The sequence below is a fragment of the Dioscorea cayenensis genome, chromosome 4 (assembly GCF_009730915.1).
Source record: "Dioscorea cayenensis subsp. rotundata cultivar TDr96_F1 chromosome 4, TDr96_F1_v2_PseudoChromosome.rev07_lg8_w22 25.fasta, whole genome shotgun sequence".
NCBI lineage: Eukaryota > Viridiplantae > Streptophyta > Magnoliopsida > Dioscoreales > Dioscoreaceae > Dioscorea > Dioscorea cayenensis.
This window is the reverse complement of record NC_052474.1, coordinates 6,884,737-6,955,277: the sequence shown is the minus strand read 5'-3', so window position 1 is coordinate 6,955,277 and position 70,541 is coordinate 6,884,737. Positions and strand designations below refer to the sequence as shown.

The 70,541-nt window shown below is 35.7% G+C and overlaps 7 protein-coding genes across 8 annotated transcripts; 4 read left to right on the top strand and 3 right to left on the bottom strand.

Annotated features, from left to right (window-relative positions):
* Positions 1-9: 9 nt before the first annotated feature.
* LOC120258107 (pentatricopeptide repeat-containing protein At4g04370-like) lies at positions 10-2,494 on the top strand. Its single transcript, XM_039265452.1, is given in 2 exon segments — positions 10-337; positions 339-2,494. Coding segments are annotated over 2 exon segments (2,244 nt in total). The 5' UTR covers positions 10-55; the 3' UTR covers positions 2,301-2,494.
* A 667-nt stretch (positions 2,495-3,161) lies between these two features.
* LOC120259202 (denticleless protein homolog A) lies at positions 3,162-7,048 on the top strand. The gene is made up of 17 exons (XM_039266760.1): positions 3,162-3,284; positions 3,359-3,471; positions 3,568-3,676; positions 3,769-3,833; positions 4,154-4,192; positions 4,326-4,422; positions 4,515-4,608; positions 4,718-4,823; positions 4,906-4,982; positions 5,161-5,242; positions 5,327-5,406; positions 5,500-5,584; positions 5,668-5,736; positions 5,822-5,889; positions 5,982-6,030; positions 6,180-6,630; positions 6,713-7,048. The coding sequence occupies exons 1-16, from the start codon at positions 3,212-3,214 to the stop codon at positions 6,552-6,554; spliced, it is 1,581 nt and encodes a 526-aa protein (XP_039122694.1). The 5' UTR covers positions 3,162-3,211; the 3' UTR covers positions 6,555-6,630; positions 6,713-7,048.
* A 321-nt stretch (positions 7,049-7,369) lies between these two features.
* On the bottom strand, positions 7,370-12,435 carry LOC120258167 (histone deacetylase 6-like). Of its 2 annotated transcripts, none has more exons than XM_039265520.1 (6): positions 11,872-12,435; positions 10,467-10,907; positions 10,217-10,359; positions 8,839-8,929; positions 8,644-8,754; positions 7,370-7,823 (listed from the first exon to the last, which is right to left on the bottom strand). In XM_039265520.1, the coding sequence occupies exons 1-5, from the start codon at positions 12,412-12,414 to the stop codon at positions 8,671-8,673; spliced, it is 1,302 nt and encodes a 433-aa protein (XP_039121454.1). In that variant the 5' UTR covers positions 12,415-12,435; the 3' UTR covers positions 7,370-7,823; positions 8,644-8,670. The 2 variants fall into 2 exon arrangements, with proteins under 2 accessions (XP_039121454.1, XP_039121453.1); XM_039265519.1 differs by having other exon boundaries at positions 8,648-8,754.
* An 8,160-nt stretch (positions 12,436-20,595) lies between these two features.
* On the bottom strand, positions 20,596-24,623 carry LOC120258489 (mitogen-activated protein kinase 4). The gene is made up of 3 exons (XM_039265913.1): positions 24,263-24,623; positions 23,470-23,908; positions 20,596-21,658 (listed from the first exon to the last, which is right to left on the bottom strand). The coding sequence occupies exons 2-3, from the start codon at positions 23,890-23,892 to the stop codon at positions 20,966-20,968; spliced, it is 1,116 nt and encodes a 371-aa protein (XP_039121847.1). The 5' UTR covers positions 23,893-23,908; positions 24,263-24,623; the 3' UTR covers positions 20,596-20,965.
* Positions 24,624-27,008: 2,385 nt separating this feature from the next.
* On the bottom strand, positions 27,009-31,266 carry LOC120257884 (thylakoid membrane protein slr0575). The gene is made up of 9 exons (XM_039265174.1): positions 30,927-31,266; positions 29,829-29,875; positions 29,663-29,765; positions 29,218-29,304; positions 28,737-28,820; positions 28,156-28,209; positions 27,621-27,701; positions 27,368-27,413; positions 27,009-27,241 (listed from the first exon to the last, which is right to left on the bottom strand). The coding sequence occupies exons 1-9, from the start codon at positions 31,212-31,214 to the stop codon at positions 27,189-27,191; spliced, it is 843 nt and encodes a 280-aa protein (XP_039121108.1). The 5' UTR covers positions 31,215-31,266; the 3' UTR covers positions 27,009-27,188.
* A 506-nt stretch (positions 31,267-31,772) lies between these two features.
* Positions 31,773-50,333, top strand: LOC120258861 (symplekin). Its single transcript, XM_039266313.1, has 27 exons — positions 31,773-31,955; positions 32,796-32,955; positions 33,957-34,049; positions 35,086-35,188; positions 35,327-35,489; positions 36,162-36,333; positions 37,127-37,252; positions 37,347-37,994; positions 38,078-38,695; positions 38,865-38,930; positions 39,419-39,535; positions 40,278-40,523; positions 41,253-41,300; positions 41,620-41,760; positions 44,644-44,805; positions 44,911-44,973; positions 45,049-45,159; positions 45,256-45,339; positions 45,474-45,521; positions 47,122-47,196; positions 47,331-47,426; positions 47,504-47,584; positions 47,664-47,735; positions 49,082-49,126; positions 49,398-49,481; positions 49,564-49,667; positions 50,034-50,333. The coding sequence occupies exons 1-27, from the start codon at positions 31,918-31,920 to the stop codon at positions 50,146-50,148; spliced, it is 3,879 nt and encodes a 1,292-aa protein (XP_039122247.1). The 5' UTR covers positions 31,773-31,917; the 3' UTR covers positions 50,149-50,333.
* Positions 50,334-55,239: 4,906 nt separating this feature from the next.
* On the top strand, positions 55,240-56,193 carry LOC120259475 (transcription factor bHLH168-like). Its single transcript, XM_039267087.1, has 3 exons — positions 55,240-55,327; positions 55,541-55,867; positions 55,974-56,193. Exons 1-3 carry the CDS (start codon positions 55,265-55,267, stop codon positions 56,061-56,063), a joined length of 480 nt encoding a protein of 159 aa, XP_039123021.1. The 5' UTR covers positions 55,240-55,264; the 3' UTR covers positions 56,064-56,193.
* The last annotated feature ends 14,348 nt before the right edge of the window (positions 56,194-70,541 follow it).

Sequence of the window (70,541 nt, the reverse complement as noted above, 5' to 3'; positions counted from 1 at the left end):
CAGAAAATGAGTCCGAATCCGAAATTTGAAGGCAAACCACGCTTCGGTTCATCCTATGAACGAAAGGAACCTCGTTTCCCCGATAAATCCCTCATCACTACCCTCTCTCCGGCCACCCAGCTTCGCCGACGCCGCCGCCACCTCCGGCCTTAGGTCATGCAACCAAATCCGCCTTCTTCTCTCCTACGCTTCCACGCTCCTCCGTTCCATTCCACCATGTCCTCAAGCTTTCCCTCCGTTGATCAAAGCCTGCGCCAATCTCGGCCTCCTCTCCGCCAGTGTCTTGCTCCACCAGAATGCCATCGTCCATGGGTACGCTTCGGACGCATACATCGCTTTCCTCACTTGTCCACATGTATGCCAAATATGGGGACGTTCTTAGTGCTCGTAAGGTGTTCGACGGAATGACTACAAGAGATGTCGTTCCTTGGTCCGCCATCGTTGGTTGTTATTCGTCCTCGGGCGATGCTGAGACAGCCTTCCATATGTTCAATCAAATGCGCCGCCTGGGGATAGAGCCCAATGCAGTCACTATACTTAGCTTGCTCTCCGGAATCTCACGATCAAACCACTTGCATTGCTTGCATGGATTCACAATACGATGTGGATTGGAGATGGATATCATCCTAGCCAATTCTTTGATGAATGTGTATGCGAAATTGGGAAGAGTAGAGCTTGCTCGCAAGTTGTTTGATTCAATGCCTCTGAAGGATATTGTGTCGTGGAACTCTTTGATTACTGGTTACTCACAGGGCTGCAGCAGTGGCTTTAGAGAATGCATGTTCTTGTTTGATAGAATGAGATTTGAGAAAATAGAACCGAATCATCAAACATATGTTTCCATGGTCTCCTCTGTCACAAACAGCGGAGATGCATTTGTCCAAGCGGGAGAGGTAGTTCACGCTCAGGTGATAGTCTCTGGCTTCCAAACCGATGTCTTTGTGGATACTGCTCTTGTAAGTATGTACTTGAAATTCAGGAGCTGGAAGGTTGCGTTTCTGCTGTTCGATCGAGTCTCTGACAGGGATGTTGTTGCATGGACCGCCATGATATCAGGTTTAACTCAAAATGATGGGGCAGACAAAGCACTGGTTGTTTTCCATGAGATGGTAAAGTCCAGTGTGATGCCAGCAACGACAACCATTGCTTGTGTCTTGGCAGCTTGCTCACAGCTTGGTTTGCTCAATGTAGGCTCATCTGTACATGGTTTCATAATAAGGCACTATTTGACATTGGATGTACATGCATGGAACGCCCTAATTACAATGTACGCTAAATGTGGTGGTCATCTAAGTACAGTGCAGTATGTATTTGAGATGATGCCTTACCGAGATTTGGTGTCATGGAATGCAATAATCTCAGGCTGTGCACAGAACAGGCACTTGGCTATGGTATTCTCTCTTTTCAAGAGACTGAGATTGTCTGCCGAGAGGCCTGATTCAATCACTATGGTTTCACTTCTTCATGTTTGCGCCTCTTGGGGGGCTTTGCACCTCGGTATGTCAGTCCACTGTTCAACGATTAAACATGGACTGGACCAATTTATCTCAATCAGTACATCTTTGATAGACATGTATTCCAAAGGCGGTGATTTGCAGTCAGCAAACAAATGCTTCTCTTTGATGCATTACAAAGATTTGGTTGCATGGTGTGCAATCATCGAGGGATACGGAAATCATGGAATGGGAGAGGCTGCTATTAGTCTGTATTCTGATTTTCTCCAAACAGGGATTATGCCAAACCATGTTATATTCCTATCCGTGCTTTCAGCTTGCAATCATGCAGGACTTATTTCTGAGGGATTGCAAATATTCAGATCAATGCAAGATGATTTCAGCATAGACCCGAGGCTTGAGCACTGGGCCTGCATTATTGATTTGCTCTGCAAGGCTGGACGAGTAGAAGCCGCAGCAAGTTTCACTAGAACAATGTTGCCGCAAGCCAATGCTGATGTTCTCGGTATAGTTCTTGATGCTTGTAGGCAGCATGGACATGCAAGACTTGCAGAAGAGATTGCGCAGGAAATCATCGATTTGAAGCCTCAGACAGCAGGGAGCTATGTGCAATTAGCTCACAGTTACGCAGCAATGAACCGATGGGATGGTGTGGGAGATACATTGGCACAGATGAAGACTTTAGGATTGAAGAAGGCCCCTGGTTGGAGTTTTGTAGAGATAAATGGGACTATCACCATGTTCTTTGCTGATCAAAGTTCTCATGATCAGTATGAGGAGGTGATACTTTTGCTGAAACTTTTGGAGAGTGATACGATGATCAACAAAGCAATGCTCCATTCTTAGGCCATGGTTATATTTATATCTTTGTTGAAAAAAAGATATTAGTGATTTAATAACCAATTTTTCAAGAAAAGAAAAGCAAAGGCCATTGTGGTGTTTGCATATGTACGCCTACAAAATCATAAATTAATTCATTATATTAGTTTTGTGTGAATCCATGCTTCTATGATCTGAACTCATTTAAACTTTTGTCTCAATAAAACAGTTAAAGCAAGGGTTGTGTTGATAATTGTTACTCCTTTTGTTCTTTTTTATGTGTCGTGAATAACCGAATCTCACATATCAATAAATTTAGTTATTTCATAAATTTTTATAAAAAAATAGTTCTCTTTCCAAAATTATCCCTAATTTATATCTTACAATTCTCTCTCATATTTAATTCAAAAAAAAATTGAATAAAATGCTAAGGTAATTTTAGAAAAAAAATAAATAAATTTCTTGATATTAGAAAACGACAGATAAAAAGGAACAAGGATTTACGATAGATAAAAAGGAACGGAGAGAATATTTTACATAGTTAAAAAAAATTATATAAGCAAATATTGATACAAATATTTAAAATGCCTTATTCTTTGACCTATACTGATAAAAAAACAAATTGAAAATTTTGAGAGGTTATATAAACAAATATGAGTTTTAATCCAATTACCTTATTCAGCGGTACAAAAGCAATTTTCCAAAAAAATAATAATAATAAAATAAATTAAAATGCAGATCCCGATGAAAACAATTGATCATCAAGCAATCAGAGCCGTCGAATAAATTTCAAGGGCTTTCCCGCTCCAACAAATGAAACAAACCTCTTTCCCGCCATCCTGCATTCCAGCTCAAAACCATCGCCCGCGAAACCCTGAAGAACTCCAAGCCCTCAATCCTCTTCTCTCCTCCTCCTCCGCTTTGATCCATCCACAGAGATGCAGAGATCGATTCTCAATTCCTCCACTTTCTTCGGAGACGTCGTCAGGAGAGAGATCGATGGCTTCCGAGGTACTAGGGTTTATGATTTTTTTGCTGTGTTTTCTAGCTTGGTGTTCCCTGATTGATCTCTTTCCCTTGTACAGTGAATCGGAGGCCTTATTTAGGTTTCCTCTCATCTGAGCCTGGTGCTGGTGGTGCGGTGGCAATCGAGCATCAAGGCCTTATGTCTATCCCCCTCGTCGTCTCCTTCTGCAAGGTCTTGTATGGATTTAGTTGATTCTAGGGTTTTTTTATCTTTGAATAGTTGATTTCCATTTCGTGTATTTATCTTCTTTGTGTTTTTTATGTGCAGATGAGTGGAAATTCTCATTTTCTTGCAGTTGGTGATGAGGATGGGTTTGTTAGCTTGTATGACACACGCCAATGTCTCCCTTCGGTCGCATCTTGCATGGAGAAATCAGGTGTCTGTTGGGTGGACTACTTGCTTCTTTGTGTTTCTGTAAATGTTGAGTTTTTCTTCTTATTTTTTTCTTTTTAATCATGTTTGTAACAGGACAAGCTAGGGTTTTTGATTGGATTGCGCACACTAATGCTATTTTTGATGTATGCTGGATAAAGGTAACTTCTACTACAAGCTCCTCTTACTGAGGTTTCACTTTTTTTTGTGCATGTACCTTAATTTGTGTTCCTTCCCCTCCCTTCCCGAGTATTTTATTGTTCTTGCCAGTAAAGAAGATAGCAAATTTCATGTATATGCATCCTGCACTATTGCTGGATCATTACAATAGAATTTGATAAACATGGGAGTGATTTGTAGTATGATATCCCTGTAAAATTTCTGTAGCAGTAGGTGGTACTCCTTTTCACCTACACACACACATGCATAGATATATAACCAAGGAGTTACTTATGTGCAATGTTGTCTCTTTTTTCCGCAGGATGACAGCCATATTGTGACCGCTTCTGGTGATCAATCTGTAAGTTTCAGACTGGGTTTGTAGTTGTGCGCACTAAGTAAAATGCCGACCTAATACTTCATGCGTGCTGTGCTTTCTCCAGCTATACTTTGATTTCTATGTTTTAAGAGCTCACCATGGAAAATTTTGCCAGATAAAACTATGGAATGCTGAGAACAGGAAATGCATGGGAATCTTGGGAGGACACACTGGCAGTGTAAAATCCATCTCACCTCATGCATCTAATCCTGGTGTGGTGCTGCATGTACTTTTATAATTTATGTTCTGTTAGAAAAAGTTGAAATTATTTGGCAATTGAATTCTTTCTTGCTGCTTGAAACAGACATCATTGTTTCTGGCTCTAGAGATGGATCTTTTGCCCTATGGGATCTCAGATGTAACCCAACATCCACAAGAAATGGGGAAACACGCTTATTGTATAACCTCTGAACCAGTTGATGTCTAAAATTTATTCGCTTCCATAATGTTTCCAGGCTAGTTTAATTCTGTGGTTGAAGCTGAGGCTGAAAACATCTATTCTCTCAGGCCTGTTGATGTTGTCTCAGGAGCTCATGGTTTTAACAAAGAAGTGTCTACTGTTCCAATAAAGTCCCGTACTTGTAATTCCTTTAGAAGAAAAAGGGCTCCTCGAGTAAGGCTTCACAGTCATCTTCCTTTTGATTTGTTGTTTTAATTACCCAGGCTTATTGTCTACTATGGCTTCTCTTTTCTAGGCGTCTCCAATGAGCATTACTTCAGTGCTCTGTCTTAAGGATTCTCTTTCAATTGCCACTGGCGGGGCACTGAACAGGTAAGAGCTATCTGCTATTCATTCTTCCTTCAATTTGTTTATGTGCTTTGGGGTATGCAGTATGCAATACTAATTTTTCAATTACCTGAATCTTTTACTTAGAAAATCTTAATGATATTAGGATTTCCATTAATGATTTACTCGCCCTTATTCTTACCATTGTCCTCCTGCATATCAGCATTGTGAAATTCTGGGATACTCGCAACTTAAGCTCTGCTGTGGCCCAAGCTTGCCCTCAAAATAAACCTTCTGCTGAAAAGGTAAGGCAAGGGAATCATATACTTGGCATTTAGAACTTCCAATTACTAAAGTTTTCTGCATCTTGGTTTTTTCTGTCTCTGAAGGATACACCATCCCATGGTATTTCGTCCTTATCGCAAGATTCACATGGGGCATTTATCACGGCTTCTTGCATGGACCATAGGTACTTCAGGATGTTACATATTCAAAGTTTTTCCTGATATCACTTCACTCTGCTTTATTATACTCATCTTTCTCAGTAACATTTTATTATTAGGATTTACTTGTATGAGGTCCTCCATCTCAACAAAGGAGCCACAAAAGTTTTTTCTGGTAGCAAAATTGACACATTTTATGTCAAGGTTGGTTGAGTTAATCTTTCCTTTGGTAGCTTGAGTTTCTGATGTTTAGTGTTGCTTGCTAAATGTTTCTGAAATGGTTGCAGTCTGCGCTCAGTCCTGATGGAGCTCATTTGCTTTCTGGCTCCAGTGATGGCAATGCATATATCTGGCGGGTACTTCACTTTTCCTGTTTGAGCAACAATCCTCATGCTTACTCTCATCAAACTATTTCAAATTTATAACTCCATCTAAAATCAGGTTAACAAGCCTGAAGGGATCCCAGTCAAATTGGAGGGTCATGAAGGGGAAGTTACTGCAGTAGATTGGTAATCATTCTGCTGCTAAAGAAGAGAGTCTCTTCCCTTTTTGGCTTCTTGATTCATCAAACATTAACTGATGATGCCTTGAAATCTTTCAGGTGTTCATCAGAGATCGGAAAACTAGTTACCTCTGCAGATGATTCCAAGGTTAGTTTGCTCTCTGTTCTGAACCCAATTGTTGGTTTATTGTATGTGCTGAAACTGGTCCTCATGACTCAACCTGATGACTGTATCATCCTTGCATAAGGGAACACTGTTCTTCGATTTGATCTAATTAATTCACTTCAATCATGCAGGTTCGAGTCTGGAATATGAAGAGGGGGGGTTGTATAAGCTCAAAGTCTCCAACTTCTCTTCGGAAGAGAGTTGTAGCTAATGCCCCAAGGATAAAGAGGTGCAGAAGATTGGTCATGAATGATCCAGCAACAGTCTTGAAGGAAGTAACTGATAACACCTGCTCCATGGAGCAAACAACAGAACCATCCTCCCCAATTCAATTGAAGGAACTTCAGTTCTCTACTCCAGAATCTGGAAAGAAAAGGAATCAAATGGAGGAAAATGAAGCACTAATGACACAAAAAGCAGCATTGAGTAGCCCATCTTCAGTTTTGAATCCTCCTCCATCTTTGAAAAGGAAAACCATTCTTGACTACTTCCATGCAGCTTCATAACAGGTGAACTCACAATGCAGGATCGTCGTTACTTTTCTGATGATGCAAGTGAAACTACCAAGTAATTATTTCCATGGTAAGAATGGTGGCTATTTATCTTTTCATTATTTCGTTATGTATTTGGCTCTTATTAAATTTCTTTACACTCTTTTGTGCAGATTTTTTCTATTGATCTGCACATGCTGCAGTGATAAAAAATTGAATACATGCTCCGCAACTGTTCTCTATTCTGGTTACTGGGGACCTGAGTCTCAAGTTTTTGGATGGCAATAGAATGCTGGGCTCCAATATTCTTTTCCTTGTCTTTTTACTTCTGAGCATCTGTCTGCTTGATTAATACTTCACCAAGATATCTATAGATGTCTTCGTGTTAATCTTTGTAACCATTCATGATAATGTATCAAGTAAAATTTTGGTTTTTATTTTTTCTGATCAGAAGAATACTCTTTTGATGCTTTGAGATGCTGGTCTGTGACATCAACAAACCTTTATGGTCCCAGAACTAATCCAGATTACATTGCAATTTCTGCTGAGGATTATAATTTAAAGATGAATTATTCAGTTTGGGTTTGGTTGACATTTTTTACAAATAGATATGTATAATGTAATTAAATGCATTACATAACTTGGCATGTTATAAGAAATGTTATTCAGCTGATAAATAATTTCTTAAATTAATTGGAATCATCATCACAATGCACATTGCGCAGGCACTCCACCCATTTGCTGCTATCCACACAATCCTTGATTGTTAACACAATTAACACAATCACAAAGTTCAAACCAATTCTGAGTGAAATCAGTTACAAGGGAATCAGTGAGGTAGAATTCTGTCATCTTTTGGTTAGTCAAACAAAGCCCTTGCAAGAAGGGACACAGCCGCAAAAGTTGATCATATTCAGATATGACCACTAATTTCCTCATCTAATCAAAGATCATGCCTCTGATAATGTTCATCAAAGAAACCCTATCCATGCCTGTGATTGCAAAACCATTCTACATGTTTTCAACATGATAACATGTAAAAAACAACACAGAGCTGTCCTTTTCTTTTATGTTTGTTAAGGAAAATTGCAAATTTAGGGAGATAGGCTGTATCTCTTTTTTTGGTTGACTCAAACATATATGCAAGTTCATGTTTGCTCAAGAAAAAGAAAAATTCAAAATTGGACTAAACATGGACAAGCAGTTTGTCCAAGAAAGACAGCCTGACAGAAATGCCTGACAAGAGATTTTACTGTTCTGCAGCTTCCAGTTAGCACTCCAGTTCTGCATCAATTGTAAATGGAAAATTTATTAGTTTTGACATAATGAAACAAATATAGAGTTCAGATAAAATAATTTGTGGAATTTAAACAGTACATACTTATACTTCAAAAAAAAAAAAAAGGATTACAGGTCAGATGGATATTTAAGGTGCAAGCTCTATTGTCAGATTAAAACAGGGGTATGAGAAAGCATTGAGATAGTTAGATGTAAGAAAACAATCCAGATACTAACCGAAGATTGGATAAATTTGAAATTAATCAAAGGATTGAATGAAAGTAAGATCAATAAGAACACGGATATACTAAGATCTTCATAATTTTGAAGTATTCAATGAATCCAAAAAATGAGCCAGCTGAGGCTCAGGCCGAGCTCAGCCAATGCTACTGTCGGGAAAATGTAGGCCCCAGACAGGTTTTTAAGTCAGCCTTGTTCACTTATAGCCCTATCCAAAGATTATCTGTACAACAGTTTGCAACTAAAATTCAAGCTAACCAAGTAGTTACAGAGGCTTTTTTGTTTCTTGAACTGTTTCTTAGGCCGTGATAATCAGTATATAGTGGAAGATACTCCTGAACAAAAAAACTAAGGCAAGTTAGAAGCAAGAGTCTCCAAACTAATGCCATCTCCTCGTTCCTCTTGGCCACCATTCTGCTACTGTATACAACAGAAATGAACTATACAAATGATTTGAGAATGGCAAAAGGCCACATAAAAGAATGACAAAGAATAGGTTTTCATTCATAAGAATTGAATCTGGCATGGTAATTTTTTCAAAAATAAAATAAAATAAAATTAAATAATTGAAGTGTTAAGTAGTAACCTGCCTGTCAGAATCAGCATGAATTGATCAACCTTGTTCAGGTTCAGAATCATAAGGATCACCATTCCATAATGGACCAATATTATTTCTAGAATCCTCAGCCTCTTCTTCCTACATTTCATGATGAAAAATCAATATTATTCAAGTACAAGGAAAAAATGAGGTGGAATCAATTTACTTCAAACAAAGAACCACCTGAACAGGGGAATCTGTATCTGGGGGTCTTTCTTGAAATTGCACACTTGGGACATGTTGCTTTTTTGTAATACGCTCGAGTAGCGTGTTCCTAAAAATGTAAGCCGTCAAGTAAGCCACAAAATACATAAATGGCAACAAAAGAAGGTACAGTTATTATCCTTGACTATTTAACAAGAAGGATAAAGTCCCAAATATCAAGCATTACAATCAAACCAATCGAGGAACAAGGAACAATCAGGGAATTCAAGAGGAGATTACATGTGTATGCTTTCAAGGAAGAGAGAGCAAAATCTTATTGCATGATTGATGTCATATTTTGACACATTAAAAGGCAGTAAATGAAGCTGAAGATTGGATTTTTATTATTAATTAAACAAGAGAAGTTCCTTCCATGCATTATCAAGTGGAAGGTCTCACTTGTATCACCGAGGCACTTGATTAAATTGACCCATAACTCAGGGGCACCGTATCCCGTCAAACCATAATGGGGTGGCATGCTACCGTTACATGTTCCTCACATGATCCTACTTTGACATATCTCATAAAAATATCCGTATCCACATATAGAGATATGGCGGCAAGAAATCCATTCACAATTTAATGTTAGGTACACCATATCCACAAACTCATAGATATGTGACACGTCGAACATACGTCAAGACTACATGTCCCAATAACAACCTACCACAATACATATGGTTAAAAATAATTTATGCCTTATCATGAATCAGGCGCAACGTACATTGAGTAACACATGGGAGGCATGCAAGGCTACGTTTCCCCATGATATATATGGTAAAAGAATTTTTATTTTCTTAATACCACATCTCCTGATCTCCGCTATTCTTTTTGCGGAACTTTTCTTCATTTTTCATTGTTTCCCTCTTACAATTTCATTGTTTTTTAATATATCTTATCTTTTATGTATGTTTTTAAAAGCTTCATATGTTATGTTTATTTTATTTTCTTCCTATCTTTTTAAATTTTCACACGTCTTTCTTATCTTTACCTTATCTTCCTAAATATTTTGAATCCTTAAATTTTAATTTTTATGATTTTAAATATATATATGTATATATATATATATTAACTAAGCTATAATATCTATAATACACACTCAATACTCTCATGAGTTAGATATATGAGATAGATATATATTTTGATATCAACACCCACCTATAAGGTCCTAGACATGAGTAAGATTCAAATATCCCTATCGAAAGTGCAAGCGTTTTATAAACTAGGAAGTTCTACGATAACATTACTTAATTGGAGCATAGAAAGGAAAAATACAGACGAGGAATATGGATAAAACTCAAATCTGTATAACTAAAATTTACCTCTAAAGTAAAAACATTTAAATAATTGTACTTACTTAAGTGCCTCCAGATACCGAGCAGAGTTCTTATTCACTGTTTTCTTTGGTTCAATATGAAGGGTATAGTCAGGGCCAAAGTATTCATAATATTCATTGTAAGGCAACTTATTCTCAGGCTCTACTCCAACTGCAACTGCTGTCTGTTCCAAGGTAACATTCAGTATTAATTGCGAAGCAAACTCATGCAACATCAATAAGTGTATTTGAATAAATATGCATATAAAGCGGCAAGAAAAATACAACAGACCTCATAGCACCAGCAACGGGCAACATTCCGCATTGTATAACCTCCACCTCCCAAGACCATCAGAGGCACATTGAAAGATCTAAGAAATTGTAGACAATCTGCATGCCCCTTCAATGTCAAGTTGAAACAACCAATTCTATCTCCAGCTAATGAATCTGCACCACATTGAAGAACAACTGCCCCAGGCTGGTAAACCTCCATAACTTTCTGAATGATAGGCCTGAATAATCCCCTGAAGCTATCATCATTCATTCCCTCACTTAGCGGGACATTCATCGCATAGTATTTTCCTTCATCACACCCAATACTTCTGATGTCACCACTACCTGGGAAGAAGTTCCCATATTTATGGAAAGAAACAGTCATGACACGGTCAGTTGTATAGAAAGCCTCTTCAACTCCGTCTCCATGATGGATATCAATATCAACATACAACACGCGCTGCCCAATAAACCAGATAAAGTGAGAAAATCATTAGTAACAAAAATGTAAACACATGAATTAAAAATAGATACTAATTATGAAATTTAGACAATAAAGATAACCGTTAGAGATGAAGAGCTCACTTACAGATAGAGCTAATGATAAAGAAAGACCTCTAAGCTCCCTAAAACCCATAAACTAGAGCCACCTAAAAATTAAACTAATTAAAGAGCTTGCATTTTCAACTGGTAGTTTCATGTGAAAAAAATAGATGAAATTTTTTATTTTCTTAATCATCCAAAGGGTAGTGAATATTAATTACCATCCCTAAATTTTTGTACAAAATTAAAAATTGTGTCAAGAACTGATTGTCTGTGATCAATCACCTTAATTTTCCTCATCAACTAAAGCTTCTATCAATCACCTCAATGTGCATAATTGTCACCAATTGAACCAAAAAGCCATATATAATTCTATGTTAGTTTAGGATAGTCAGATCAGGTAAAAAAAAAAACTAAGATATTATCTTTATTCTAACAATAAACTATCTCAAGTCCCATAAGCCATATATATGTGTGTGCAGTGTACCTCAATCAATAACATTACACATTCCTATTCCTTTACCTCATGCTAATCGCATCCCAACACTCCAAGACAGTTCATAGTTAGAACATGTTGTTAGAACATTCTCATATCTGCAACTACTGGCCCAGACCATCACCCTCCATTAATTGCCTACTACCACTGTTAGAAACCCAAAAAAAAACCACAACTTGCAATGGCATTTCAATCATTAGACTAATTTCTTTCACTTTATAGTGATTCCTAGCGTGTATGCATAACAAGCCGATTCCTATTAGTAAACACGGAATGTCTAGAAACCCTAAAATCAATAAACTAGCTAGGGCGGCGATAATTTCAGAGAAAGAAACCCAAGTAAAGCAGCGGCATGAATCAGAGGTATAGAATCCCAAGGTTTTACCGCATGATGCTTGAGAAGCTCGAGGATTCCGAGCACAATATCATTGACATAGCAAAATCCAGAAGCCTCGCTCTTCTTGGCGTGATGGAGGCCGCCAGCCCAGTTAATGGCGATGTCAGCGTCACCGCGGTTGAGCTTAACAGCGGCGCCGAGGGATCCTCCGGCCGAGGCCTGGCAGAACTGGAAGAGGCCATCGAAAGCCGGGCAATCCGAATTGTCGAGCTTGAAAGTGTCCGCATTTTCTGAAGACAAGGAGGCGAGCATCTCGGGGGTGACGGAAGAGAGGAAGTCGACGTAGTCCTCGGAGTGAAAACGGCACATATCGGCGGTGGAGGCCGGGAATGGTTGGCAGATCTCCAAGAGGCGGTGGAGGCGGTAGTGGACGATGAGGTTATGGGCCATTCGGATTCGATGGGGCTTCATGGGGTGGCCCTGCTTGTAGTAGTAGTCGCCGATGGTCGGCTCGTAGAAGTAGCTCACCCGCCGCTTCGTTCCGTCCGACGACGATGGCAACGACGCTCCCGCCTCGCCGACGGTGCCCATCTCTCTCTCTCTCTCTCTCGCTCCCGGTGCCCGCGTAGAGGTTCTGGAAGCTCTCACACTTTGTATTTATAGTGACGACGAAAATAAGGCTTGTCATTTGGTTTTTTTTTTTTTGCAATTATATCCCTGGAGTTTCATGGAATATCTTGTCTCTCAAGTGTCAAGTCAGAATGCTTTATAATTTTGAGAAAATTATGAATTGGGGATATTTTTTTCTTTCTAAATTTTAAAGGGTTTACCACTTTTGTTAGGGGGAAATGGGTCATTTTGTGGTGAAATTAACTCATGTTTGCAAGGGTGGTTGTCTGAGGGTGAAATCATTGAAGTGGATTGACTTCTTCGCACTTTAAATGTTCATTTGTGAATTAGAGAAGTGTCATTTTAATATTTTTAATATTTTTTTGAAAGTGGGGAGGTAAAATTTAATATAAACTATATTTTCTCAAAACTTTTAAATTTTTTTTGACTACATGTAAAATGAATATTAAAACTATTAAAAGTGATATTAAATTTCAACCATTTCAGAGAAGTATCATTTCATCTTATAAAAGGTATAATATTCTAATTGGTTCATCTACCTTTTTTCTCTTTTTTTTGGTCTCTCTACTCAAAAATACTCCAAACTAGTTCCTCTACTCTTGAAAATAGTTCTATTTAGTGCCTTTTACTCTAAAATGGGCCAATTAGTGACTGTATTTTCAAGAGTAGAGGGACTAGATGGGAAGAGATTAAGGGTAGAGAGACTAAGTTGAGTCATTTTCAAGAGTAGAGGGACTAGTGGGGAGCATTTATGAGTAGAGGGACCAAAAGGGAAGAGAGAGAAAAGTAGAGGGACCAACTAGGGTATTATACCTTATTTAAATAGAAGTGATTTCAAATAAAGAAATGGTTTGATCCCTCTACTTTTCTCTCTCTTCCCTTTTGGTCCCTCTACTCAGAAATGCTCCCGACTAGTCCCTCTACTTTTGAAAATGTGCATATTTAGTTAAAAATGCTCCCAACTAGTCCCTCTACTTTTAGAAATGTGCCCACTTAGTCCCTCTAAGTGGGCACATTTTTAAAAGTAGAGGGACTGGTTGGGAGCTTTTTCTAAGTGGGCACATTTTCAAAAGTAGAGGGACTAGTCGGGAGCATTTCTAAATAGAGGGACCAAAAGGGAAGAGAAAGAAAAGTACATGGACTATTTTGGTGATTATACCATTTAAATAAACACCTCAAATTAGACATGGCAGTTTAAATAGGTTTTAAAAAAATATTTATTTTTTTGTCTAAAAACTAGCATCATTTTTGTTTCTTCGTACATATGTAATAACTCCATCCCTTTGATCAAGCGCAACCTCTCTTTTGCAGGGTCTCTGCTCGCTAGCCCAAGTGCCCTTACCACCTCTGGGAGCAGCAACGAGGATACTCAAATTTAGCAACATGCGCCCCTAACTGCTACTTCCACCCTCCACCTCCTGTTGGGGGTTTACCCCAAGGTTTCAATGCTTGTTGCTATTTTTTTCTAGTTTAGAGTCCTCATGTTCCTTTTATGTTATGGGAGTTCTCTGTTTATATTGTTTGGATCCATATTTTATTTCTTGATTTTTATAATTAAAAAAATTAGTTTTTCATTTCTCTTTCAAGTCCAAAAGGTTCAAATCTCTTCCGATTTAACAGCGGCAGGTTTGCAGTTATTCATATTTATATTAAAAGTAAATTTTATAATAGCTCAAATGCACACAATCATCCAAACTAAGTGATCCCAATCACGTTTAAAATTCCAAAGCGTGCAACATGTCAGAAGGCTTTCCAATAAATGACTTGTAATAGTTCGATTGTGTAAACTAAATAGTCCAAAAAATACAAGCGACAAGTTGGATCATTGACACGCTACATAAGTTCCAAAGTACTTCCGTTTCACATGTTAAGAAAGTGCATAAGAAGTTGAGAGCAAACCCCATGAAATACAAGTATACAACAAACGATCAAGTGATATATTGATAACGGAGTCCCCATTAAAACTTTTTACAACTAGTGTTGTGAGCAGAAGCACCCTTCTTCTCCTTTGCACCTCTTCGGCAATCTTTGTCTTTCTTCTAGCGTTTGCTCAGCCTGACCCTGCTTGCCATGGCAAGTGGGGTTAAACTCAAGCCCTCTCATCTTCCTGGTGGACCTTCGGCTCCACCGTCTAGCTTCTTTCTAAGATGATCTTGGGCTGACGTTGCAGGTAATAAAAACGTTCGTGCAGAAGGCTCTCCGGTGGTTCAAGGAGCTGCGTTGGAGAAATTAGAAACTTTGGTTACATACTTCTTTAAGATCAACAATGAAGCAAGGCTCCGTGCAGAGGAATAATTTCTAATGCTTTGTATGGGAAATTCCTTTGTAGACCTCCAACTCTGGACGCTGTCAGATCTATTCTATTGAATAGATGGAAGGAATGGGTGAGGTCTCTATTGTTGACTTACCCAATGGTTGACCTCACTCAACCCCTTAGGAGAGGCTTTGGATTAGTAATGATGATCGGTGTGTCTTTATCGTTGTTCAGTATGAACGCCTTCCAACCTTTTGTTACCAGTGTAGAATTATTGGCCACGGGGAATCCTCTTGCCCAATTCGACATTCTTCAATCTTGAACCAAACTGTTAAAACTGCTTCAAGAACTAAGGCCGTCTCTCAACAACCGTAAGGTCACGAAGATCAAATGAAGGTTATGATGGAGGATCAGGGTCCTATCGGTTCTCTGATTCCTCTTGGTGGAGAATCTTTGGATGACCGGGAATTTGGCCTTTTGATGATGGTTTCCCGTCGCCGGTGAGGCAAGGGTAGTGGTGGTGCTTCGAATCATGGTTCTCGTGATTCGTATGTGCTGCTTGCCTCAACAGCCATGTAAGATCAGGCAACTATTAACTTACACATGGCCCAAGGTCATAATTCCTCCTTTTCCATGCATGCAACAGTCCCGTCCGTCATGTAGTGGGAGTAGCTTTAGGCAGCGTGGGGGTTCTCGAGGGGGTCATCCCTCCTTTTCACCTTGGGCATCTTAAAAAGCTGATGGGCATTCTGTTGACGGGTTTCTTGAAACTTGTGGCGACTTTTCTTCTCTGACAAGGGAGCCTTCAGAACCTTCCAATGGCCAGAAGGGTACCTTATCCATCATGTCAAGAGATGTTCTACTTAGGGAGATCCACATTGATCCTCATTTCCAACGGAACCCTTCTTCCTTAACGGCTAATCCAAGGGGAAGAAGGTTCTTTGCGATGAAACTGTCCCTCTAAGTCAAAATAAAGATCCTCTTCTTTTTCACAGAATCCCAACTTCATGAGTGGAGAGTTCGATGCCCTCCATGCTAGTATCGCTCACAAAGTCATGGATGCCCCACGGAAGTCCTCTATGGAGTTTGTCGATGAACAACAAAAGGAGGATGGGATGTCGAAAGCGAGATGGACACTAATAAAGAAGAAGGGGACACTGTGTTGGTAATCCAAGCCTAGGATGGCCCCTCGAAAGGAAGCTCTTGCCAGACAAAGTTCCAACTTGTCGAATAGTTCACATAAAAAGGGGAGGATAGACAATATTTCCTCTAGCTCCCAGTTACCCTCCTTGTCATCAAGATGATTTGTTTTTCATCATACTCTCTTTTGAGTTTATTTCGTTCTCTCTTGTTGATGGTTGTCATGATCAAGCTTAATATGATTTCTTGCAATTGCAGAGGGCCTCACCAACATCAACACTCTTAATAGAATTAGAGAGCTTGTTAAAGTTCATAATCTAAGCTTTGTTTGCTTAGTCGAAACTAGAGCTATCAAGCTATAAGCTTCGAAGTTTTGTTCTAAGTTCAAATGCTTGTGGGTGTGGACAACAATACCTTATGTTGGGTTCTCAGGTGGTATCATTGTCCTGTGGAAGCGCTCGGTAGGTTTAATCACTCTAATTGCCATTTCAAGGACGTCGCTTAATCTGGTATTCTATTCTCATCTCTTTGGTATCTAAATCCTGTCTGTTATCTACAACGGACAGTCAATTGGGATTCAGAGGAGACTGTGGAAAGAATTGTCTTGTATTTCTATTTTAAGCCTTCCTTGGTGCTTGGTGGGTAATTTTAATACTATTTGTTCTTAGTTCGAGCACAAAGGAGGTAGTTTTTTACTATGCTCGTAAATCATTTTTTTAAACGATTTTATTGCCAAAAACTCTCTTCTTGATGTGAATTTCACTAGTTCGGATTTTACTTGGTATAACAGTCGTTCTAGCTCTGCTCGATGGTGGGCCAAACTAGATTAGTGCCTTATTAACCTCAAGTAGTCTCATTTTTTCAGCTCTTACTCTATTTTGCATTTATCTAGAATTTGTTCTAACCACTCCCCTCTGCTTATCTAAGCTCAGACCCAGTCTCTTCCTAAGGTTAGGGTTTTCTGTTTTGAAAACTTTTGGTTAGAATACGTCAAATATCACAATATTGTTCGTTCTGCCTTAAACTTTAAACCCCATGCCTCTTATATGCATGCTTTTTACCCACCAGCTCAGCAGGGTTAGGTGTAGTCTCGTAGAGTGGAGATATAGTGGTATGAATTCCATTGGTTGAGTCCCTTATTACAGATCTTGATTCCCAAATTCAAAGCTCTCACTCTAGTGCAACTGTTGACCCTTGCTTGGAGTCCACCTGTCCTAGCCTTCATAATAGATTTAATGCTTTTCTTAGACAGAGTAACCTCCTTTGGACCCAGCATCCAAATTTATGTGGGATTTAAACAGTGATGTCAATTCTGATAGAGGGAATATTGAGCAGGTATTTCTTGATCATTATAGAACTTTGTGGTCTAATCCCAACAATTTATCATTTCCTGAAATCCTTAGGACCCTTCGCAATGACTTGCTCTACTGTCTCTCCTTAAGATGGTGAAATTTTGGTCATACTTGTCATCTTGGCAGAGGTTTTCAAAATGCTTATATCCCTTGCTCTTGTCAAGAGCCTGGGTCTAGACGGTTTTAACATGGATTTTTATAAGTTTTTTGGGAATGACGTTCATGAAGATCTTTACAATGCTATCAAGTACTTTTTTGTTCATGCGCATATGCCAAACTCTCGGGGCCACACTTTTATTGCTCTTATTCCAAAAGTTGATAATCCCAAGAGTGTTACTAGTTATCGGCCTATTTCTTTGTACAATGTCTATTATAAAATTATTGCAAAGATTTTGGCCAATTGCTTAAAAAACGTTATCCCTAATCTTGTCGGCAATGAACAATCTGGTTTTATTCATGGCAAATCCTCTGCTGATAACATTATCACCCTGCAGGAAGTAATGCACAACCTTGATAATGATTATAGCTTCCCCCCTAGGATGATAGTCAAGATTGATATTACAAAGGCCTATGATACTATCAGCTAGAAGGTTATTCTTGCTACATTAGCCAAAATGAAATTCCTAACTCGATGGATTACTTTGATTAAGTCTTGCATTTCTACTTCTACTTGTGCCTTTCTAATCAACGGTAACCTGAGTAGCTATATCAAGACTTCTAGGGGAGTTAGGTAGGGAGATCCTCTTTCATCTTATTTATTTATCTTAGTTTCTCAAAACTTAATTGCTATTCTTAAACGTGCTCTCGAGTTAGGGATGATTCCTGGTTTTGACTCGAGTTTATCCATGAATTTTAACCATTTGATGTATGCAGACGATTTGGGGCTTATCTCTAAAGCTTCTCAGCTAGTTGCCAGAAATTTTAATCTCTGCTTAACTATCTATTCTAGGTTAACTGGCCAGAATCCTAATCACAATAAATCGGCTATTTATTTTCCTAAGTGGTTGAATCCTAGGATTTCAAAGAGCATTTCTCAGATCCTTAGTTTTTCTATTGGCTCTTACCCATTTACCTACTTGGGTGTTTCTATTTCTCCGAATAGATTACCCATCTCTCATTTTACTCCATTGGTTTCTAGATTTTAGAATCTCAACTCTTTTTGGAAACAACTTCATATCTCTCAAGCTGGCAAAGTGATCCTGATTAATAGTGTTCTTATGACCATTCCTTCCTACACTTTAGCAGTCTACTCCCCGCCGGATTCCATCCTGGACAAGCTTTCTAAAATCGCTAGGAATTTTCTTTGGCATAATGATAGCAATGGAAGTGGCCTTCCTCTTGTTTCTTGGAACAAAGCTATACTTGATAAACCTGATAGGGGGTTAGCTATTAGGAGTCTAAGGCATTTGCGCACTGCTTACCTGGCTAAAAGCAGCTTTAAGCTTCTTAATAAAGATAAAGCTTATTAGGTGGAAATTTTAGAGCTCAAATATGGTTCTGTTAATCCCTGTCAGTTAAAAATTCCCCCTAAGTGCTCTTGGTTTTTTCAATCCTTATGTAAGAATTTGGGCACTATTAAATCTAATTTGAATATGATTGATATTAACCCAAATTCTACTTCAGTGCTTAGGGACCCTTGGCTCTTTGAAACACCTATCTGCCTCAAGGCAACTTTTGTAAACATGAGCCTTTTTGAGAAGAATATGCAAATTAATGATTTCCTTTGTGAGGGTAATTAGAGTTTGCCGAATCTTCAATAGCTTTTGGGCGTTTGTTTTTCTCCATATATTTTGGTGTCCAAAAGGATTGATCTTTCTTGCCATAACTCCTGGGTTTGGAGTTCCAGGAGCATCAGTAAACATATTGTTTATGAGGTTTACCATCATTTCAACTATCCCGGTTATGAATCTCCCTGGAAAGGTTGGAAGAACCTCTGGTCTTTGAATGCTTCCCCGAGAGCTAAGTTCTTCGCCTGGTTGTTCCTTCAGGGTAGAATCAAGACTAAGGTTTTTCTTAATTCCATCAATTTAGTTCATAGTACTTGTTGTGCTATTTGTGGTATGTGTAGGGAGACAATCTACCACTTTTTTAACTCTTGCTCCCAAGTCTTGCCAATATGGAGTAAAATTGAAAATTTGACAGGCATGAAGATTATTTCCAGTAACAATCAGATTCTTTATTGTTGACTTGACAATATAAACACCCTTAGAACAAAACATCAGGCTTCCTTAATTGTGACTACAATTTGGAATGTCCGGAAAGCCAGACGTAATCTTATTTTTGAAGGTCTTAACTGGGATCCTCTGTGGATTGCCTCTTCTTCAATTTCTCAAGTGAAAGGTCTCATCCTTAATGCTAATTTTCAAAGAGATATGTTCTTCTTCAACATTTTGATTAGTTTTCCAACTCATTATTGTGTATTCTCTGATGCTTCTTGGTTGCCTGATTGTCAAATAGGAGGTGGTGGATTAATTATTGTTAACTTTCATAAAAGTATTGAGATCACAGGATGCTTTAGAATTACTGTTGATAATTCTGTGGTTGCTGAGTTGGTTGCATCTAAAATGGCTCTCAAGATTGCTGCTGAATTACACTTCAATATTGCCATGTTGTTCACGGATTGCCCTAGAATCATTTAGATGAAGAACTATTCCGATTATGAATCGGCTTGAAGAAATCATCATGAGGATGGAAATATGAGAGATCCTTTTAATTTGCATGTGAATTGCTATTGAGCTTATTCGTAGAGAGTGGAATCTTGTTGGTGATAAACTGGTTGCTCGTGGCCAATCTTGCCATGACATCTCACTTTTTCAACGGGGTCGAGACCTTCCCAATTTGGCTAATGGAAGTTGTTAAGCATAGTGGTTTTTATTTTGTTTAATCCTAGTATTGGCTGTATTGCTAGTTTAGTTTTGTTTGTTCTTTTTGGTTCTTCTACTTTTGTCTGTTTAGGCACTTTTCCTTGCCTTTGTATCTTTGTTTGATTGCTTTTAGTTCAATAAACTCAACTACTAAAGTAGCTCATTTTTTTAAAAATAAAAAAAAAATAAAAAAAAACTTTTTACAAGTAGTAGTGAGTTTAAATCATGAATAAGAGTGCACTTTTTTGGAATACGAGTAATGATTATGTGCGGATTATCTCAGTGTCCATGTGTGTGCAGGTCTCAACCCCTACTTGTTTTGTCAAAGATTTATAAATTTATGCATGATCCTCTTTTTTCTTAGTAGCCTTATGGCTCATCTTGGTAATAAAAATAAAAATAAATAAATAAAAAACCACATGAAATACAATGTTATCTTGCAGCGGTAGATAAATTTAAATCTCTACATAGAGCACAACAGATTGAAAACAAAAGCAGAAGCTACACAACCAAACTGAATTGGCTCACAAACTCAAAGGAAAATAGCAAATGAGCTATTTAAAACTACTACTAGAGATTAATGAGTCATAGAGTACTAAAAAACCATAGGCGAAAAACTACACTCAAATGTCCATAACTCACCTGTAAGACATTGTTGTGATATCACCAGAATAATAGAGCTGGTAAATCACAGCATCTTACAATCCGTCATCAACCACCAAAAATTATACAAGGGTAGGTACCAAACACGTCGGTCTCATGAAACTTGAACATATTTACAACTATGAAAGTCTGGCAGCAAGCATAATCCTACAGGAATAACTGAAACTTTGGCGGCATGCTCTCTTGGTTCACAAGTGAGCTTCTAATTAGACACAGCTTGAGATGATGAGCAGATCATACTAGTTCACATCAGCAGTGGCAGCCGCAGACTCTGGATGGTAGTGCAACATCTCCTGCCACATCATCTCCCGGATCACATCTTCCCCGAGATCTTCATCAATGTCAAGATCAATCGGGACCTGAGCTGGGGGGTTGGAGTTTGGATCATAAAGGGGAGACATGTAAGGATGTTCCAGAGCCTCAGTAACACTAATTCTCTTAGATGGGTCGAAAACAAGCATTTTCTGCAGCAGATCAATAGCAAGCGGATTTGCACGGGGATATAGAGTGCTAAAAGGAGTGCCAGGTGTGTATGGTAAGGACTTTATATACTTCCGGGCCTTTGGATTATCAATGAAGCCAAGATCAGCATCAGTACGGGTTCCAAGCACGTTGATGATGAGTTTGAGCTGGTTGAGGCATTCTGTGCCAGGGAAGATAGGCTTCCGGCCTAGAAGTTCAGCAAAAATGCAGCCCACAGACCACACATCAATGGAGGTGTCATAGTTCTCACAGCAAAGGAGCAGTTCCGGCGCACGATACCAGCGGGTAACAACATACTCAGTCATGAACTGGCCTTTTGTACTGTTGGTACGAGCCAGACCAAAGTCGCATATCTTGAGGTCGCAGTTTGCATTGACGAGGAGGTTCCCTGGTTTCAAGTCCCTATGGAGTATGTTTGCTGAGTGGAGATACTTCAGTCCTCGAAGCAACTAAAATAATGAGACAATATTAGCAATGTCTTTATTTTTAGTTAAAAAATACTGACACCTACCAAAGAAAGAGAAACAAGTTCTGGACACATATTTGCCTAGGGGAGAGCCAGGATAAGAGAATTTATCCTGGGTTAATTTCCAACCAGCACATAATGAATTGGGTTAACTACATCAATTCTATTGCTGTAAACATGAATAAATTGCAGTTGAAAGCAAAACTTGTTTCAATAACATGATGGTAATGTGGCCGCTTAGCTTACTGTCAGAAACATGAATAAATTGCAGTAGAAAGCAAAACTTGTTTCAATAACATAATGGTAATGTGGCAGCTTAGCTTATTGTCAGAAGCATTAAATGCTACGGGTTGACCACATCATTTCACAACATCCGATCAGTGTAGGTACAGCATATGGCACTGCAAAGTCAAAACATTGGCAAAACAAATCCACAAATGCATAAAATCAACTTGATCCTACCGGTATAGACCACATCACTTGCTACATCCGATAAATGCATTGCACACAAGAAAAAAGTATGATAAAGACTAGACATAGTCACACAAACAAGAAGAAAAGCCTTGAACAAAATATCAATGAAGTGGTATCCTTTATTACCACAAAACTAGTTCATGGCATAAGCTTAGCAGAGAGTTTTATGTAGTCGAACAAATACAATGCAAACATCCAAGCAAGACAGAAGTAAGAATCAGGAGGGTGGGAATTAAACTTCTCACACGAAGTAAACTTGAACAAAGGAGGATGGAATGTAATCTATAAAAAGTAAAATAGACAGCATCTAGAACCTCAGCCCCACTCTTGGTTGAATCACTATGCAAAAAGTAGAAAAACGAGCTGTCTATAAAATATGTATGTTTACTCTTAAACCTCTCCAGCAATTCAAGAACTCTAATCTAAGAGAATTTAGGAATGATGGTATGTACAGGAATATAATCACAACAAATAAAAATATATAAATAAATAAAACAAGAAAAGAGAAAATAGAAAAAAATTGTGTCACAATTCTCCTGTTAGATGTGAACAAATGATTTTGGGATTATTATTGGAGAAACTGTGAAAGTGGTCATAAATATGTAAGGAATTAGATCAATGATATGTAGGTAGGTAAGCAGAAGAGCCAACCAAAAACAAAATGTATTCTTGTTTCCTCCTGATAAATTGGTAGGAAGCACCCCATACAATAAACTCAGTGGAAAAAAGGGCATGTCAGAGACACTGTCACTTACAAGGAAAAGAAAGACTGAGCAATTACCTAATTGACAACTACCACAAAATATAAAATCGAAGACATGTGAACAACACCACCAAGTCAAGGATATAGCTTGGTTTTAATATGCCATGAACATGGACACCCAAGTGCCATCCATTTGTCCATCCATGGCAGAGAACTATCAGTAAATAGTATCGTATGAAAGAAACAAATGAAATGGTACAATCAAGAACAAAATATATATATATATATATATGTCAACTTAAAAAGCATGAAAACAGATGGAACATAGAAATTCAAACATTGGGGCCCAAGAACCCTTTAATAGCAGGTCTAGAAAAGACAAAGTAAAAAAGAAGGTGCACTCAGAGATGAGTGAATCTTTAGTAGCCTTTTCCCTTTCTACAGCCCTAAATCCAAGAAAACTACACATTCAGACACCCAAACTTGACCTAGCAATATTATCAAATAAATTGAAAATAAAGTTGCATAAGAGCATCATTGAGCACAAGGGTAAAGCAAGGAATAACTTTACCATAACCAAGTAAAATGTTTATCTAACTAGATCCAGCATATCATACCTGGAAGAGAAAATATTGACAATGATCATTTGAAAGTGCTTGAGAGGATTTGATAATTTGATGTAAATCAGTATCCATGAGTTCATAGACCAGATAGACATCCCTGAAACTTCTCCTATGGACTGGCATCATGATGTCTTTCAGAGCAATAACATTATCATGGTGCAGATGTCTAAGGAGCTTCAATTCCCTCAAAGTTCTAAGTGCATCAACACGATTATCAAAGGCATTATTTATTTTCTTAATTGCAACTTTCTCGCTTGTTTCTCTGTTTACAGAAGAGCAAACTACTCCATAAGCTCCCCTGCCAATGGGTTTAATAGGAACATACTTGGTATCAATCTCAAATAAGGTTTGCCACATTGAGTAGTAATGCTTTCCTCTGTTTCCAATTCCATTAGGGGGGTCTACCATCATAGCCATTTTCCTCAAATCACCACTGAAAAACAGATAAACAAGTAAATGCGGAGTTAATTCTGCAGCAACAGAAACGCTAAAGGTTACTTTTTTTTTACTTGGGGGAACTGCAATTCTCTGATTATTTAAGATAACATTCAAAATATTAAAAAAAAAAAAACGTAAGAGTTTCTTAACAAAATAAGCATGAAAGATAACAGAAAAAGATTTTTTTAAAAAACTTAGTTTTTTGGTTCAAAACCCTCAGTTATTATTTTCTTTCTAAAAAACTAGAATCTTGTATCAAATACAACCAAATTTTGAGACAATGAGGAATAACACAAATCAAGAAGATCAACTTCACAGAAAAAAAGAAAAAGAGAAACACCAAACATACCAAAACTCAAGATCACGACGCTCCCAAACGATTGAACTAAATCCAACACTCACAACTCCAGATTCCAGTCTCCTCCTCCTCCTCCAGCGACCTCCACAGCTGCGCTATTACCAATCATTCATCCCACCATCAATTCACTCTCAGATCACCAAATCCCCATCAGAAAACCCTAGAAGAAGAAGAAGACCACAAGGTACGATCTTTTCACCACGATCCGAAAATTGGGAGCTGGAAATAAAACCCTCCTCCAAAGAGATCTCCACGGAGCTTGGAATCCGCCCCAATTATCCAAAAACCTAACCCTCCCCAAACCCCATTTCCATCGCCTACCCAAAGCGAACAAGACTTGCCTTCCAATGAGTGGCGCCAATTTACTTTACAACTGTTTTATAATACTGTTAGGGGCAATTGGATCACGGATTGAGGGCTTGGGAATGGAATCTCATTTTCAAGCTTTTGTTTGATAATCAGGAAAGACATGAATTGTTTCCATGCATGGGAAAAGGATTACTCCTAGGAGAGGTATCCTATTCCACCCAAAAATGGGGGGAGAATAGGGGGAGATCTCATTTGTCATTATTTTATATTATTATGTTTATTACTGTTATCTCCTTGCTACTCCGTAGTATTCATCTCTACGATGATCTCCTGTTTTTTCTTTTCTTTCTTTGTTATTTTATTTTATGTTTTTACTTTCTGTGTTTTATTTCCAATGATCCGAAATTTTTTTATTTTTAATTATTATTACATAATTTTTGTCTTTTTTGTTATCTATCTCTTGTTTATCTATTTCTTGTTTTTTACAATTTATTTGTGATTTATTTATATTTTTTTAAAAAATACAATAACACTGTATTATTATAATAATTATTAAAAAAATACATTTGTGATTTATTTTTTTAAAATACAATAACACTGTATTATTATAATTATTAGATTTAAATTTAACAGTTGAAAACTAGATCTCTGTGAAATTAAATTCTAAAAATATTTCATGTGTTAATTGAATGTATATAGAATTTAATTGTATGGATATTTACGTATGTATATAATCATGTGAAATATGAATGATACACTCTCCACCAAAGCTGTCAAGTTAGATAAAAAAAAATCTGGTTAAATCCATTCAAAATCATAAATTTCTCTAAAGTCTCTTTCTTCAATAGATTTTTTTTTTTTTCATACACCTCATTTATTTCAATAGAAAATATGTATCATATAGTATATGATTAAATGAAAATAAGTACATATTAGAATATTGTACTTTCGTGTTTTTATATAATTTTAATTTTTAAAAAAAATTGGCATATTACTCAGCGGTACTAACACATGAGTTGAATAATAATTTTTTATTTAAAAAAATTGATTTTTAGAATTTGTTTGAAAATTTTTTTTTAAATGAAAAATGTTTGTCGTTTCTCATTTGTCACTAGGGGAAGAGGGAGAGAGAGGGATCACACTTGGAATGGATAATAAAAGGTTGATGGTTGCCGGCCTAGTAATATCTAGGTCGGTGTTTGGAAAGCCTAAAATGTCTAACTTTTGGGTGTAGGCCACCAAACTTCACAGCAAGGAACTTAGTAATAAATGAATCATGATAAACTTTTTTAATAAAAAAAAATTAAATATATATAAAAAAAAAATCCACAACGTTATCATCTAATTAGATTCAAAGTCTAACTTATCATAGTCAGACTTGTCTTCCTTCATTAATGCAATATCTTACTTGAAAGCTGAGATTTTTAAGTAAAAAGCAAATATCTGAAGGCCTTGTGGCTGAGGTTTTAAGAGAAAGGAAAAAAATTTAAATATATGATTCAATAATATACATAAATTTGAACATAAATTAGATATATATTGAAAAAAAAATCAATACATATGAACACTCACAGAAGAGATTTAATATGAATTGAACAAGAAGTTACATGGTTAATATTTATTATAATTTAAATATTTATTTATTTTTTAATTAATTAAACAACCACTATAGAACAAGAACTTTCATATAACAATCTATTTTGTTGAATTCTATTAAAAAAATTGTTTTTGAAATTTTTATTAAATAATATCATTTTGTTGATAATCCTCGGTTTAAACGTGGTAAAAATAAAAATCATTTTTATTTACAATCCACATCTTAAACATGGTAAAGGCCTTTAACTTCATGTTTATAAGCGTTTTTAATATATGACTTCTCTATATTTAAAAAAAGAAAAATTCTCCTATTAGATCCATATAATTCTTTCAAATTAGATCCACACGAATGACCATATCATCTACTAAAAAAAAAATTTGATGATGGAAAACTAAACAGATGATTTACATTACTAAACGTTTAAAATTATAAAATTTAATTAGTAAAATAAAACCTCAAAGATAATTAGATAAGCTCCAAACAGAGGGCAAACTACAAGAAACAAGAAGCAATTTTCTCTGCCATAAATAATAATAATAATAAAAAAAAAAAAAGTCAGCTGGCCTCCAAACCCTGTCAAATACACTTTAATAATGAACTTTAAACCTAAACCAGGGCATGATTAGTCTCAACAGTGCTTTCAATAATTGAGCGCTCAGTTGGTCATATACATATCATTGGAGTTTGATATTTACAAAGATAAATCAAATTTAATAAACTTCAAAAAAAAAAAAAAAACCAAAAAACTGAACAGGGGCAGAGTGCACTTTTTACAAATGCTCTTTCAAAAGCTAGCATGAACAAGAAGAAGAAAGTTTTTACAATTAGGAATTGAAAAAGATGAAACATAGCCAATATTATAACCCAACACTACATGAATATATATATAAATGGGAAAACCAACTTTATAATATACAAGGTGGCAATTAAGGAAACAAATAGAAAAATAGCTGCACATTTGAAGTATTAAAATGTAAGAGAGGGCAAAAAGACAGTATCATCAGTCTTGATTTAAGTTGTTTCAGAAATTAGACGAACTTCATATAGATTATTCTCGCCTCCGCCTGCAACCAAATGCTCTCATCATTTTAAGTTTTAATTCATATTTTGAAGTGATTATTAGTAAGTTGTGCATGAAGTCCCAATAAACACCAATAAAAGAATGTATGTGACAGTCACAAGAAACTCACTGATATCTGTGGAGATTCCTGGTCCAAAAAATGATGTGAATTTTGCCTAATTTAGTATCAAAATGTATCACCCGTCAGTTCATGCATTATTTCATCAAGAGACATGTTGGATCTCAAAAAACAGAATGATAATAATTCAATCCTAGATATAATGGCTTTTGCAATTATTCAAACCGAGTGTGAAATATTTGGTCTAGCCCAAGCAATTTATCGTAGCCTAAATAATCAAGGAAAGCGTAACTTGGACGATCACCTTTCTTTGTTCAAAATCAGACAACTGCAAAGCTTTTGCTTCAAAAACGAGAACTAAGCAGTACTTCCCATTCGCAGTAACCTATGCAGCGAAAAAAAAAATGAAAGTTATACAGTCAAAAGGAATTGAAAGATAAATGCTATAATCAAATATTAGCTATAATATTAAAAAGCAATAATCAAGAGCAGATACAAATAGCACTAATATTAAAAATTGGCCAATGGCAAAAATCAAGATTGAATAAAAGTTTAATCTGCAACATGGTTAAAACTATGACATGCATATGGGATAAGTGAATTATATCTCCTAATCTGGGTTCTGTATATATCTGATACCCTAAAACATTCTGTGATGTGCTCAATCATCTTTCAGGACTAGTTTTTCATGAGTAATTATTAAAAAAACAAGATACATCGAAATTTAATGTCCAAGACTTTTCTTAAACAAATTAATTCCATATGCAATGAATAGAAAGAATGTATGAAATATACATAAAACCAAAGGTAAAAGGTTAAAGGAAAAAGGAATTACATACTTCTTCTCGAACCATTTGTAGGATAGGAGCATTTCTCCGTGAAATTCCACCACCCTAAAGATCAAGTGAAAAAATAAATGTCACAAGGAGACTCAATACTTTACCAGACAAGTTCAACAATAGTAAACATAGACATGCAGTAACTAACAAGAATTATAAATCAATCAATGCTGAGCTACTAAAAAAAAGATCTTCATCATATATAATTTGGGTTTCTATTGCTGGCGAAGATTATAGCCTATATGCCATATTCATTTGACGTAAATCAATACCTTCTCCAACTCAAATTTACCACTATAGCAAGTCAATTGAAAATTTGGTACACCTAATTCGAGCTAGTTTGCATCAAGTCTAGAATGGAACAAATGTTCCAAAGGGTTAAAAGTTGGGTTATTCACAATTTGGAAACAAAGCTTTCAGTTGACATATGAGATCAATTGATACCACAGGATGTATAGGCATTAAAACTAAAATTCACACTGTTAATCTTGCCAGGCAAACACATAGGACTACAGGAGTTGTGACGTTTTAAATCAATCAAATCAGAAAAAAGCACAAAATGTATGGTAGCTGGAGACTACCTGACCATATTGAAATATTCGCTTCAGGGCCTCATCTAAATGCTGTTCATCTCCATATCGAAATCGAATAACATCATCTCTCACCTAAAAGTCATTCAAAGGAAAGTAAACATATTTTTAATAGCAGTGGAAGTTTACAAGAGTTATATACTAGAATTACTATAAAAAAAAGTGATTGTGTTTTTATCACAGCAGCCAACACACATGAACAAACACATGGTGGGTTCATATAGAAGTGATGCTCATTAGTGGTGTTGATCAATACAATTTGAGAAATGCTCTAGGCATATAATGCTTAGCGATGCCACATGACAGGTTATGTTGGATAAATGATGAAATAGTTGCTCTATTCATTTTCTTCATAATAAAAAAACTTGCAATGCTTCATTTTCCTGAGCAACTAACATAACCAGTGAAGGTAGTCAAGATCATCCAAAGTTAACACAGACTCAGCTATTTGCCTTTAAGAAAATAAATTCACCTGTTTAAGAATAGGAGTAGCACATTTCTCCCTCAAGATTTGAGCATCGGAGTAGGTTACACATGGTACTGGTTTAAGCTCTGCATACTTCACGGCATAATGCACAGTAAAGTTAGAAAAAACAACTGTAATTTTCTATCAGGAATGGCAAGAACCAAATACCTTAGATATTTGGATGTTCAACAATAATTCCATCTTACTAAGAAGGACCGATTTCACACCAATCAAGATTGAAAAGAGAGGAATAGACAGATATGATCTTATACCAAAGTTAGAATCAGTCTGACACTTAATCAGCATCATAGTAAACCGGTGAAATTTCCATCATGTTTTAACCCACATTGTCCTCCACATTCGTAGCATTGAGCTTATGTATATATACACAACAATACTGATGGCAATAAGAGAACTCCAAAAAGCATTTATATAAGACATGCAAATTTACCTTTAGAGCCATGCCAATTATTGCTATAGGAAATCCATATGTAAGCATTATAGCAGACCACTCAGACCCAGGGAGTATATTGAAATATGCTCCAAAGCCATACCTGAAAAATAAAAGAAAAGGTAACATAATGAAACCCACACACTTGCTTAAGCTATTGACTTACGAGAGCAGTGTGCAGCCAAGCGTTAATCCAATAGTGCCAAAAGAAACCTGTAGATGCAATAAACTATCCAGGTAAATAGTATTTGACAAATCTTCAACAATGCAAGTGGCTTAATCCTAAAGATTGTTTAAAAAAAGGGTCCATTAAAAACAAAGGGAAATCTTCCAAGATGAAGCAACTATATAGGACATATTGCTATAGACTACCATATATTGCATTGGAGAAGCAATAGAACATAATTTCCATTGAGAAAAGAGCATGATGAGAAGGGCAATGGCAAAGGCATGATCAAGGTGTTCATTCCTACAAAGTTTAATAAGTATATTGGGTCTAGATGGCAAACAAAGTCAACAAAGCTTCAGAAAAAAAGTATATCATGCATTATCAAGATCGGAGAAAAAATTGCTGTTGAGCTAAGGCATGATGAGAAGGGTAATGCCCATGCCATCACAACTTTGATCAAAGTATTTTGTTCTTTAAAGTTCAGTAAAAAGCAATAATTACTCATGTATTTCAAAAAATTTTGGCTAACAAAACATAAGTAAAAACCCTGCCTGTCTATTCATTTCCGAATACAACATGACTTGTCAACAAATTTCCTAAACGTACTAAAAAATGGTCTACAGCAGAACTAGAAAAATTAAAGAATAAGTCATGCATGAAACTTCTTAAAACACATTAATCATTGCACAGAATTCATTCCTATTACAAGGTATAAAGAATCAAAGTTATGATAAATTCTTAATAGGTTCACATACAACTATATCTTCCACTAAACATTTATATATTAGCAATTCCTGCAACAATACAACAAAACCAGATTGAGATTCTTTAGAACAATTCATCCATGGAACCGATTAAAAGTTAAAACACATAGTTATTATCACAATAAATCCTTAATAGCTTCCTACTCACACACATGCGCATATATATCTCTCCAATCATACATCATTTTACAGTCTTTACCCCTCCAACTCACGTCCAGCATAAACCATAATCAACAAGATAAAACATCAAATCAGAAATCATGCTATTCACAGCATTAATCACCATACTGAATCAATTCAAACAAGAACAAAAGCTGAATAAAGGAATAACCTTGGCGAGCGAGAAATCACTGTCAGTAACAACGGTCTTATCAGAGGACGTGGACGGCTGGGTAGAATCCACAGCATCTACAACCACAACAAGCCTAGAACGCCGCTGATTCAGGGTCACAAGACAGCGCAGAGGGAGGAGAGAAAGGGGGCTATGACTGCCACCAGTGGAGGAACCAAAGCGTCCTCGCCAAAGAGCAAGCCCATGGTGCCGCGAGGGGCACAGTGGGGCGTGCCCCGTGCTCCGGGACGCGCACAGAGGCAATGGCGCGGCCGCTCTGATCGACATGCTCTCCTGCTGTTGCTCTGCGTCTGATTCTCTCCAACGCGCTCTGGATATATATCGCCTCTCGAGCTCCACGTTTTCAGTGGCTGAAGTTGTTCATCCTTGCACGTGCACAGCACGCGTGCTGAGATTTTCTTTTCTTTTTTTTTTTTAAAATAATTTTCAGGAAACACAAATTAAACCAACCATCATCTTCTTTACATGCCCTTCATGCAGTTTTATTTATTTTGTAAAAATAAAAATTAAAAATTTAAAAACAAAATTAAATAGGGAAACAGGTTTTTTTTTAAATAACATAAATAATAAAAAGTCAGACTACTTCTCCCCTGCTTCCTCCTGATAAATGAACGCCCTCTTATCGGATCATCTTACAATATTAACTGAGGTTAGCGGGTAAATTTAGACGTATTACAATATTAACTCTCAGATGGGACCCACTGGTCCAACCAAATCCAGTGGGTTTGACACAGTGGCACTGTTTTAGTGTCACGCACACGGCACGTGCTTATCATGTTAATATATAAATAAATAATTTAGAAGCAGTTCATCAGAACCCAATGATATCTCTCTCTTGCTCGGCAAACTCGTAGTTTTGCTTCTATTTGCCCCCAAATTCGATCTCTAGGGTTTTTGTTTCTACCTCTCGAGCAAACCCTAGGGCGCTCGAAAGAGGCTGTTTGATCATTTCTGCCACACTGTGGCGACGATGGGGCACAATGGCGATGATGCTCCTCGAGTAATTTCGTAAGTCTCATCCCTTTTCTCCCATCTTCTTTCTTCTCGCCGAATTCTTGCTGCAAGGATGTGGTTTTTGGTGGAATGATGCAGAAGAATCTGGATTTTACTGTTTGGTCAATCAATATGATTTGTTTGGATGATGATGCTATGGTTTTTTGGGATGTTTTGGCGTTACAAATTTGTTGTCTTTTTTTCTCTTTACTTTGTCTGCTCTTATATGATCGGCTGAACCTTTGATGGGTCTATTATTGAAAGATAATCTTGCTGTTCGTTGTATTTTGTGGTAATTGTTAAACCTTTTCCAAAGAGAAATTGATTGTTTTGGTTTGGTTGAATGTTGCACAGCTTTCCTTTGGGAACCCAAAACTTATGGTTCTGTAGGGAAAGACTTCTCAAGGTTTTTTTCTATCTATTTTCTCAGACCCAGGAGCTGTGAGTATTGGATGGAAAATATAAAGGGTAGCATGTGAAGGCATAATAATTTAAGGAGATGGTCGTCTTTCTATCAATTTAAGATAGCTGATGACAAAATTAACTTTATTTAATGTTTAATTTTTATTTTTTTTGTGATGTACTACTATATCACTTTTGCTCATTGGAATGCATTGGCATTTGAATGTTTTAAAGCAGCTTGGTTTTCCTTCACTCCAGTCTGAATGTTATGATCTGTTTTGTGAAAGGCACCACTTTTTGTTTAGGTTATAATTTTCTGTTGCATATGCATGCTGATGATAATTGGCTGTTAAATGCTGCTTTGTGGATGCAAATTTTATTGATATTGGGATTAGGCTTGGGTGATAATGGTCATGTTGGTGTATTTTCTTAACATTCATTTGTTGTTGACAGATTGTTGAAAGAACTCGGGGGAAGGCCGAAGGAAGAATCACTTGGAATGGTTCCAATTTTGTTGTCATCTTTAAAAAGTGATGATCCTCGTGTTGTCACACAATCTATTATCAGTGGGACAAGTTTATTTTGCGCTGTCTTGGAAGAGATGGCACTCCAGGTGCTTTTTGTAGCAGAGTATCCCATCAATGGATTTTATGCATTTTGATGTAACTTGTAATTATTCCAATGTTGCTGTGACCTTTGACACTCACTATTTCTGTGAATAGTAAAAAAAATTGTTTTGCCAATGTACCTATGAGATGTGGTTATTTGTTCATTTGGTTGTTTTATGATTTTCCTCCGATGGATGTTGTGGTTTCTGCATTATGCCTATGAGAAAATTAAGTAGATCAAGCGAGTGAGTATAGAAGTGAAATTGGACAACATTTATCACCTCAACTTGCAGGGCCCCTATTAACACCAAGTTACAACTTGATGTCATTTTATTTTGTTAATTTTCCATAAGCCTTTCTAGACTTGCACATCCTAAACCTATGAATAAAAAAAATGCTATAAAATTAATATGTGACAATTTCACATTCGTGGGGTCTGATGATATGTTGTTGCACAAGTTCACATGAGTTACTTTAGGCTTTATATAATGACAATTTGCAGCAAGGTTGAAAGGTCAATGTATCATTCACTGACTATAGAGGATGAATCTTCTACTATAACTAAATATCATCAATGCCAACTGCTGTAAGCTGCTATTGTCTTTCAGTACTTATTTGAGCTTTCCTTGGCAATGCCTTGTGTTATGCATAGCACTAAATGCCCAAGAAGAATATTATAAGATAATTGCTTTATCTTTCTTCTCATACTTTGTCTTGTGGCAATTTCCAACTTACTTTTTTAGTGGAGCTATAGTTAAAAACTAAAATTTTCACAAAACTTGTTCATTCTTCTATGGTCTCAAATCAAGTCAAAATTCTTTTTCTTCACATCAACTAAGGCTATGTTCATGTAAAGTGTTCTTCCTTTTATATTGATTATGAAAATTTATTTCTGTTTTTTCTCAGTCAATGTTATGGCCTCTCAAGTTGATTCACTAATAGCGCTAAGTCTCATTTTATCGATTTTAAGCTGAGTACTTATGTTTCAAATTTTCTGTAAATGTAGCTTCACAATTCTGGTCAGATTGGTAGGTGGCTTGAGGAAATATGGGCTTGGATAATTAAGTTCAAGGATGCAGTTAGTAGCATTTTGTTTGAGGTAAGTTTTTAGGCACCTTTATTTGATTCTCTTTAATTTTCTGATACATAATAATATTAGTTCTTGTGCAAATGCAGTTTTGTTTTAGCTGATTTCCTTTTTTCCCCAGTTGGTCATATTGTAAAATTATTTTGTTCTAAGTTTTGATATAGGTGTGCATTTTGCAGTAGGAAGTTGTTTCCTAATAGAAAACAACCAGCCTTTAGTATTTCCTGAATTGCATGTAATGTGAAGATTTCTGTGTGTGTGTGTTTCTTTCCAATTCCTTTTTCTGGGAAAACCTATTCAGGATTGTGATAAGTGAAGTATTTTTATCTCCATGGCTGCAATTACAACAGTTAATCTAATCATTTGAATTTTGCTGAATGAAGAAGTTGAAAAGAAATTAAAAACCAAGATAAAAGGAAATTCACTGGATGACCTACAAGGCAAGAAATTTGAGCATGTGTCTCATAATTCTTGGCATATCATCCTATTAATCTATTGCTGCAAAGTTGGATATAATCTAATGCTTCACAAACTTGCTTACAACTAGGTTGGTCTATTATCATGACCTTTTGAATTGTTTTACACAAGGTTGATATTCCATCTATTACTACTAGAATTTGGCCAGTACAATAAAACCAATCCCATCTCTTGATGGTGATTCCCTGGTGGATGTTTGGTGGAGGGGATAAAATTGCGGGTTAAAAGAATCTTTTCTAATATTTGGTTAGAGGGAAAATTTTTGTTTGAGCTAACCAAACTTTGACTTAATTAATAGTCTTTGAAATTAATATTTTAGGATTTAAAATTTATTTTTTCAAGTAATAAAAATTATTTATTAGCATTAGTATTTTTTAAATTTAATTATAAATATATTTATTTAAGTAATTAAATCTCGTTAAAAAAAATGTAATAAGCTGTAATGTTATAGGGGATTGGGTTTATCCCCCAACCAAACACTAGCTTGAGGATTAAATGATGGTTAACCATGGACTCATGCATATGTCTATCAATAATTTGCTGATGTGAACTTCTGAATTTTATGATGTAGCCTTGTTCTCTCAGAGCAAAAATGCTTGCTGTCAAATTTCTTGAAATTTGTGTATTGCTTTTGACATCTGATGTCAGTGGTGGTGAAGTACCATCTATAGAAGGTATGCTTCAACTTAATAGACAAGTTATTATTTTTTAGTGATTTTTATGAAACCTTTAACAAGACCTTACCATCCAGGCCTGCATGCCTTAGATTTTAGGAGTAATTAATTGCCTATTTGTGGTCACTATGCAAACAGGAAAAGATGGAAGCTTCAATATTTCACAATTAGTCAGAGGTCATTCAGTTCTCACTGCCTCTGTATTGGCAAATGAGTCAAATAAAGCTCTTGGCCTTTTGATGGAGATTTTGCAACCAAAAAATGGCCTTCATGGTTCACTGAAGATTGTTATCATCAATTGGTGAGATTGGCCAGAATTTTTTATATTGATTCTCTCCTGTCATTAGAATTGTTTGTGCAATGATGCTGTCTTAACCTCATAACTTCTTGTATATTGATGCTGCCCTAACTTCAGAACTTTTTGTATGTTGATGCTGCCCTAACTGCAGAACTTTTTGTATATTGATGCTGGCTACTTTGTTTGGTTAAATTTGGCAATAGAATTCTATTCTTTTTGTAGGAATTCGTAAATAGGTAAAATAAGACAACTTCATAGTGGATTTTTTGAGCATGCCATTGCATGACAATGTAAGAATTCACGTTCTCTGTTGCGTTTGCGATCATTTGTTGTCCCAGTGATAACTCATTATCATATTCAATTGCTGCATTCTTGTACTTCTATCTACATAATTTGACATGGGAAAGGTAAGGCAATATATTAATCATGGGTGCTTTTGGGCATGTAACTGCACATCAATGCAAGACTTTGTGCCATTTATTGCTTTTTTGTGATCTTGTACTGTCATAATGATAGCTCATGGCTATATCAAATGCCTGCATTCTTGTATTGCTATCTGCCTGTTCACTTGGACTGCTCAATGTAATGTGGATGACTTTACAATTACGTAGTGTGAATATCTTTATGTACTGTTCTATATTCTCTTTGCTGATATCTTTGTTTTATAAGTGCCAGTCTTGCAGCCATTGCAAAGAACAGGCCGGATCATTATAGTTCCATTCTTTCTGCCCTACTTAATCTTGACCCTAGTGGGAACTCGATGGGAGGTCATCCAGCAAGCATCCGCTATTCTCTGAGGACTGCTTTTTTAGGATTTCTAAGGTGCACAAATCCATCAATCGTTGAGGTGACTACATTTGCTTCTGCTTGTGAAGTCATTTGACTTTCTTCCTTCTTCTCGGCAGAATTCTCAGATTACGCAATTGCATGAAATAACAGTGCACATGACTAAATTGTGCTTGTATCTGAATTTATCTTTTTAAAAACTTTTTATGTTGTTCGAATAGTGTACTATCAAGCCAATGACATGATGTTTTAAAAATACCATTAAATTCATGTTCTCATTGGCTGTATAATAGTCTGTTATCTTTTTTTATTAAATAGCTATTTTAATAAACCACGAGGTTCATACAGGTTCGTTGACGTTCTTCTTGTTGTTAGCACATTGAAAAGCACGGTTTTGCCTTACGTTATATAGTTACACCTTCATGTCTTCGGCATTCATCAAGCAGTTCATTGTCAGGAACTCTTAGTTGATGAGACATTAGATGAGGCATATTAAATGCTGAATGAATTGTTGTTGTTGTTGTTATTGAGCTATTGTAAAAATTTCATTGACCAATTTAATGGTTTATAGTTGCATCATTATTATTGCTATTACATCCATAGATTTACTACTCACTATTTTTAATACTGCTGGAGCCACTCAATCACCTCTACTGTAGAATATGACAACCACTGTATATGTACTGTGTACTTAAACTTGAATCACAAGAAGTAAAATGTCAAATGCTATGCCTTCACTGAAGTGGATTTATTTTCCTGGATTGAAGTGGCAGTATTTGATTTTTCTGGCTTATTATGTTTTATTTAAATTGAATGACCTCTCATGTTGCCTTTTTTTCCCCTTTTGAATTTAGTCAAGGGACAGATTGCTGAGAGCTTTGCAAGCAATGAACCCAGGGGAAACAGCTGAACAGCTTATGCGACATGTGGAGAAAATGTCTAAAAATCTGGAACGCTCCCGCGATATAAGACCTGGCAAGGTAATTGGAATGGAACTTTCCGCAAACAATGCTATTTGATTGCTTACACCATTCTGAATAAATATTTTATTCAAATTTTTGATTTTATAATCAGGATGATTCACTAAGTGGGCAAGCATTTATCTTTGGTGATTCAATTAAGAAGAGGCATATGGTTCAAGATGATGATTTTAATGTCAACCCTGATGGCAGGCCTGCTAAAAGAACAGGATTTATTGCACCTGTTATCCCTAACCAGAATTTTCAAATGACTTCAGGTATCATACAGGATGATAATGCTGCTGCTGATGAAGGTGATGATGATGATAGTGCTCTTGGTGGTTTTTCTGTGAAAGCATCTGTGATGGATAGTGATCCGGCTCCTTTGAATGAGATGATCAACATGATTGTTGCTCTTAGGGCAGAAAGAGAAAGAGGAAATAGGTCGCTTGACATCCTTGTATCAAGAATCGAAGCTGACCTATTGGCAGACCTTGTAATTGAATGTATGAAGAATTTACCAATCAAAGGCTTTCCTTTATATAGAAATCAAGGAAATGTACCTATCAATTCTCAAGCATCTTCATCCAGTCTTTCAGCACAAGCAGAGGCTGGTGTACCAGAATCAGTTTCTGTTGAATATTCCACTTTATCTTCCTCACGTGAATTAACTACTGCTACTGTTACAAGTCCTACCAATCTAGTTTCTGATTTGCCTTCATTGCCTACTATCTCTTCTGATGTGAAGCGTGATCCTAGAAGGGTAAGATGATACAAATGAGCACCTTGTAATAAATTTATATCTACTAATAATTTTGATTGATCCTAAAGTGTTCTAGTTTTTAGGATCCTCGTCGCCTTGATCCACGTCGAACTGCAGTGCCGCCTTCTGGACTGCATTCTCTTCCTTTGAACTCGGAGGAGAATAATGAGTTTCAATCTGGACTGGACCATTCATTAATTAGAACAAAAACAGCTTTGGAGGTGAATAAGGTTGAGAATCCAGTATCTCTGATTTCTAAAAGTGAACCAGAGATACCTGAGAGTCCTTTTAAAGCTAAAACTGATGTTTGGAATCCTAAAGAAACTTCAATAGATAACAGCTATGCTGTGGAAACTGTGCAAACTTTAGAGATTCAGGGACCTTCCAACCCTGAAGATTCTGCAACACAGGCCATTGATGAAGAGCCGGTAGTGTCTACACCACCAGATGTTACTGTCAGTGAAGATCTCCCTAGCAGTATGGTGGAAGCTGACCCATGCCCATCCCTCTCTACCACATTGATTTCTGAAGATATTTGCCATTCAAGGCGCACTCTCCCACCATTTATTGAACTTATAGATGAGCGGAGAAGGGCAATTAGTAAGTTGGCAATTATGCGAATAATTGGTGATCAGCAATCGCAATCTACAAGTTGTAGTCAGGCACGGCTTCAAATACTTGCACGCTTGGTTTCCCTTGTGGTAACGATTCTTTTTTCTTTTTCTTTTTTAAATTTATTTATTTATTTTTATTTTTATTAACTGAAATTGATAATGCTACCATCTGCGATAGATTTGCAACTTAAACTACCTGCAATTGCAGGATGAGTAAGTCAGATTGTTCTAAACCTGTAATTCTACTTTGTTTCAGACTGATGGTGATGACATTCTGACAGTGCTACAACAAAAAATGAGTTCAGATTATTACCGTCACAAGGTACTTTTTGTTATGTCAGATTTTGCCTTTAGGTTCATTAGATCATTCTTCCTGTTTTGAACATATTAGAGAAGAATCAATGGGAAGTATTTTAAGGGGCCTTATGCTTTCTTTCTTGTTTGCCTAATATTTTTGTTTATTTAGTGAATAAGAAACTTGAAAACAGACAATGGAGATACTTTTCTGTGGCAAATAACTTCTAGAACCAATGCTTAATGTTCATGTGGGCGGTTTTTTGAAGTTTATTACATTATTTGATGAATATAGGCAGTAGCTATTTCTTGTAGTTACTTACACCTGCTTTCACATAATAATCAATAAGAAGCTGGGCTTTAGTGCATTTATGAGGGTCCTTGTGGTTTCCTGGTTTTGTATTGTTGGGAGCCTCCCGTGTTTTTCTGCCTTTATATGATGGCCATGAAAATTTATACTATCTTATTTAATTTATCCAAATATTTGATGTGGTTGATATAGCTATATTTTTTCAGGGGCATGAGCTTGCAATCAAGATTCTATATCAGTTATTCACCATCATACACTCCGAATTTGATGAACATGCAACCTCAGTTGCTTCTAGCATTTATGACAATTTTCTTCTATCTCTTGTAAGTATTCTTATACTTAGAGTTCTATTGTAACTTCTGCCTGCATCTGTGATTGATGATATCGTTAAATGTTTTATATAGTTGGTAAAATTCAACTTCCATAATCATTTATTCCATTTATTTGAAAGTTAAACCGAGAGAATAAATTCGAATCTAAATCAGTCTCAATGTACCTTTTACCTTCATTTATATCAGAGATGTCTAAGTGGGTTTGAGATTATGCTCCTATTATTAATCTTCATTTTCACAATTATCTCTTAGAGAAGAAGAAGAATTTAGAAAAACACAGGACCTTACTCTTCACTTTATCATGTAAATTTTGTTCTAACTATCTTAGATAATGAAATTGATATCGATAAAATACTTATATATATATATATATATATATATATATATATATCTTTTTGGATAAGGTGGTTCTTTATTTACAGAAAATATTTTCAACTCAGTGATGATCTTGAATCTCTTGTCAATAGGATTCCATCAAAATAAAAATTTTCCATTGATGATTGCAAACCTTATAATGATTCATTTAACATTTTGAATTTTCATCTAAAATGTCTTTAACTTTAAATCATCTTATTCAATGGTTTTTTATGGATGAGAATTGAATATTCTAGTGACGGGGTTTTCATATAAGGTTGGGAAGTCCATATGGTATTGAATCATGCACATAAGGAGTACAATCCACTTGTATGTGTGCATTTTTATGTTATGTGATATTGGGATGTTGTTTTGACAGGCAAGATCAGTACTTGATTCCTTACCATCTTCAGATAAGTCATTTGGTAGACTTCTCGCTGAAGCTCCATACCTGCCTCATTCTGTAATTATGCTGTTGGAAGATCTATGTCATTCGCATGGCTATGATCGGAATGGAAAAGATACATTTGATGGTGATCGTGTCACTCAAGGCCTTGGTGCTGTATGGAGCTTAATTTTAGGACGCCCACTCTATCGCCAAGCGTGTCTAGATATTGCTCTGAAGGTGAATTTTTACCAACATTTAAGTCTCATTCTACATCTACAACATATTAATTATTAAGTGGAAATTTATTGGTTCATTCTTATTTACAGATCAAGTAGGAAAATGGTTTGTACTATGACTTAATTATATCGAGTTTTTCTCGTTTGCATGCTTACATCCACACTTGCACTTGACAATCTTGTATGTTGATTACAATGTTGTTATGTTGTGTGAATAGCTGCATTTGGTTATGTAGTCAATTTTGGTGTTACTTGGGCATGATTAGCTTGTTCTCTTTTCTGTTTGCTTGATAAAGCACATGATTGCTCATTATAGATAAAAGATGATTTGTTACCAATATCTACATTGTTTAAAATATCTTCAAATGAAGTATTTTGAGTTTAATATTCATTGTTCAAATTTTAATATTATTTATGCTTTTAAACCCCAAAAAATGTGTATTTGAATCATAATAAGCTGGTCTCATAAACAAATGAGATCACAACTTACCCATCTAGGGTTATTTTGTATGAGTTGATCAATTACTTAAAGTATGCCAAAGTATATGAAATTTGGTTTCAAGATATGTCAAAGTTTTGAATGAAATTCATGATCACTTATGCTGGAGTTATACTGGAGTTCTGTATCTAACCTATTTGCACACCTTATGGACTGGTAATTTTTATTCTACTCATCTGCAGAATGATGGTTGGTTTTTGATATTAGCTCCTATTTTTAATTTTGTACCAGTGCGCTGTTGATTCTCAAGATGAAGTTAGAGCTAAAGCGGTCCGATTGGTATGCACTCTTGAAAGATTGCTCTTATTTTCTTGCTTGTCATCAGCTTAGTATTTGTACTATTTTGTAAAATATATGCCTCTAAAGTAGAGAATGGTACCTGGTTCACAGTTGCTTGAGGATAAGAACGTGTTAAGTTCCCAAAGCACTGGCCAAGCAGGAGGCATGCATATTAGACAACCATTGTATCTCTTGCCTTCAATCTTTTGGAACTTGTCATGTCCTTAAGTGCTGGAATTTTTTATGTCCTTTAACTATGATCTCTGTAATTGATCTTTCTTCCTGACAATTAACATTATGTTGTTTTATATTTGTTCAGGTGGCAAATAAACTCTATCCTCTAGATTATGCATCAGAACATATAGAACATTTTGCCAAAAGTTTACTGTTGTCTGTAGTTGATCAAAGAGGTTTTGAAGCAGAACTCAAACAGGAAAATTCCAATGAAGAGAGAAAAGAAGTACTATAACCTTTTCTTCCTTTTATGTCCTTGTTTTGTTATTTTCTGAAATTATTATAGTACATTATAAAATTTGTTGTTTTAGCTGCTTAGCATGCTGACATATTCAAGCTTCTCAAGTTGATCCTTATATTTCATGTCGTAGTTGAAGAAATTACTTTTGCTAGTGCTGCTCATTAATTAGTACCATTGATCTAACTTTACGTGCCCTTGGTAACCTTCAGTATTCACATCACATGTTTAGACAAATTTTTGTGGAACTGATACACATGCCATTGTTTGATGGGTGAATATTTTCCTGTATTTGTACCACAGTGTTTTACCTTTACATGTACGTCCTCCTTGGAAAACAGCTGCATGTTCTCGTACTTTTGCTTTCAAGGCAATTTTTTTGCTTCAAACGCCTCGTGAATAGAAAAATCTGATTTCTTGAGATAGCTACTAACAGTTTGCTTAATCTCATGTTTCATACTACGCTTTCATAGGACATGAGTCACAATTAGTGATATACATGTATCAATTGAAATATGGTCTGTATACAGCTACTTGTTCCCAGAAGCCAAAAGTGCACGACATTAATTGATAGTTCTGTATTATATTATTTTCAGTGACTCAAAATGGAAACTAGAAAATTTCGAAGCTTTTTTAGATCTGAAGTTTCCCAGATTGCAAGGAAGATTATGTGATACAAGTATGTTATTGTGATAAGAATATGCTGAAGGTTTGCAGCATGTAAGGAAGTATTTGAAAGAAGTATGCTTGTCATCTAGAGTTTTGTTATTGTAAGCCCCTAAGGAGATGCTTTTAACTAATCCTAGCAAATCTTGTAGGCTCTGCCAAATATAGTTATCGTTATTTCATTGTTTTGGTCGTGTGCCAAACTTTAATCATTAGTCATTTGACAAGCCTGGATCATTAGAACTTAAAAAATAGAGAGGAGAAGCTTGTTTCACAGTCATCTTTGTTATGCACTATTGGCCTGAAATGTCAGTTATGGAACTGTGCATTCAGCCTTGGCAGCTGCCCAAGTCTCCTATTATATGCTTCATGCACCTTTTGCAACATTTTCCTGTTTTCAACCGATATCTAGTATTGAAGATGCTGCTTCAATTTCTTGAGCCATTTATGCCTAACTTGTGGAATTACTACATAAAGTTAAGTAGCATAATTGTGATTACTTGTCAAATTTTCTAATTAAATGACGTTTAGAGAGATAATATTATCTTATATTTAAAATAGATACAAAGTTAAATAAAGCAAACTAAGAAATATAACATCAAAGAAATTAAAAAAAAAAGAAACGATGAAAAGATGAGGAAGATTTTATGGTATTTAATATGATTAGAAAAATAAGGAGATAAATGAAAATATTAAGTAAAAAAAAGATGAGTAGATTCCAAAAACCTAAAAAGATATAAAGAAAAATTTAATTTAGTACTGAAGTTTCAATTCTAGAATATGATCAATGGAGCCAGCTATTAGAAGCAAGAAAGAAATAGAATCCTGGAAACAACTTTTGAAGTATACAATGGTAAAAAGTGTTTTGGTTTCCCATGTAATCAACTGTCCGTTTCCCATGTGGTCTAGATGAAAAAAAATGCCTGTTTTCCACGTGGTCTACATGAAAAAATGCTCGTTTCTCATGTAGTCTACATAAAAAGATTTCTGCCTCCCATGTTATATGTTTATGTTTCCCACAATTGATTTGGTTTCCCTCGTGGTTTCCTTTTTGGTTTATAAAAGGATGTTTTTGTTTCCCAAGTAGTCTCTGAAGGTGTAAAAAAAAGATGGTGTTGTTCGTTTCCTGTGGTCTTTGAAGCTGTAAAAAGGTGTTTATGTTCTCCCGAAGTTTATTTACATATTTCACCTTTGCACAAGAAGGGTGTTTTTCCTGTCTCCTAAGTATGTAAGAAGGTGTTTCTGTTTCTCACATTTGTTTCGATTTTTTCATGTAGCCTACAAGAGAAGTGTTTACATTTCGTATTGTTCCAGAAAGGTGTAAAAAGGTGTTTATATTTCCTAAGCTTGTTTTCATTTCCCACCTAGTCTTTATGTGGCGTTTCTATTTCTCACATTTGTTTCTGTTTCCCATTTCCCATTTGTTGTTTATGGGAAAATCCCACATAGTGCAATGCTTTATGAGGGAGGTGATATTTAGTTTATGACAAACATGTGTTTTATTTCCTTAATGATAGAAGGGGGAACGTGATCCTAGTTCATACTTATTACTTCTGCCCATGGAAAGGAAAGTGTCTCCTATGTATCATCTTGCTTGTGAGAAGAAAGGTGCCATATTTCCCAAGTATCACCTCATTTCTGGTGATGCGGGTGTCCCCATTTTTCATGGAACTCCTTGTTCTTGTGGAATAAAGTATCCCTTTGTATCACCTTGAGCATGGAGGTGGCTAATGCTTTTTGACAATTTCATCTTTTCGAGGTCTTAAAAGCGGCTGTCAACTGGCTTCAATTCTTTGTTTCACAAAATCATCTTACCTATTGTATGACACAGAATGATTAAATTTCTCTTTCAAGTCTTCAATATTATCTGTATTTCATCTTTTATTTCAAGGATTTTTATTGACACCATGAACTTACTGGTTTATATTCATTTTATAACTTTCGAACCAACCTTTTAGTGTTGACTGATTGATGAAGTTTCCTGTTTGATAATATTCACTTGAATGGCGGTTATAACTTATTACAGAATTTAGTAAATGATAATTAGTGAATTTCTTTCGTCTTTTGTGTGTTACTACCAGCATTTTTTTTCTCTCCTATTGTCAATTCACACATTTCATTAATCTTGCATACCTTTCTGTTTCTTTTGGTTTGTCCTTTTTCACAATATAACTAATTAAATTTGGTACATACTCATTGCTCCAGACAGGTAATCTGGAGACTTCTTTCAGCCCTCGTGAAAATACTGAAGTGGGAGTTTCTGGAATGGACTCCACCATAGGCATCCAATCCTTGAAGGCTGCTCCTCTTTCAACTCCCACTCATGTCCAACATCAAACGCCTTTGTTCTTTGCTCTTTGTTCTAAGGTTTGTGGAAATTTTTGTTTTTATTTTGCCTTTGTTATTAAATAACCATAATTTCCATTTTTGTTACTTATTCAAAGGCTTCTTATTCTCTTCTACTTTTTATAGAAGCCAAGTCTTCTTCAACTTGTGTTTGATTTATATGGCCGATCACCAAAAGCTGTTAAGCAGGTGCATTTATGAAACTTATTAATGTTATTTATATTTCTTGTGTAGAGCACTTCGTCTAACTAATTATTTTTGTAGTCTGTCCATCGCCATCTCCCAGCTCTTGTGAGAACTCTTGGACCTTCATATTCTGAGATTTTACACATTGTTTCAAATCCACCTGAGGGAAGTGAAGATCTCATCATGCTGGTACGTATGTTAATTCATTTTTTTTTTTTACAGTATTTCATTATCATGGTGTGAATGTACTTCAATAAAATTTTGACAATGGCTTATTCTCTGAAGGTTTTAGATATTTTAACTGAGAACGTGACCCCTGCTGCTGATCTAGTTGCAGCTGTTAAGCATTTGTATGAGACTAAACTAAAGGTCGTGAACTCTTATTACCTTGATTAGTTTACTTCTGTTCATTACAATTTATTTAATGCTGTTACTTCTGGTCATTACCTCCTGCTACATTTTTCTATACCTCTCTGTTAATGGTGTCCTTTTTCTCCATACAGGATGCTGCTATTCTGATCCCAATGCTCTCTTCTTTTTCTAAAGATGAGGTATTTTCTTCATTCATCTAAACTATAGAATTTATTCATGTTCTTCTAATGTTTGCCTTTTCTTCTAATGTCTTCAATTGAATGCCAGAAAGTTTTGAGGTTCTGTGGATTTGCATTTGTTTTTTTGTATCAATTCAATAAATAGCAAAATCCATTCATCATTAAATCACAAAATAGAAATAACATAAAATTTTTAGATAATGATATTTGAATTGCTCCCTATTTTGTGTAATGAGCAAACAATCTGATCTTAAATGTAATGATCATGTCCATGAATCCTGTAGTAAGATAGTGAATTGTGAAGGAAGAAAAAAATATTGGAGTATAATGCTACAATCCTCCATTGAATCCAGTCAAATCCAGTAATTTGAGTTTAATTTTTTTTAAATCAAAGAAAATCTAAATCATAACCAATACAACTTTGTTCATCTCAGGTTTAGATCTGAGCCTAAAACAAAATTCAAAAGCATGGGCTTGTTAAATGCCTGTCCAATGCATAGGTCAGGTTGTCGAATAGAAGCCTTTAGACTTGGTTTAGGTTTGGCTTAGATTGTTGTTAATTGTTGGCATGAACTTGTTCTTTGAAACTCCACTTATTTTTGTTTATTTATTATTATTATTATTTTGGAACAACTCAATAGCATTTTACTAGTGTTTCTTCCTTAGAACAACTCTGATGCTTATGAGTTACATCTAGTACCAGTGATTCTATCCTTCAGACAACATAATTATCTTTACTGGCCAAGTGACATACATGGAGCTTTCCAAGCACAAGAATAAATTTTGGCAGTCTTTGGAGGTTTATCTGTATTTTTGTCACTTGGCCTATCAAGGTTTTGTGATTGAGAAACAATAAAGATGGCCTTGTAATTCTCTTGGTTTAACATATAATGGCAGAAGGCTGGCTGAGTTGTTCCTTCACTTTCTTCCATATTTTCACTGAATTTCCAACCTAGTCACATTTTGTGAGCTAGTGTTTTATCTGGTTTTTCTTTTTCTTTCCTCTTTATTGAACAATTTCCTATATGGAGCATCAGTGCCTCAAACTTTGGACCTGTGGTATGTCATCCCATCTCTATGTACTCTTCAATGGTGCAACGAGTGCATCTTGAAATTTTAGGACTCAATACCATGACCAACTCATCATTTGGGTCATGTATATATATAAACTAAAGATGAGGAGATATTGTATGTTTGGCCTCTTTTAAGATTGTCTTTGTTTCTAGTCTAATCTGAATGTCTATTTGGTGCTCATATTTAGAACTTCGGTCATGCTCAATGTTAGAGTGTAATTATGTTGATAACATTGTGCAGTGGCAACAAACATGTAGGACGGTAATAGGGATTACCAGTGTAGTGTGCTCTATAGCCAAGTTATTGTTTATATTACATTGCTGCAATCATTTGTGAGATTGTACTTTCATCTGCTCCTAAGATTTGTAAGTTTTTAGTTTAAATCTTATACTTGGGAAATTTTTATTCTATCTGATTGTTTCTGTTGTATTACTTGTTCAGACCTCTTGGCTTAGCCGGCAAGGGATGTCATTAAAATATTTTTGCTTATTGTTTTTAACATGCTATACGTTATTAATTTCATCAGGTTTTGCCTATATTTCCACAACTGGTTGGCCTTCCTTTGGAAAAATTCCAGATGGCGCTTGCTCGTATTTTGCAGGTATAATGTTTCTTTTCCAGCTCTAGAGATAACTTTTGATGGTTTTACCCTCCGTGGTGTATTCAATTGCATACTTCACTTGTGTTCTACCTGCCAATGCTGTATGCATACCAAACTGCCAAATATTCTCTCAGGGTTCAGCACACACAGGCCCAGCATTGACACCTGTGGAAGTTCTGGTTGCAATTCATGGCATTGTTCCTGAGAAGGATGGGATTGCACTTAAGAAGGCAAGATAATGTTTTAATGAATTAAATTTCTTTTCTGCTGTTACACGGTTAGACTTAACACTGGAGTGAATGTTCAGATAACTGATGCTTGCACGGCTTGTTTCGAGCAACGCACAGTTTTTACTCAGCAAGTCTTAGCAAAATCCTTGAACCTCATGGTATGCAGAGATCGTCAAATTTCACTCATGAATTCAAGATAATTGAACTTTGTAACTTGATGATATGTGTACCTTTCAGGTGGAGCAAGTGCCTCTTCCTCTCCTCTTTATGAGAACAATAATTCAAGCTATTGATGCTTTCCCTAATCTGGTATTTCTTCCTTTCAAATATGTTCTCTGTTTAGTTTGGTTATAAAATGCTCTTGGTAACAGCATAACAATTATTGTTTGTTAACAATTATTTTGGTAGCATACATGAAATTTTAAATCAACAAAAGCATTCTCTTACTTGTTAATTTTTGTAATTCATTTTCAAAGAAAAGCTATTATGCCATGTCTAATTGGTTTTTTTTTTAAATCATCATTTTCCATGGCATTAAAGATCTGTTCTACGCCAGTTAATGTATCTCCATTAGGGCAATTCAGTCTATAGTGAATAAGGTTTTGGTTGATTTAATGTGAGCTGCATCTATGCTGGTGATTCTAAAGGTAAATTACAAGAATGATTTGTATTAACAATAATTGTTTGTTAACGATTATCTAGTGGCTTACATGAAATGTTAAATCAACAAAAGTGTTCTCTATCTTGTGCACTAGTTGTAATTCATGTCAAAGAAAAAGATATTATGCAATTTTAATGGTTTTCTTTGAAATCATCATTTTCCACAACATTATTATTGGTCCCCATCAGTTGTCACTGTTGGGGACCTCAAGTCTAGTGAATTAGTCTTTTATTCATTGAATGTCAACTGCATCTATGCTTGTGCTTCCTGCGGCATGTTACATAGAATTATTTGTATTAACACTCATGTGTGTGTGTGTGTATATAGACACACACACATTAGGGGTGCAATCGAGCGGAGCCTTTAAAGTGTTCAAGCTCATCTCGACAGAATTAGTTACAAGCTTGAGCTCAGCTCGAGCCCAAACTTGTAAGCTCGAGCTAAGCTCGAGATAGTAAAATTAAGCTTGAGCTTGCTTTGAGCTCAGCCTCGAGAGAAGCGATTTATGATAAAAAAATGAGTTAAGCTCGAGCTCAAGCTCGCTTCAAGCATGGCTAAAAAAAGAAAGTATAAAAAAATTATGATTCCAAAATAAAGTATAAAAAAATAATAAAATCATAATGACTATTATTAATAAGTTGTTTTTTTAATACATGAATCTATTTTATACTTAGGGAAAAATGCACATTTAACAAGCTCTGTTTAGTAAGTTCATGACTAGTAGGTTCATTATTAGGCTTTGTTTTAGCCTACTTTTTAGTAGGCTTGTGAGCAAGTTCGCTTAGCATGCTCACGAGCTTGCTATAGCAAGCTTCTGAGCATGAGCTGAGCAGCATGTGGCTTGAGCTCTTCTCATTTAGTAAACAGTTAACATCGAGCTCAGCTCATTTACTTAATGAATGAGCTTTCTCCGAGTCGAGCTTCGAGTAGCTTGCAAGCGACTTGGTTCATATGCAGCCCTATATACATATAACCTTTTCTACTTTTATGGCAGGTTGATTTTGTGATGGGTATACTCTCCAAGCTTGTCGGTAGGCAGGTATGAAATCACAGCTTCAAGTGTATGTCATTGAGTTGGACATTTTTAGCCCATGATTGTTACACAATAACTGTGACATATATATGACGTGCAAAATTTCCGGATCTTGTCTATTATAATTGTAGTATCTACTTGTAGTAGACATTATTATTTGATGGATTCATTCTAATGGTTCTGTCAGTTTTAATTTTTAATAACCGTGTGAAACTCAGTATTTTCTGCGGATTTTATTTTATTTTTATTTTTTTAACATCTCTTTTCTCGGCGACAGGTATGGAAGATGCCCAAGTTATGGCCTGGGTTTATGAAATGCCTGTCTCAGACACCACCGCACTCTTACAATGTCTTACTGCAGGTGCTGACCAGTTGTTATTAACTCTATATCTTCATTATAATTGTGTTTTACTAATATCTTCAAGCATTCTTTCTTTGAATAGTTACCTACACCCCAGCTTGAGATTTGTCTCAATAGATATGGCAATATTAGAAGTCACCTCGCGGCATATGTCAATCAACAGAACATAGGAGCTTCTCTGCCAAGGTATTTCCTTATGTGACTCTAGTATATGTCAGAGAACTAGCTATTTAAATTTTGAGAGCACCAGTACAAAACTAAAAACACATGCATAATTTTTGGTGGTTTAATCTTCTTGTTTATTATGTTGGGCACTCGAATGACATGTTCCCGGATTCCATATAAAAAGTCTTAGGAACTCTCGTAAAGACAATTTGCTCCAGATCGACTCAAAAGTATCGCTTAGTATCAACTAGGTTTGCTTGTAGGTCTAGCCTTGTATTTTTTTGCTCTTCGAGTTCTTTTCTCATAAATGATACATGAAAGAGTAAGTTGTCAATGTAACAGATTTTTGAACACCTTCAATTGTGGATTGATTGGCAAAATTTTCAGGACAACACTGAAAGCTCTCGGCCTTGTCAACGAGCGTGGGCCACTCCCATTTGGTCAGGCCAACATGCATGCATCGGAGACAAGCTCATCAATTCATGGCCCAGCCCCTACGTAATGCTCGAAAATAAAGTCTTGGTTCATGACCCAGGACTCAAAAATTTCAAAATGGAAAAGGAAGCTGCCTAATTCTGGGAGACAAAAACGTGCTCTTTGAAAGATTACTATTTTTTTGTGAGACATGCTCAGGATGTTTCCAGGCACCAGACGAGCTTAAGAAGCGACAAAAAGATCGTCCGGGTTCGAGTCCTAACACTACCAGTAATGCATGCATGCTCACACCAAAAACAGTAGAAGATCTCATTGATGATAAACAAAGGCTTTGCCATCCTTAAGAAGGCACCTACCATTGGCAGCAGTTGCAGCAGTGGGTGTACAATTACTTAGTGTATTAATGTACTCTTCTTGATAAGTTGTATTTTTTTTTTTGTTTATTATTTTTATTAATTTTTCTTTTTCCATTTGCTATACCTGCTCATAACCTTCTCTTATAATTCAAAAATTTTTGAAGAAAATACCAATATTGTGAATCTTTTATTTAAAAAGTTAATATCATTATTAATCATGATAGCCACTAACCAGTGAACATCCACGCATGCACACCAGAGACGCCTGATTTTTAAAAGCTTTACACACGTGTGCAGGAAAAGTAAACAGTAAACTAAGCATATATATATATATATATATATTTATTTATATATATTTGTCAATGTCCCATGCCTTAAATTAAGCTGATCAGAGAGCAGCCGCAATTTAAAAGGGGACCAACCCCAATTAGTAAGTAATATAATAAAGTCTTTGCATAGACTTTGAGTTGTTTGTATGTTTACACCGGCCATCGCTCCTTCTTGCTAAGTTTGGCCTTGATCATGTCTCTAGCAAAAACATATCTACAGCCACCAAAATTTTCGGCTGGATTACGTTCTTTTAATTCATGTGCATGATGTAGGCGTGGCCATTTTGAACCGAAAACCAGAGTGAGCCCGAATCGAACCGGCCTAAAAACCGGAACCGGAACCGGAAAAACCAGTAATCGTCCCTAAAACCGGGAACCCGGAACCTTCATATAAGGTTTGGTTCGGTTTCAAAAATTTAAAAACCTTGGAACCCAGGGATTCCATATGTGATTCAACCGTAGCTTACATACTGGTTCAACCAAAGGTCAAAACAAAAAGTTCAGTATTATATTATATAAATATAATATGAATAATGTCATACTATATAAATAACTTCATTTATGATTAGGTTTTTTTATTTTGTTAATATCATTAATTAGTAATTAATTAAGTAATTGCATGTTTAAAAGATATTTTAAATAATTAATTAAAGATATTAACCAAATTGATTATTGATTAGGTCCCGATTCGAATACTTGATTAGTCGATTAGGTCGATTTGTGACATTCGTCCAACTTATATGTATTGTGCTATGCAAAAACTTTTATACTCATGCAAGAGGATAAGTTATAATTAATTGATTATGCCACAAATTATTAGTTACAAATTAAATATGGATTTATTAAAAACAATTTAATTAACGAGAAGTACTTAAATATTAAATTTTTTTAGTAGATTTCCATATTATTTTTTTATAATTTAATATAAAAAAATAAAGACCTGACTTTTATATATCTTCCATTTCAAAACTTACAAAAATTAACGTAGTTCATATTAAATTATATTTATTTTATATAAATGAAAAATATACTCGAGTAAAATGCTCTCATGTAAAAACATTTGAATCATTAAAAAAATATATAAATAAATAAAAATAAAATAAACATGAATATATGTGTGTATATATCAATTTACCTGATTTTGTTGATCATTTTTATATATATATATATAGATATTCCAATATATAGATAAAACTCCCAAGATTTTCAATTTGTAAACTATGCAACTTATATAAGTATACTAGAAATAAAAAGGATAAAAAAACAATTCCTAAAGAAAAAACAAATAACATACATGAACATTAAAAAAATAATAACAACAAAAATAAATAAAAACATCGAAAACCTTGGGTATACTGTATACCTACTTAACCGAACCTACTATCATTAAATGCAAAGTGCTTGAGTTAAATCTATGATTGCAAAGGGCTTATATTAGTATTAAATTAGTTCTTGTATTTTTGTGTTAATTAATTTGAATTATTGAATTATTTAGTTAAAAAAAAAACTGAACCGTATGAACCGTCAAACCGAAACCGTTGAACCGAACCGAAACCGAAACCGAACCGAACCGAACCTTGCCTAGGCGGTTCGGTTCCGGTTCAAGGTTTCATGCATGCGTGCTTTTTATGATTGATACCTTTCTTTGCATCTTAGTTGTTTCTTGGTTGTTGCTTAGCTTTTGTGTGTGTTTGCTGTTTAGTTTGTTGCTTAATAATGGTAAGCCAATTGTTAATCAAATTAGACTTTGCATGATAATGCTACAAGTTTTCTTAGTTTGACCATTAATCTGATAAGGATGTATCACACTCCATTGTCCCCTAAATTATATCACACACACATACAATGAATAGATGAATGAATGAATGGTTGATTTCATTAATGCTCTTAATTGTGAATATGTGAATTTATTTTTACTTTTACAATTTACCCATGGATGTAGCATCTTTTTGTACTTAAGTTGAAGTCCACGGAGGTCTTTACATATGTTTTTATTTTTATTTTATTAAATCAATGTTTTCCATCCACAAGTCGTTTTTACTTTTACAATTTACCCATGGATGTAGCATCTGTTTTTTACTTTTTTTTTTAATTATTTGTGGTTTTGGTTTTTGATAAAGTGGATAAATTATTTTTATTTTTTAAAATTTTTATTTAATATGATAAAATTACTTTCCATGGTTGGTAGTTATGAGGAAGAAATATCTGACCCGGAAAGGTGAACATGATGTTATTGCTCACTTTCACAAATTAAAAGCTCTAATAATGACCGGATAAAGGAATAATTCAAAACAAAAACGACATCAAAAAAAGGAAGTGAGAAACCCAAATAATAACAATGAAAACAAGTCTAACTTAACCTCATTGTGCTTGCATTTGATCATACCATTTAAAAACTCAATTATTAGTCTCTCTTTCGAGCTCTAAACATGATAACTACTAAATGGACAACATCAACATCAACAAGTGCGAACCGGATTATAAATAAGGAGTATTAAAAAAAAAAACACGATTAGTTGAATTTAATTGGTTGTACAACCATAAGTAGTGTATGCAACGTTTATTTTATGTGCTTTGGTATATCTTCCGTTTCAAATTTTTCTCATTGATTTTTTTTTAAACAACTCACTAAATTTCATTAGAGGCATCACTTATTTGTAGATAGGTTCCAACATTTCACAATCCTTTAGATTTTTCCTTTGAATTTTTTTTTTATGATTTAAATTTTCATATTAATATTGTCGTTTGTTCTTGTTTCTTTTCCCCAATGGACAAGTCACGCATACACACTACCATTATTAGAAAATTGATTTTAACCCCTTCGCACTCACCTAGTGAATGCAGAGATTGGACTGTAAGTCCACATTCATAGCCGGGAATTTGACGGGATTATCCCGTCAAATTTGGGTATTCTCAAGAAATCTTTCATTTTTTTCGACAGATGTCTTTTTGTCTTTCTTTCATAAAAAAATAACTAATATCGATAAATCGCCTCAATTTTTTTAAGCGGAAACACATAAAATTAAACAAAAAATATCAGAAATTAAATACAAATATCAAATATTAAATAAAAAAAGTACTATATAGCAAGTGAAAACTTATGTAGTTACACGAAAACATATATTGTTATATGAAAACTAGATATTTTAAACGGGAGGTTCACGTCATGTAATATAGTAATAAACCGGATTTGAAATTGACGTTGATCTGAAAGTAAACTGTTAGAAAAAGAGGGATTATCTGAGAAATTCAAATGCCAAGGTATGTCTGGGATGTTTTGAATCATTCAAGGACTTAGAATTCATTTTCCCTAATGTTAATTTTGATCTTTACAAAATATTAAGTAAGATTATTTATCATCATTTAGTTGATTATATATATATATATATATATATGGGAGATTCCTCAACTGCGGACATTCGTAGGTAACAAAAAAGTTAAGAATGTATGGGCGAGTGCTTTTAATTTATATAATTTTGTGAGGGGTGGGGCGTGTAAATCAGTATCGATGGCTGAGCTTCAAAAAATTACTGTTGATATAATGGTGGGACAATTGTCAACAAAAAAAACGTGTATCCCACTTTATTGTTTAGTGTTATTTATAAAATTTTCGGGCTGGGTTTGGGTCAGATGAATTTTGACCCGACCCGAGCCGAATAAATAAATAATATATATATATATATATATATATCATATATTATTTATAATATATATAATTATATATATAATATTTGTTGATAATATTACTACTTATTTATATAGAATTTATTTGAACCATTTATAATACTTGTATTGTATTTTTTTAAATGTTTGAAAAAATTTTAGGGGTTGTAGTAGTAGTTTTATTTAGTTATTTCAATTATTTCATAAAAAAATTATTTATTTTTAGGGTCGGGTTAGCTGCTGAGCTTAATGATAATCAAATGGGTCGGGGTTTGGATCAAAACACTGATTTAATACTGCACCAAATCAGTGAATATATGGGTTATATTTTTTTAGCTCTCAGCCTGGGACCCGATCCAGACCCGTACCCATGTCCAATTTCTAGTCTCCGTTACGTGTGTAAGTGTGTACGTGCGTGTGCGTGTGCGTGTGTGCGCCAGAGTCCAGTCCCACACGAAAAACAGAAGTCACATGGCCGGACAACTTAGAAGTTAGAATTAATAGCGGTCATCAATGGTATACCGTATACCTTCTAAAAATTGAGACAATTTTGCAAGCCCAGACAACTTATTATTTTGTCTCCAATGCTCTCATCTCTAGGTATATGTCTCTCTCTCTCTCTCTCTCTCTCTCTCTCTCTCTCTCTCTCTCTCTTCTATATAAGGCCCCCTTGTTGGCTATGTTTCTCCTTCTTTAGAGTACCTTCTAATTGTGCTATGTTTTTCCTTCTTTAGAGTACCTTCTTTAGAGATACACACACACACAGATGGAAGGGGGAAGGCAAGCACAAAAAGCTGGAGAGAAAAAAACAGTTGAGAAAAACAGGAGGCTACTCATGAAGGGACTTTATTCCCAACTCTCCTTTTTGATTCCCAAAACTCAAACATCTGGCTCAAAGGTATTATAAGTCCTTGGTGCTTTAATAAGATTCATGAGTATAATACATATAACAGAAATGAGAAGATGTGAGTGCATATGTCATGCATGAGTGATTTATGTATTTGTGTATCTGTGAGTGCATAAATTAATGCATGTGTGTTGTTAAATGATGGAATATATATATATATATATAGAACAGTAATTTGTAACATGATACTTAATTAATTTGCAGGATGCATTACCTCAAAGAGATCTCTTGGAAGAAGCCGCAAGTTACATTAAGAAACTTCAAGGAAAGATTGAATCTTTGAAAAGAAAAAGAAAAGTGTTGTGGGTGAACATACAAGGAATTCACATGGATGTTACTGATGATGATCATAAGTTTGAAGTCCAAGTGAGAGTCAAAGATGTTTTAATGGAGGTGGTTCTTTTGAGTGGATTAAAAAAGGGCTTAAAATTACATCATGTTTTTAGCATCTTAGAAGAAGAAGGTGCTGAAGTTATCAATGCCAATTTCTCCACTGTGGGTGACAAGATTATTCATACTATTCACTCTCAAGTAATTATTTCTCTCAATCTTTTCTCATTTTTTGTTTTAAAATTCATGATGATGGTTTAGTATTCATAAAATGATCACCTTACTATTATTCTATGTATTAATTCAGGCAATATCTTCAAGAATTGGTTTAGAAGAGAAGAGGATTAAAGAAAGGTTGGAGGGTTTGGTTTTGATGGCAAATGAATCAAATAGTTAAGGTCAAAAGAACAAGAAGATTAATTACCTTGATGATCAGATGTATTATGATAATTAGTTAATTTCCGTTTCTTTCGGTTATCATAAATGAGTGAGAGAGAGAGAGAGCGAGAGAGAGAGATGTTATTATTAATTAATTGGTTAGATATATATATATATATATATATATATATATCATGTAATATAATTTGGTCATTCCTATATATTAATTAAGCTCTTATGATCATTCCTTTCAGTGCTGGTAATAATCTCTCATGTATATTTTATGGTTAAGATCTTAATTAGTCATGATCAAGATTGGATTGCATGAGACCATCAATTGAATTGACAAGGCCGTACAAATTAAATAAATAAATCAATCAATCCATTACTCAGTAATTAGTTAATGACATTGGAATCATTGGATTGTATCCATACATTTTTCTTCGTCTGCTAAAGAACTCAATCTTGGCTTTATATATCCATGTGTTCCAAGTTTAATTGGAGACCATCTCTAGTCTATCTCCTATATGTCTCCATCTCTATCTCTTCACCATTCCAAATTTTTGAAGGTTGACCTAATTTATCGTACACATTCATATAGACCAGAATCACTAATAAGTTTTCATTAATATAAAATTCATTATACCAATTTGTTGATCTTGAATTCTCGATCATTATTAGAGAGCCTTTGGTTAAATAGCATTATGTTTAAAACGCACTAGATGCAGAGACATTAAGGGGCCGTTTGGTTCGCGGTAATATAGAAATGTTACCACGTGTTACGTGGTGTCGAAAAATATTATCGCGTTTGAGTATCTGCACGGGTGGTAATGTGGATGGTAATATCAAATTCTGCAAACTTATAAATATTCTAGAAAGTGATAATCCTATTACCACCGAAATTTGGTGTCTATCTTGGATTCTGTGGTAATCTTATAAGCTTTTTATATTTTAACAAATTGATTCTGTGACAATCGAAACACGTGGTAATGAATTATTCCCGATAATAAGAGTTCCCGACGAAATATGGTTATATTAAATTACCGCAATATTCCCAACTATATAACATTCCCACTCATATTACCATGATAATCTCGTTACGTGGTAATATGTCATTACCATGAACCAAACTACCCCTAAGAGTCCGACTATGAGTGTAGTTTTGCAGCTCAATCCCTGCACGCATTGGCTGAGTGGGGGTGCATGAGCGGCTTTTATTACCTCTTGTCCGCATGCTTAAACTGTAAATATGTTTGTCACATATTTTTTTAAAAAAATAAAAATTTAAACATAAATCTTTGACCATTAGAGTTACATTTTGAGATTAGCGCATTGTATAGAATTTTATCTAAATTTGCATGCATTAAATTAATGTAGGGTTAGTATACGAACAAAATTTTGGCGTCTAAAGCATTTCCCATTTTGCTAGAGACCAAAGATTGATAGAGATATCCTTTGGCGGCATTCGTCTTCAGGTTCATTGAATGATGTAGAGTAGTTCAACTTGCTTTAATGGTCCTACCTGATTTTATTATTATTATGATTTTAATTATTATTATTATTATTTATAATGATGAAAAACACAGCCAAAGAAATATGTAAATATAGAGATAGTATAACAATTACAGTAATTTAATAATAACTAAATTTTTTTTATACATAATAAATTAATATATGAGAAAATAAAATTTATTAAATGTACCTAAAATAATATATGAAAGACAATAATAATTTTTTTATATAATTTTAAAAAAAATTAAAAATATGGTTGTTTTCCTAAAAGATTTAGCGTAGACCCAATATATAGTAAATTAACAAAAAAAAAAAAGAGCATTTTCACCGTATGTGACTATGAAATGTGAAGTGTGAACATATTCAACATAAGTATGCAGAGAAGGAGGTGCTTGTCGCTTTATATATATATATATATATATATATATATAAAAGGGAAAAGAAGGTATGGAAGAGAGTGTGCAGTGAATTAAAAGAAGGGGACCAGTGCCCAATATTTGATTTGTGTTTTGTTCTGTCATTTTCTTCTAGAGATGGGCACGGGTCGGTTAACCGGCCCGGAGGGCCTGATCCGTCGGGTTGCGGTCACCGGCCCACCGACCCAGACCCGACCCGGCTGGGTATAGAACCCGCCGGGCCGAGTTGGCCCGTCGGACCCGGCGGGTCCGGGTCACAGAAAGTTGGGCCCAGAACCGGCCCGGCTTCCATGTTGACCCGACGGGCCGGGTTGGCCAGGCGGGCCGGCCCACTCAATAAAAAAAATTAAAAAATTCAAAAAAAGGTTGGGCCCCGCAGGCCGGGCCGGGTTGCAACCGAGTCTGGCCCGGCGGGCCAACCCGTAACCGGCCCGTCTCTATGACGGGCCGGTTATGGGTTATTGGCCCGGCCCTCATGTACATTATCATCCATTTAACTTAAGTATTAAATTTAAAATCAATTTATACAGATAGATAAACATAGTCATGAATTTTGAATGTCTACCCAAATTAAAGTTAGTCCAAAGTAGAAACATAAACAGCAAAAAAAAAAAAACACAAAGATGATATTAAACGTTTTGGAAAATAAGCAAGTAATATATATATATATATATCTCGCAAATAACATAAACCAAAAACAGCACTATAATTTAGTCTTTAATTCTCTTTGGATCACCATTACTACTATTGGAATGGTTATTTATTATTATTATTTTTAAGAAAAATACAAAGAGAGTTAGAAGGTCTAACGGTGAACCTCTGCGTGGACACTTGTGGCATGCCGCATGTGCTTGCTTGGGGGCACTTTTGGGTTTAGTCTTTGTCTATGGCCACTGGAAAAAACAGGCAGCAATTTCGATGACTAGGTTGGAAGACTAGCTAGTGTAGCGTGGCAAACAACAAATGCAATACTATTATTTATTTATTTACTTTTCAAAAGACCTGACATCCAAAGAAACAAATTAAATGCAATACTATATATTTTATAAGAGATCTTGGAATAATGTCACACGTTATTATCACCGCCCCAACCGCGAGTGATTGTCTTGCGAGAGTGATAGACTGACAGTAATATTATTATTATTTTAAATAAAATAAATAAATTATAAATTTATTAAAATAAAAAGAGTACGGAGAAATACAGCGATCTCAAATAACAAGAAGAACTAGAAATAACAACAGTTTGAAATTCTCACCAGAGATGAGATGAACAGCAAATAAAACAAAATAAAAATAGAGAAGAACAACGAAAGTAAGGTAATAGACTGGACTGATGAAGACTATCGTCTGGAGACATAGATTTACTCAGCAGTAAATAGAGAAAAATTAAGGTAACATTAATTACATACCGAATACAAAATTTTCTTGAAAAGATTATTGAGAATTTAGGTGATATGTTCATTTTGTTAAAAAAAATTAATAAGGAAAGATGTTGAGCATTCAAAGGTTATATGATTTCTTACTTTAAAATTATGTAAACTTGTTGATTGATATAACCATGTTAATATTAATTCATATATATATATATATATATAAATACTTACTTTTAATTCTATCTCTAAATATCTCTTCTTTCTAAACTTTTCATTTGAGAGACATTTGTCTAGTTTTAATTTGGTGTTTGTTCCTATTTTTTAATCACTTTTCACAACAACAATGTCATTTTCAGTTTTACATGTTTTTTCAACACCATAATTCATCCACCGCAAATGTCTTTAATCATGCTCTTAACAACAACAATAATGTCACTTTCAGTCTTAAATGATTTTTCAACACCATATCCTACCTAACCAAAAACAAATAATCTTCAATTACCTAATAACAATGATTTTTCTTTCTTATTTATATATATGATATTGGTTAATGTGTCGCTTTGTTTGATCTTGAGACAATAACCTTTTTTCTTTATCAGCATAACTTTTGATTCTATTCTTTAAAAAATTTCTCATTCTGACTTTTATTCTGAAAGACATTTGATAACTCTTAATTGGTTAATATGTCACTATCCCCTACAATTTTTTCTTTTAAACTTTGGCTTTGGATGGACATTTGGTCACATGTCACTATTCTATAGAAATTTTTTTTTTCTAAACTTTGACTCTGGGTGAACATTTGGTAAGTGTTAGTTCCACTGGTGTGGTTTGTGGGTTTTAGAGAACACTCAAGCACTCATAGATCTCACGCAAACTATCAAAGAAAGTTCACACAAACAAAACAAGAAGGAGACACACAAGATTGGTAACCCAGTTCGGCGTCCACTCGCCTAATCTGGGGGGCCAAGCCCGGAGATAAACAATCCACTAAAAGAGATAAAAATACATGAGTGCAAACACTTGTCACTCACACTCTCAAACAATGAAGATCACTATCCTCTCTAGATTGTTTAGTGCTCGCCCACTCTCCTCCAAGAGTCACCCTTACAATCTACGAGCAAAGTAGCTTATATAGACGCCTCAACGTCCCAAATATAGCACATATATCTTTTAGAATCTCCGCGGCTACTAATTTAAAAACCTTCCGAAATTAGCTATTGCAACTCCTGTTGTAACATAAGTTGCAACATGGCCCTGACTGCTGACTTGACTGAATTCTGATTACGTTGCGGACGACCTCAAAACTCATCAACCTCCCGGTCATGCTTAGTCCTAGTCAATGCAGCCAAATCTCCCTATCCCGACTGCCGGCAACTAGCCTACCTCCTCAGTTCCTCATCACGCAGTCCCCTTGCAAGGGGCGCATGTCCTTGTGCGTCTTCATGAAACTTGCCAAACTTAGTCTTCAATCTTCCAAGTTTGGTCTTCAAAGATTCTCCAAACTTGATCTTTAATTCACCCAAGTTTGGTCCTCAAATCTTCCCTTAATAGACTTCAATCAATCTTCATCAAGGATTTTTCAAATCAAATCTTCAATTAGTCTTCATTCCATATTTAGTCTTCAATCACATATCCTAAATATGGTCTTGAATAACTCCACCAAGATCTTCAAGATGCCTTGCCTTGCAAGCCAAGACTCCTTGCCATGTCACCATACTCTCCATGTCATCAATTTTGCCATGTCACATAGATTGCCACGTCATCTTGACTATGTGTCAAATCATGCCAATAATAGTGCGGTTGCACTAACAGTAAGTCTTAATCAGTTTATATATCACATCACAAAAATCAATCATAAATTACTGAGAGATACAAGTTCCACCACCCAAATAGTTTCCCAGCAAACTAACGAATAATTTCACTCCCACTCAAATCATTACGATAATCTCAAACCCTGGTTCAGAATACTCCATCATAAACCTCTTCCGGACCATTTTCGTTTTCATCAATCCAAGCGGTTGCATGCCACCAAAAGGATTGCCTACGGATCACTGGCGACTACTGGCTGGGGCTCTCCCAATCGTCCGATCAAAGTAAGCATGTTTTTTTCCCAAATTTGTTTTCCCCTGTTCCTTTCATGTAAATTTAAAACCATTGATCCGTCGGGCTGATGATGATGATGATGAAGGCAGTGTAGGCATTGTTGTGACGGAGATCCTTCGCCTCCATGTCGAGCAACTTCAACGACTATAGCTATGGTGGCTTCTCATTAAACGTTAGGAATGCAGTCCATCAGATACTGCATTCGCTCCTGCTCCAATCTTCCTCATCCTACTTTGGAGAACAAGTTGGATCGCAAACCCCTCTCGCTCCGATCTACTTCCTCTTGAGTAGAAAAAAGCATTGGATTATTATTAATAATTAATAATAATATATTAATTAGTATTAAATGAAACTATTAATGATTAAGTTATTTATTTTTATTTATTATTTATAAAAAAATATATTATTTGTAATAATTTATGATTTATGTTTGTTCATATCTGTAATCATCGCCTTGGACAACTATAATTTTTTCGGCCTCGATCTGGTGACCTCTCTGAGCTGATAATATGCCCTTCGTTCTCTCCAAATTATTCGACAATTTTATAGATTTTTTAAAATTTATTTATTTTCATTAAAAAACATGATGAACTCGCAAAATTTGAATAGATTATGAATTTAGGGGAAAACATTTTCCAGATGTAATAACAAGCTTCATTTGTTAAAGGGAGAAAGAATTTTTTGAATTTAGTCTTTGCATATTGTGATGTTTCTCTTTTGAGAATGAGATCACATGATGCTATTAAAATAGTACCATATAATAATCTCTGTTTTTGTTGATTTTACTGTTTAGTGATGAATTGATTTAATTTTAGAGAAAATATTTTAATTTAAAAAAACTTTTTACCGAATTTAGATTTGAATTATCAAAATTCATTAAATTATTAGCACTTATCCCAATCAGAATTGTATATAGATTATAAAATATAAACTACTTTAGGGCCCGTTTGGTGGACATGATAGGATATGAATGAATATCATATGAGGACTGGATAGGGGTAGGAAAAAATATGGGCATGATAAGCGCATATCTTCTCCGAGGATATTGACAGGATATGATATGAATGGTCTGTAAATAGACAAAATTGTCATTTATAATATAGTTATATATATATTTTTTTAAAATAGACTTTTTTTGAAATTTTTTTTCCTTAATGATTTACTTATCGGTATATTTTTTTAAAATTTTTAAAAAATAAATAACCTATAAATAATGTCTACGAATATATAAATTGCAATATCACCAACTTGCAAAAATTATAATTAATACTTTTGGGGAAAATCATACACAAAGTCATCAATATGACATAAAGGTAGAGTAAGAAACTCATTAATAGAAAATAAATAGATCACATCAAAATCAATTTGAAAAAAAAATCATCAGACTAGAGAAACTAAAAATAAGATATGATTAAAAAAAATAGACGAAAAATAATCTACTCAAGCACGAAGACTGATGGAGAAACTTTTTAACCACTCTAAATTTGTAAAATTCTATTGAAAATAGTGAAATTAGTGTTCTATCTAGTTATTGACAAGTTTCTTGTCCCAAGCATCGTGTTTAAAAGATCGAAGAGACATAATGAAACACTTGATAAGGGAGACAAACCAAATAATATGGCAAAAAAGTAAATTTATTTTTCTATCATATCCTACCTGTTTCTATCATGACTCCCCCCTAGGATTCATTATCATGTGGCCGACATGATAAAGTGGGCCAACAAGATAAGACTATCATATCCTTTTGGCACACCAAACAAAGGACAACGGCAGGATATGATAGTCTATCATATGCTATCGTTCTTATCATGTTCACCAAACGGGCCCTTAGTGTATATAAAGATTGCTTATTGTTGCTATGAATATATATATATATATATATATATATACCAATTATTATTATGTAATATAATTATGATTATATATTAATAAGAGATAAACATAAAATATGATGAGCTCGTGGAGTTGGAATAGATAACAATAATTTTGGGGGAAGAGACATTCTTTAGCGAGGACAATGATAAGCTTCATTTCATCTTCGACGTGCTCTAATAATTTTAGATTTTTTGAAAAAGAAGGAAATTAAAGAAGTGCTTCGATTTTGAGTTGTCTTTGTGATATTAAGAAAAAGAAATATATTAATTTAGTATTGGGATAAAAATAAATTGTGATTTTTCTCTTTTAATGTGAATGAGATTGTGTCCTCCTTGACAAACTTTGATGAAAAATTGATTTTATTGCTGTATGTTAGAGGACTAGTATATACTTATACTATACTTGTTAGAGGACTACTATATACTTATACTATACTTTGTATCTTACTGTTTATACATACTAATTACTTCTGTATTTATACACATTGTATCTATTTATTGGCCTCTTGCCTTAATGAAAGTATGCCCATTCTTATCAACATCTAACATGGTATCGAGATGTTCTTTGGGTGATCCGCACGGGTCGAGTCCACTTGCTGGACTTTTTGAGAGTCCGATTTGTTCTCATCATTCTCGGGTTTCTTCTCCTCGGCCGGATCTCTTCGAGTTTAGCTCCGCCTAGCGCCCGATCGCCAGCGATCCTCACTTCGGTTGATCATCCACCACTGCCGCCGCTGGCGCCTGTGAGCCATCGTCCTGGTCCCGACCACCGCCTAAGTTCTTCAGCTCCTTGCTCCGGTCCTCGTGTACCTTCTCATCATCGTCATCACTACAAAGCTGCAGACGACCATCCTTACTCTTTTCCGTCTTCAGTTTCTCTTGTGCAGTCCAGCCATCCCCTCTGTTCCTCAAGGACCGTGAGCTCGGACATCGGAGAGTCTTCATCGGCGAGGCTTCCACTCGAGATCCACGTACAAGCCGATCGTCCCTTCCACTGGCCAGCATGATCGCAGCTTTCTTCATTTTGGTCAACAAGCTTTAATGGCATTCATTGTTTGCATGTGATGATAGTGGATGTTCCCTATTCACTAGATGGTGACATTCCACTAATTGGGCCGACCAAACATGATGGGAGACAAGCATGCATGTGATGTTGTTTTTTTTTATTTATTTATTTTTGCCTGTGATGTTATCTCATTCATGTGATGTTATTTCCCTAATAGTTGTTTATTAAAAACACAAAAACACAAAAACACAAAAGCGCCCACATGGCTCTACTACTTTCGAAATTTTCTTAGTCGGTGGATGTCAAATTAAATGGCTCGATTATAAAGAATGAGTACACTACTCTACGTATCATTCTACTTGGATACGAGTTATTTGGACATGTGGATGATACCTCTCCCCTCCTAAAGAGACCGGCGAGTACATTTGCTTCATGGGTTACTCGCGATCGTCCACAATGTCTATCATCATCGGTCGTGCGAGGTCGATATTCGCATGGAAATTGGGCATCTTCCAGACGCCCTCTAGCTATGTGGACTCATCTGCGTCACATGTTTGAGCGATCCGACTACGCTCGCCCGAGTATGCTATTTTTACAAGATCTCACCTATGTTCGACGAGCGGGGGCGCTGCATGCGGGAATATGTTCTTTGAATGCGATCATTGTGGAGACAACTTGACTCTTTAGAGCCTTCCACTTGTTTGGCGTGCAAGTGTTGTAAGGCTCCGCATTCGATCTCGCCCGAACACGGCGGACCTTTGAGTTTCTGATGCGTCTCCGTCCTGACTATGAGCCTGTTTCGCAGCCAATTACTTAATCGAGACCCAATTCCCTCCTTTGAATGATGTTTATGCGCGAGTGTTATGGGCGAGAAAGCGAGGCTACATGCACTCTCATCATCTCGTCCTGGCTCTACAGATACAGTCTTGGCTGCGACATCTTCGCGCTCTTCTCGGACCTCTACTCCCAGTGCACCGTTGTCCTCTCCTCGATCCTCTCCCTTTTGTCACGTTCGCGGTCGACAAGGTCATACAAAGACTCGATGTCCAGCTTCGACAGCGGCAGCAAAGCACTATCCACGAGCATCGTCCGCCTCAGCGGTCTTTTTGGAGTTCCTTCTTCACCTCATCGCATCACTCTGTCGAGGCCTTGACTCCCGATTCTTACCGGGGATATTGCTTCTCGGGGTTGCTAAAGCTTACTGAGCAACTACATGCCATGCGGCGTGCCATGCGATCCAGTTCTTCCTCCGTTATATCTGCGCCTGCGGTATGTCTTCCTCCTCATGGATTTTGAGACTGCGGTGCTACTCACGCATATGATGCGGATGCTACTACCTTAGTTCATCATTCTAGTACTCACCCGGTTTCTAGTGTTCAGTCTGGCGGCGAAGTCTTCTTCCTGTCCGCGCGATCCGGTCATCTTCGATCCTCTTCATTCTCTATTCCCTCGGTTCACCATGTTCTCGGTTTGGCTTTAAATCTTATTTACAGCCCGATCGACTTCACGGATCATGGTTTGGCTGATTCACCTTCTCTTCTTACGCACATTGCATGCGGGGACCATCTACTGGTCGAGAGGATTGGGATCGGGCGTGAGGGAGTTGGCGGGCTTTATCACCTTGAGTCTCTCCATCTACCGCATCTACTTCTCGCTTCCCATATGTACTCCCGCTCATTGCTGCTTTCCTGTTTGTTCATTAGATCGTTGGCATGCTCGATTAGGACATGTATCTAATGCTACTTCTGAAACTATTAACTAGTTGAGGTATCTTGGATTCTGTCTCTTCGGCTCATTATCTTCTTGCTTTATGGGTTTGTAAGTTTGCTAAACATTCGACTCTTCCTTTTTACATCTAGTGACTCCTTTTCCAACTCCACTTTTTGATCTAGTACATTCGATGTTTGGGGTCCTGCTCCTTCCCTCTTCTCTCATTTGGATTCTCTTATTCACATAAGCTTCATTGATGACTTTTCTAGATATACACGGCTCTACCTAATGCGATCTCGTTACGAAGTCTACACCATTTATTCTCAATTCACACAAATGGTTTCAAACTCAATTCGATAAAGCGAATCAAGGTTCTTGACCCGATGGAGCTCAAGAGTATCTCTCTACATCTTTCCGTGCCTTACTTTCCTCTCATGGTACCCTTTCTCGTGATCCTGTCCTTACACACCTGTCGAATGGTGTTGCTTGGCGTAAGCATCGCCATATACTTGAGACTACTCGTGCCCTTCTTTTTACGCCTCCCTCTGTTCCTCAACAATTTTTGAGGTGAAGCTATTCTTACATCCATCTATCTTATTAATAGAACACCTTCCTCCACTCTTTTCACGGTGTTACTCCTTATGAGCGGTTGTTCTCTTGTTCCCCATCTTATGGTCATCTTCGCACCTTTGGTTGTGTTTGCTTTTGTGCTCCCGCCTTCCACTCGAGCGAACTAAGCTCTCTCCATGACGTTACGTGATGTGCATTTTTCTTGGATCGACTCTGAACACAAGGGTTATCATCTGCTATGATCCCTACCTCTAAAGTCGTCTTCGTATTTCTCGTCATGTTACCTTTCTTGAAGATACCACTTTCTTTACCTCTCCTCCTTGGATCTTTCCTTTCTTAGGACTTCCTCTTCTTTTCCTACTCCCAAACCTTTAGTTATTCTACCCGACTTCTCGACATTCCTACAGCCTCACAACTTCACCCACCATGTCTTCTAGCATTTCTCCTCCTTCTTCTACCCAACTCCCGAGCAAATGTTGATACTTGGTGATTCTCCCGTTTCCTCCTCCCGGTCCCACCTCCCACGAAGATGCTCACCCTTATCCCTCGTCGTTACCCGGACCGTGTTCAGTCGTCCTCCGATTTCGGTATGCTCTTTCTCTTTCTTCTACTTACTCTCCACATTTTTCGGACTTTTCTTTGCTGCTTGTTCACACTTATCATGAGCCACGAGTCATATCGTGAGGCCGCTGCAACATCCCCATTAGCGGCGAGCTATGAGCGAGAGGAACTTAGGGGCTCTTGAGCGTATGCATACACGGGATCTCGTTCCTCTTCTCCTTCCGATGTTACTCCCATCGGGTTGTCGGTGGATCTATAGGATTAAGACCCGCACCGATGGCACTGATGGCGCTATAAAGGCTCGTCTTGTTGCTCGTGGCTTTACTCAAGAGTATGGCATTGATTATGAGGAGACCTTTGCTCCTGTAGCCAAGTTGACTACTGTTCGTCTTCTTCTTGCTGTTGCTGCAGCACGTCAGTGGCCGCTCTATCAGTTAGATGTGACCAATGCTTTCTTACATGGAGATCTTCTACGAGGAGGTTTATATGACTCCTCCTCACGGTTTCTCTCATCCTCCTCGGCATGTGTGTCATCTTAGTCGAGCTATTTATGGACTCAAAGCGAGGCTCCTCGCGCTCGGTTTGAGCGTTTCCTATGATGTGATTCTTGCTCTTGGTTTCTCGAGAGGCTCTCATGATTACAGCTCTCTTCACTCGTCGGACTCCTCGTGGTCTCACTATTCTTCTTTTATATGTTGATCGATATGGTTATTTACGGTGATGATCTCGGGACTATTATTTCTCTGACAGCGTGAGTTTACACACGAGTTTCGGATGAAAGATCTTGGTCCCCTTACGTTACTTTCTAGGTCTTGAGATTGCTTATTCTCGTCGCGGTTAGTTGTTATCTCGTAGAAATATATTTTCGACATTTTTTGACGGTGACATCACCGATATTCGCCTTTCGCTTCCACTCCCATTGAATTACATCACCGTCTCTCCTCTTATGATGGTGAGCTTTTAGCCCGATCCCACTCGTTATCGGGCTCTTGTTGGTGCTCTCGTCTACTTGACCATCACTCGACCCGATATTGCTTGTCGCGATTCGTGTTCTCGATCGGTTTGTAGGTGCTCCTCGCTCTACTCATTATCTTTCGCCTGCGGGTTCTCGTTACCTCCAGTGGCACTCTTACTAGATCTTTATTTTTCTCGGCCACATCATCGTTTGAGTGCGTGCCCTGCTTGTGATGCTCGATTAGGGCGGGTAGATTCTCCTGATCGCAAATCTACTGCTCGGTTTCTCGCATTTTTCCTTGGAGATTCCCTTATCTCTTGGAAAAGCAAGAAACAATCCACAGTTGCTCTTTCTACTGCCGAGGCCGAGTATGGTGCTATGTCCTCCACTGCCAAGGAGATTATTTGGTTGCGTCATATTTTAGTGGATTTTGGTGTCTCTTTATCTACTCCGCTCCTATCTCATCGGTGACAATCGAGTGCCATCAAAATTGCTTTGCCAATCGTATTTCATGAGCGCGCCAAACATCTTGAGGTTGCTCTCACATTTTGTTCGTCATCAGTTACCATCTTTGGTACTATTCTTCTTCAGTATGTTGCCTCCTGCCTATCGACTTCGATCTTTTCACTAAAAGCGCATCATTTTGTTTCTCATTCGGTTCGGGTTGACAAACTCTCCGTTTACTGATCCACACGTGAGTTTGAGGGAGGGTGTTAGAGGACTAGTATATACTTATACTATACTTGTTAGAGGACTACTATATACTTATACTATACTTTGTATCTTCTTGTTTTATACATACTAATTACTACAGTATTTATACACATTGTATCTATTTATTGGCCTCTTGCCTTAATGAAAGTATGCCCATTCTTATCAACATCTAACTACTCTAATTTTAGTGTTATATTGAGAAATTATATATTGAATTTAGTTTTCAAATAATAAAAAAGTGTTTTTTTTTAAAATTTTTTAACTTGAAACAAACATTGATTAAATAAATGGTTAATTGATTCAAATATGTATTTTACTTCATGGGTTCATACATTTTAAATTTAAAAGATAAGTATTAGTAAATGATAGAATTCCAGTGTTAATGTTATAGTTACTAATAGATCTTAACTATCAATATATAGGTATAGTCCCAGCATATGAAGCCAAAGTGGGGGGTTAAAACACAAAACCTGGGATTAATTAAAAAAAAATAGAGCCATATATTTAATGCTACTTGGATGGGCACACACATTTGCTCCACATTCTTTCACATGGGTGTAGGATCCGCTAAGCAAACTTAAAGGAAAAGCCTTATGTTTGGAAACAAGTTATCGAATGTGAAAGAAACCAAACGTTTTATACTCATAGTGAATGCAATTCTTAAATGTATGTCCAAATATCTCCCCCTCTAAAATCTTTGTTGATGAGAATATTCGATCTATTTTCATCTATTGATATTTGCTTTTCAGTTCTTGATTTTAAAAGGTTTTTAATTTGATTATTAAATATATCTTACATTAAACCAAGCAATTAGTTAATATAATTGAATTATTGAAATATTACACAAAATTCAATGGTTTAGATTTTTAATATTTTATTCTTCATTTTTAATTGCATGGAGCTTACAGATTTATAAAATTTTTCTGAGTTGGAATGATCATGTAAATTTGGCTTTTATTCATAAATTTAAAAAGTTTCCCCTTCAAAATTTGATTTTAAACAAAAATTATTCAATTAAACTCGGATGATTTATAAAAAATGTATTTTGAATATAAATTAGTATATGTATATGTGTTTCTAAAGAAAATAGGGACTAATTTTTATATATTTTAGAAGAAAACCAAATGAAGTAATAAGCCATAACTATGTTTTTCTTGATCTTATTACTATTAAAGAGACTTCAAATATTTATAATGTATATTATTTTTAAAGCAAAATTTTTTTACATTGAAGCCCGCAGCATGAGTGTGGGCCCTTTACACTAGTATATATATATATATATTATTGCAATAAAAATATTATTTAAAATAATAATGATTAACATATATGTCTTTTCGGAAAGTTGTATTTTTGATAAAAATATCTTTTCATGTCTTGTACATTTTTTTCATACAAATTTACTTTTTTTGGTCACTTATGTATGCATAAAACTAAATAAAGATAATATCTTTTAACTATTCAAATAGATCAATGCATGCAGACTAATGTGTTATCTCAAATATTCAATCTCTTAAAAAAATTAACCTTAAATCATATTTAAAATCATCACATAAATAATAAATTGATATTTCATCAATTATATTATAATATCTTTCAAAGTAAAAGGTATATAAAGATAATTCGCATCCTTTTATATTGTAGTGTTTAAATTTATTTTTTTACGCTGATGTTACCTTCTAGATAGAGATTATTGCAAACATATA

What these genes read in the sequence shown, in the direction of transcription:
- LOC120259202 (XM_039266760.1), top strand. Translation starts at nt 3,212, where the DNA reads ATGCAGAGATCGATTCTCAATTCCTCCACTTTCTTCGGAGACGTCGTC. An exon ending in TCGTCGTCTCCTTCTGCAAG is followed by an intron (nt 3,472 to 3,567) that starts GTCTTGTATGGA and finishes TTTTATGTGCAG; the next exon opens with ATGAGTGGAAATTCTCATTT. An exon ending in ATCTTGCATGGAGAAATCAG is followed by an intron (nt 3,677 to 3,768) that starts GTGTCTGTTGGG and finishes TGTTTGTAACAG; the next exon opens with GACAAGCTAGGGTTTTTGAT.
- LOC120258167 (XM_039265520.1), bottom strand. Translation starts at nt 12,414, where the DNA reads ATGGGCACCGTCGGCGAGGCGGGAGCGTCGTTGCCATCGTCGTCGGAC. An exon ending in CGGTATCTGGAGGCACTTAA is followed by an intron (nt 8,930 to 10,216) that starts GTAAGTACAATT and finishes TTACATTTTTAG; the next exon opens with GAACACGCTACTCGAGCGTA. An exon ending in ATACAGATTCCCCTGTTCAG is followed by an intron (nt 8,755 to 8,838) that starts GTGGTTCTTTGT and finishes CATGAAATGTAG; the next exon opens with GAAGAAGAGGCTGAGGATTC.
- LOC120258489 (XM_039265913.1), bottom strand. Translation starts at nt 23,892, where the DNA reads ATGGCTATGATGGTAGACCCCCCTAATGGAATTGGAAACAGAGGAAAG. An exon ending in GTCAATATTTTCTCTTCCAG is followed by an intron (nt 21,659 to 23,469) that starts GTATGATATGCT and finishes TCATTATTTTAG; the next exon opens with TTGCTTCGAGGACTGAAGTA.
- LOC120257884 (XM_039265174.1), bottom strand. Translation starts at nt 31,214, where the DNA reads ATGTCGATCAGAGCGGCCGCGCCATTGCCTCTGTGCGCGTCCCGGAGC. An exon ending in CTGATTTTGAACAAAGAAAG is followed by an intron (nt 27,414 to 27,620) that starts GTGATCGTCCAA and finishes ATACTAAATTAG; the next exon opens with GCAAAATTCACATCATTTTT. An exon ending in AGGAATCTCCACAGATATCA is followed by an intron (nt 27,242 to 27,367) that starts GTGAGTTTCTTG and finishes ATTTGGTTGCAG; the next exon opens with GCGGAGGCGAGAATAATCTA.
- LOC120258861 (XM_039266313.1), top strand. Translation starts at nt 31,918, where the DNA reads ATGGGGCACAATGGCGATGATGCTCCTCGAGTAATTTC. An exon ending in CTTCTTTTTCTAAAGATGAG is followed by an intron (nt 45,522 to 47,121) that starts GTATTTTCTTCA and finishes TAATTTCATCAG; the next exon opens with GTTTTGCCTATATTTCCACA. An exon ending in CTTACAATGTCTTACTGCAG is followed by an intron (nt 49,482 to 49,563) that starts GTGCTGACCAGT and finishes TTCTTTGAATAG; the next exon opens with TTACCTACACCCCAGCTTGA.
- LOC120259475 (XM_039267087.1), top strand. Translation starts at nt 55,265, where the DNA reads ATGAAGGGACTTTATTCCCAACTCTCCTTTTTGATTCCCAAAACTCAA. An exon ending in CTCAAACATCTGGCTCAAAG is followed by an intron (nt 55,328 to 55,540) that starts GTATTATAAGTC and finishes ATTAATTTGCAG; the next exon opens with GATGCATTACCTCAAAGAGA. An exon ending in TTCATACTATTCACTCTCAA is followed by an intron (nt 55,868 to 55,973) that starts GTAATTATTTCT and finishes GTATTAATTCAG; the next exon opens with GCAATATCTTCAAGAATTGG.